This window comes from Grampus griseus (genome assembly GCF_964374135.1).
Source record: "Grampus griseus genome assembly, chromosome: 5".
NCBI lineage: Eukaryota > Metazoa > Chordata > Mammalia > Artiodactyla > Delphinidae > Grampus > Grampus griseus.
Window position 1 is genome coordinate 16,548,861 of NC_138998.1, and position 72,089 is coordinate 16,620,949.

Sequence of the window (72,089 nt, forward strand, 5' to 3'; positions counted from 1 at the left end):
TTGTATTTAATTTTTGACAGTTTGATTAATATGTGTCTTGGCGTATTTCTCCTTGTATTTATCCTGTATGGGTCTCTCTGTGCTTCCTGGACTTGATTAACTATTTCCTTTCCCATATTAGGGAAGTTTTCAACTGTAATCTCTTCAAATATTTTCTCAGTCCCTTTCTTTTTCTCTTCTTCTTCTGGAACCCCTATAATTCGAATGTTGGTGCGTTTAATGTTGTCCCAGAGGTCTCTGAGACTGTCCTCAGTTCTTTTCATTCTTTTTTCTTTATTCTGCTCTGCAGTAGTTATTTCCACTATTTTATCTTCCAGGTCACTTATCCGTTCTTCTGCCTCAGTTATTCTGCTATTGATCCCATCTAGAGTACTTTTAATTTCATTTATTGTGTTGTTCATTGTTGCTTGTTTCATCTTTAGTTCTTCTAGGTCCTTGTTAACTGATTCTTGCATTTTGTCCATTCTATTGTCCATTCTATCTCCAAGATTTCGGATCAACCTTACTATCATTATTCTGAATTCTTTTTCAGGTAGACTGCCTATTTCCTCTTCATTTGTTAGGTCTGGTGCATTTTTATCTTGCTCCTTTATCTGCTGTGTGTTTTTCTGTCTTCTCATTTTGCTTATCTTACTGTGTTTGGGGTCTCCTTTTTGCAGGCTGCAGGTTCGTAGTTCCTCCTGTTTTTGATGTCTGTCTCCAGTGGCTAAGGTTAGTTCAGTGGGTTGTGTAGGCTTCCTGGTGGAGGGGACTAGTGCCTGTGTTCTGGTGGATGAGGCTGGATCTTGTCTCTCTAGTGGGCAGGTTCACGTCTGGTGTGTTTTGGGGTGTCTGTGGCCTTATTATGATTTTAGGCAGCCTCTCTGCTAATGGGTGGGGTTGTTTTCCTGTTTTGCTAGTTGTTTGGCATAGGTTTCCAGCACTGTGGCTTGCTGGTCGTTGAGTGAAGCTGGGTGCTGGTGTTAAGATGGAGGTCTCTGGGAGATTTTCGCCGTTTGATATTATGTGGAGCTGGGAGGTCTCTTGTTGACCAGTGTCCTGAAGTTGGCTCTCCTACCTCAGAGGCAGAGCCCTTCCTCCTGGCTGGAGCACCAAGAGCTTTTCATCCACACGGCTCAGGATAAAAGGGAGAAAAAGTAGAGGGAATTAGTAGAAGTATGAGGAACCAAGGAAGGAAAGGAGGGTAGGAAGGAAGGAAGAAAGAAAGAAAGAAGCAAAGAAGGAAAGAAGGCAAGAAGGAAAGAAATGAGGGAGGGAGAGAGGGAAAGAAGGAAAAAAGACAGAAAGAAAGAAGATACAGTAAAAATAAAATAAAGTATAATAAAGTTATTGAATTAAAAAATTCTTATTTAAAAAAAAAAAAGGGACGGATAGAACCTTAGGACAAATGTTGGAAGCAAAGCTATACAGACAAAATCTTACACAGAAGCATACACATACACCCTCACTAAAAGAGGTAAATGGGGAAAAATCATAAATCTTGCTGTCAGAGACCACCTCCTCAATTTGGGATGATTCGTTGTCTAAAGGAGGGAAGGAAGGAAGGAAAGAAAGAAAGAAAGAACGAAGGTAAAGTATAATAACGTTATTAAAATTAATTATTAAGAAAAAAAATTTAAAAAAAAAACATGGACGGATAGAACCCTAGGACAAATGGTGGAAGCAAGACTGTACAGAGAAGGTCTCACACAGAAGCATACACATACACATTCACAAAAAGAGGAAAAGGGAAAAAATCATAGATCTTGCTCCTAAAGTCCACTTCCTTAATTTGGGATGATTGGTTGTCTATTCAGGTATTCCACAGATGCAGGGTATAGCAAGTTGATTGTGGAGCTTTAATCCGCTGCTTCTGAGGCTGCTGGGAGAGATTTCCCTTTCTCTTCTTTGTTCTCACAGCTCCCGGGGCTCAGCTTTGGATTCGGCCCCGCCTCTGCGTGTAGGTCGCTGGAGGGCCTCTGTTTTTTGCTCAGACAGGATGGGGTTAAAAGAGCCGCTGATTCGGGGGCTCTGGCGCACTCAGGCCGGCGGGGAGGGAGGGTCACGGAGTGCGGGGCGGGCCTGCGGTGGCAAAGGCCGCCTGAGGCGCGCTGTGCGTTCTCCCGGGGAAGTTGTCCCTGGATCCCGGGAACCTGGCAGTGGCGGGCTGCACAGGCTCCACGGAAGAGGGGTGTGGAGAGTGACCTGTGCTCGCACACAGGCCCCTTGGTGGCGGCAGCAGCAGCCTTAACGTCTCCCGCCCGCCTCTGGGGTCCGCGCTTTTAGCCGCGGCTCGCGCCCGTCTCTGGAGTTCCTTTAAGCAGCGTTCTTAAACCCCTCTCCTCACGCCCCAGGAAACAAAGAGGGAAGGAAAAGTCTCCTGCCTCTTCGGCAGGTGCAGACTTTTCCCCGGACTCCCTCCCGGCTAGCTGTGGTGCACCAACCCCTTCAGGCTATGTTCAAGCCGCCAACCCCAGTCCTCTCCCTGCGCTCCGTCCGAAACCGAAACCCGAACCTCAGAGCCTCAGCTCGCAGCCCCGCCCGCCCCGGCGGGGGAGCAGACAAGCCTCTCGGGCTGGTGAGTGCCGGTCGGCACCGATCCTCTGTGCGGGAATCTCCCCGCTTTGCCCTCCGCACCCGTTGCTGTGCTCTCCTCCGCGGCTTCGAAGCTCCCCCCTCCGCCTCCCGCTGTCTCTGCCCGCGAAGGGGCTTCCTAGTGTGTGGAAACTTTTCCTCCTTCACAGCTCCCTCCCACTGGTGCAGGTGCCGTCCCTATTCTTTTGTCTCTGTCTTTTCTTTTTTTCTTTTGCCCTACCCAGGTACGTGGGGAGTTTCTTGCCTTTTGGGAGGTCTGAGGTCTTCTGCCAGCCTTCAGTAGGTGTTCTGTAGGAGTTGTTCCACGTGTAGATGTATTTCTGGTGTATCTGTGGGGAGGAAGGTGATCTCCGCGTCTTACTCTTCCGCCATCTTCCGCCTTTGTTCCCACATCTTCTTTATCCATGTATCTGTTGATGAACATTTTAGTTGCTTCCATGTTTTGCCTAATGTAAATAGTGCTGCAATGAACATTGGGGTGCATGTATCTTTTCGAATTATAGTTTTACCAGATATATGCCCAGGAGTGGGATTACAGGATCAGATGGTATCTCTATTTTTAGTTTCTTAAGGAATCACTATAGTGTTCTCCATAGAGACTGTACCAATTTACATTCCCACCAACAGTGTAGAAGGGTTCCTTTTTCTCCACACCCTCTCCAGCATTTATTATTTGTAGACTTTATGATAATGGCCATTCTGACCAGTGTGAGGTGAGACCTCATTGTAGTTTTGATTTGCATTTCTCTAATAATTAGAGATGTTGAGCATCTTTTCATGTGCATTTTGGCCATCTGTATGTCTTCTTTGCAGAAACATCTATTTAGATCTTCTGCTCATTTTTTTTTTTTTTCTAGCCCGTAGCTGGGACAGGGCTTAGAAGGAGGTTGGGGATTGGGACATTGGCGAGCCCAGTGGCCTTCTTTTCCGCATTTGAAGCAGGCCCCCGGCGGGGTTGCCTTTTGCGGACCCCGTGGATGCTGTGATCCATGGGAGATGGCCGGCCTTAGGGCGGCTACAAGAGCTTGGGTTTGGAGGGCCACCTTCTGGTGCATCCGAGCCTGTCGGCTGGATTCTGCCAAATCCTCACGGCCATTATAGACTTTAAAGGCCATTTTTACCAGATCTCGAATAGGGGTTTGAGGGCCGTCTTCTGCCCGTTTTAATTTCTTTCGGATGTCTGGGGCTGATTGGGTGATAAAATGGGTGGCTAGGACCGCTGCCCCTGCCGGGGTGTCAGGGTCCAGCCGGGTGTAGAGAGTTAAGGCCTCTGTAAGGCGATTGAGAAAGATAGCTGGATTTTCGTTAGGTTCTTGGGTTATCTCTTTTAGTTTTTCAAAATTGACTACCTTATGAGCGGCAGCCTGCATGCCAGCCAGGAGGCATTGGATCATGAGGTCGCGCTACAACAGCCATCTTGGCCATCCTGATAAGTCCAGCCTGGATCGGTGCCAGGTACGGCAGTGGCTCCAACAGGCATGGAGTTGTCGGTAAGGTGAACCTGATCTGCATGGTTTCGGGCAGCAGTTTGAATTCTTTCCCTTTCGTCAGGTAGAGGACAGAACCACAAAGATATCGTGCCAGGTTAGATCGTAAGCTTGAGAGAGATAGCGAAATTCTTTGATGTAGCAGGAAGAGTCGGCAGAAAAGGAGCCTAATCGCTTTTCTATTTGAGAGAGATCTTGGAGAGAAAAGGGAACATGAACTCTAACTAATCCTTCCGCTCCTGCTACCTCCCTCAGAGGGCAGAGGAGATTTGAATCTTGGGAGTCGTGAGAGCGTGTATGTGCACTAATTGGCGAAGCAAGGGGCGTGGGAGGAGAAACCATCGAGGGAGGCGGGAACAGTTGGAGGGGACGGAGCGGGTTCGGGAGGAGGAGGGACCGCCTCAGGGTAGGGTGGAGGTTGGAGAGGAGCTCTGGAGTGGGGAGAGGCGAGAGATTCGGGAGGGTCGGTTGTGGGGAGGAATCCAAGAGGATTGAGGTTTTGGATGGAGGATTTGAGAGGTAGAACAATTGATGCAAAGGGAGGGGCGGGAGCGCATACCAGAAGGCCTGAACATTGGGGACCTCGGACCATTTGCCCGTCCTGCGGCAGTAATTATCTAGATCACGGAGGATGTTAAAATCGAAAGTCCCTTCAGGATTGATTGTCTAGAGGATATTGTGGCCAGGCCACAGTGGAATAGAAAATAAGCCGTCGGCGACGGAGATCTTGGGAGAAACCGAGGGCTGTAAAATTGGCTAGGAGACACCCCAGGGGCGTCTTCGGATCTGGTTTCGATTGTGAGGTTCCCATAACCCCCAGTCTGTCCCTGAGTGAATGGAGAGGGAGAGAGGCGTCCCTGGTCTCAGTCTCCAATTCACGGCAGGTCGGAGGGCGATCAGGCGATTGGGACGTCTCCACAATCACCCGAGGCCCGGCGGGTCGGAGAGCGGTCAGGCAATTGGGACGTCTCCACAGTTGCCCGAGGCCCGGAGAGAGGATGGAGGAATCCCTGACGCGGCCGCGATTAAGGACAGGGAGTCCGGTAGGCAGGGACTCTGAGGGTCAGAGGGAACAAGGGAGGGGAACTTACCCCGTTTTCTGCTGGATCGGGTGGATGAATAGAGGTTCCCTGGTTGTCTCCTGCGGGAGGGGAGGAGCGGCCCGCGCGGTAACCCACGGGGCTTGGTACCCCTCCCGGGTTTCGGCACCAAATGCAAGGTCGGATCTTAACAAACGGCACGGCGAAACAGAGGAAAGCTTCAAGTGAGCTTTATCAGGGAGTGCTCCCGGGCGAGGTTCACTGGTCCGAGAGAAAGGGGGCCAGAGAAGTCCTCTGCTCATTTTTTAATTGGGTTCTTTTTTTGATATTGAGCTGCATGAGCTGTTTATACAATATACTTTGGAGATTAATCCCTTGTCAGTTGTATCATTTGCAAATATTTTCTCCCATTCTGTAGGTTTTCTTTTCATTTTGTTCATGGTTTCCTTTGCTGTGCAAAAGCTTTTAAGTTTAATTAGGTCCCGTTTATTTATTTTTATTTTTATTTCCATGACTCTAGGAGATTGATCCAACAATATACTGCTGCAATTTATGTCAGAATGTTCTGCCTATGTTTTCCTCTAAGAGGTTTATAGTATCTGCTCTTACATTTAGGTGGGTAATCCATTTTGAGTTTATTTTTGTGTATGGTGTTAGAGAATGTTCTAATTTCATTATTTTACATGTAGCTGTCCAGTTTTCCTAGCACCACTTATTGAAGAAACTCTCTTTTCTCCATTGTATATTCTGGCCTGCTTTGTAATAGATTAATTGGCCATAGGTGTGGGGGATTAGTTCTGGGCTTTCTATCCTGTTCCATTGATCTATATGTCTGTTTTTGTGCCAGTACCATACTGTTTTGATTACTATAGCTTTGTAGTATAGTCTGAAATCAGGGAGCCAGATTTCCTCCAGCTCCGTTTTTCTTTCTCAAGATTGCTTTAGCTAGGTCATCTTTAATATGTTGCTAATTTCAGTTATATAAAAACTATAGATTTATACATAATTTTGTACTTTGTGTGATGAAGGTATATTTATATTATGATGGTACTTTAATTATATTTTCAGTTACATGAGAATCATAGCTTTGCACATATTTTATAAGATTATTGCTATGAAGGTATACTTATTTCTCAAAAGTTAGGGCTGGGGTAGGAGCTGGAGATAAAGCTTAAGAAGTCATCAGTGGGACTCATAGATATGGATGAATCATAAACTAAGGGACTGCTTAGAAAATACACAGTTTCCATTTCCTCTTAGACATTATGCCAGATGGAATTATAGCCTTGTCCAAAGAAATCACAACTTGTTTGAATTACAGCTAAGACTAAAATTCCCAGTTTTTTTCACATAATGATATGTTTGAATATAGACTCTAGTTTTATAACTTAAATATCCTTAAATTACAAGAAGGAAGCTCAATAAATATTTAAGTAGTAAATATAAAATTTCTTAGATTAATTATACAAACACTTTTTCCATGAAAAATGGATATCTCGTCAACAAATACACCTTCAGATTTCATCTAAAAAGGCAAATTTTAGAGAAACCAACAAGATGGTAAAGGAGCAGGCAAACCCTGTAATAATTTTCTTTCTACTGTCCAGCTTCATTTAAATTCTGTATCTGTGTGTGTGTGTGTGTGTGTGTGTGTGTGTGTGTGTGTGTGTGTGTATAGGTGGCCCTGTTCTCATAATTTTCAGGTTAAAGTTAGTTATTTTGCTTGATATATGATTAATGTTGCCTCAAGTTAAAATAATACATTCCCAAAGAAAACACAGTATAGTAAGGTGCCTCTGAAGGGTGTGGCCAAGATGGCAGAGTAGGAAGACCCTGAGCTCACCTCCTCCTACAAGCACACCAAAATTGCCACTATTTACAGAGCAACTATCTTTGAGAACAACCTAAAGACTAGCAGAAAAGATTTTCCACAGGTAAAGATATAAAGAAGAAGCCACAACAAAATGGGTAGGAAGGATAGAGACATGGTATGGTCAGGACCCATACCTCTGGGTCAGCAATCAACAAACAGGAGGAATATCACAACTGTAGATGTCCTCCCCAAGGAGCAAGGGGTCTGAGCCCCACATCAGGCTCCCCAGCCTTAGAGTTCTACACCAGGAAGATGAGTCCCAGTATATCTGGCTTTGAAAATGAGCAAGGCCTTATGTTTGGGAGAGCTGAAGGGCAATAAGAAACAGACTCCATTTTTAAAAGGCATGCACAAAATCTCACATGTTCCAAGTCCCAGCACAGAGGCAGTAGTTTGACAGAAAACTGGGTCAGACCCGCTTCATGATCTTGGAAAGAAGAAGGCATTTGGGACTCCCCCTCGATATGGAGATGCTGGCCGCAGTTTGGGAAGCTCAATACCTCAACAATACTGTCACCTGAGAAGTACCATTTTGTAATCCTCCCTCTAGCATCGGAGGTTTGCCCCACCCACCAGCAAGCCTGAAGCAGCCACACATCCCCAGGCCACACAGCCAGCCACATGGGGACCTAACCCCACTCACCAGTGGGGCCCACAGCCACCAGAGGCAGGACTTCACATCCAAGTGGGTTAGGGTGCAGCCTTACCTATGCCCACAGTAGTCACCCCCACCACAACAGAAGGGAAAATGTAACCCACATAGGGGATACCTCTAAAGCATGGTGACCATAGGGAAGTGTGACTTCCCTCTGGTGACCATAGGGAAGTGTGCTGCTGGGCCCCATAGGATGCCTACTATAAAAGACCACTTCTCCAATATTGGAGATGTAACTGACCTTCCTAATACATAGAAATAAATACAGAGAATTAGGCAAAATGAGGAGACAGAGGAATAGGTTCCAAAAAAAAATGACAAGACAAAAATCTCAAGAAAAGAACTAAATGAAGTGGAGATAAGCAATCTACCTAATAAAGAGTTCAAAGTAATGGTCATAAAGATACTCACCAAACTGGGAAGTAGAATGGATGAACTCTATGAGAATTTCTACAGTTAGAAAATATAAGAAGAACCAAACCAAACTAAAAAATAAAGTAACAGATTAAAAAATACAGACACAGGGGCTTCCCTGGTGGTGCAGTGGTTGAGAGTCCGCCTGCTGATGCAGGGGACGCGGGTTCGTGCCCCAGTCCGGGAGGATCCCACATGCCACGGAGTGGCTAGGCCTGTGAGCCATGGCCGCTGAGCCTGTGTGTCCGGAGCCTGTGCTCTGCAACAGGAGAGGCCACAACAGTGAGAGGCCCACGTACCGAAAAAAAAAAAAATACAGACAGAATCAGCAGTAGGTTAGATGATACAGAGGAATGAATCAGCAGTCAGGAAGACAAAGTAGTGGAAATTACCCAAACTGAACCCCCTAAATTTTTTTTTTTTTTTTTTTTTTTTTTACTGTAGTAGAAGGAAGAAAATAATAAAGGTCAGAGTGGAGATAAATAGAAACTAAAAAACAATAGAAAATATCAATGAAACTAAGATCTGGTTTTTGAAGATATAAACAAAATTAATAAACCTTTAGCCAGACTCATCAAGAATTATCATGCTAAGTGAAGTAAGTCAGAAAAAGACAAATATGATATGATATTGCTTATATGCAGAATTAAAAAAAAATGATACTATGAATTTATTTACAAAACAGAAACTGACTCACAGACTTAGAGAATGAACTTATGGTTACCAGGGGGGTGGGGGGAAGGGATAGACTGGGAGTTTGAGGTTGACATGTATACACTGCTATATTTAAAGTAGATAACCAACAAGGACCTACTGAACAGCACAGGGAATGCTGCTCAATATTCTGTAATAACCTAAATGGGAAAAGAATTGAAAAAGGATAGATACATGTATATGTATAACTGAATCACTTTGCTGTACACCTGAAACTAACACAACATTGTTAATCACCTATGCTCCAACGTAAAATAAAGATTAAAAAAAAAAGAATAAAAGTGAGCAGCCTCCAAAAACTGAGAAATGAAAGAGAAGTTACAACCAACACCACAGAAATACAAAGAATCATAAGATATTACTATAATTATATGACAAAAAATTAACCTAGAATAAATGGATAAATTCCTAGAAACATACCATCTCTCAAAAATGAATCAGGAAGAAATAGTAAATATGGACAGACCAATTACCAATAATGAAATTGAATCCATATTTTTAAAATTCCCAGTAAACAAAAGTCCATGACCAGATGGTTTCAAAAGTATTCTACCAAACATTTAACAAAGAGTTAACACCAATTCGTGTCAAACTATTCCAAAAAATTGAAGAGGATGAAATACTTCCAAACTCACTCTACAAGACCAGCATCACCCTGATTACAAAACGAGATGAAGACACCACAAAAAATAAAATAAAATTACAGGCCAATATCACTGATGAACATAGATGCAAAAATACTCAACAAAGTATCAGCAAATTATATTCAATTATACATTAAAAGGATCATACACATGATCAAGTGGGATTTATCCCAGGGATGCAAGGATGATTCAATATCCATAAATCAACCAATGTTATATATCACATTAACAAACTGAAAAACAAAAAACCTATGATTATCTCAATAGATGCAGAAAAAGCTTTTCACAGAAATCAACATCCATGTATGATAAGAGCTCTCAACAAAGTGGGTATAAAGAGAATTTATCTCAACATAGTAAAGGCCATATATGACAAACCGATAGCCAACATCACACTCAACAGTGAAATACTGAAAACATATCTTTTAAGATCAAGAACAAGACAAGGATGCCATTCTTGCCCTTTTATTCAACATAGCATTGGAAGTCCTAGCCACAGCAATCAGAGAAGAAAAAGAAATGCACATTAGAAAGGAAGAAGAGGTAAAACTGTCACTTTGCATATGACATGATACTCTATATAGAAAATCCTAAAGATGCCACAAAAAACCTATTAGAACTAATGCATGAATTCAGTAAAGTTGCAGGATACAAAGTTAATATGCAGAAATCTGTTGTGTTTCTATGTACTAATAACAAACTATCAGAAAGAGAAATTAAAATAACCACTCCATTTACAATTGCATCAAAAAGAATAAAATACCTAGGAATAAATCTAACCCAGGAGGTAAAAGAGTTGTACTCTGAAAATGATAAGACATTGATGAAATAAATTGAAGATGACACAAACAAATGGATAGATATAGCATGCTCAAGGATTGGAAGAATTAATATTGTTGAAATGACCATTATCCACAAGGAGTGTGCAATCCTTATCAAAATAGCCATGACATTTTTCATAGAACTAGAACAAATAATTTTAAATTTTGTATGTAACACAAAAGTCCCTGAATAGCCAAAGCAATCTTTAGAAATAAAAACAAAGCTGGAAGTATCATGCTCCCTGATTTCAAACTATACTACAAAATTCCAGTAATCCAAACAGGAAGGTACTGGCGTAAAAACAGACACACAGATCAATGGGACAGAATAGAGAGCCCAGAAGTGAATCTATACTTAACCGATCAGTTAATTTACCACAAATGTGGCAAGAATATACAATGGGGAAAAGACAGCCTCTTCAATAAATGGTGTTGGGAAAACTGGACAGTTGCAAAAGAATGAAACTGGACTACTTTCTCACCCCATATACAAAAATAAACTCAAAATAGATTAAAGACATAAATGTAAGACCTGAAACCATAAAATTCCTAGAAGAAAACATAGTCAGTAGGCTCTTTAACATTGGTCTTAGCAATATATTTTTGGATATGTCCCCTCAGGCAAGAGAAACAAAAGCAAAAATAAACAAATGGGACTATATACATCTAAAAAGTTTTCTCACAGCAAAAGAAACTATCAACAAAATGAATAGGTAGCCTACTGAATGGGAGATATTTTCAAGGGGTTAGTATTCAAAGTATACCAAGAACTCATGCAACTCAATGGCAATAAAAAGCAAACCAATTAGAAAATGGGCAGAAGGCCTGAATAAAAATGTTTCCAAAGAAGACATACAGATAGCCAACAGACACATGGAAAATGCTGAACATGATTAATCATCAAGGAGATGCAAGTCCAAACCACAATAAGATAACATCTCACATCAGTCAGAATGGGTCTCATCAAAATGACAACAAATAAGAGTTGGCAAGGAAGTGGAGGAAAAGGAGCCCTCATTCACTGCTGGTGGGAATGTGAATTGGTGCAGCCACTGTGGAGAACAGTATGGAGGTCCTTCAAAAAATTAAAAATACGACTGTCATATCATCCAGCAGTTTCACTTCTGGGTATTAACCTGAAAAAACGAAAACATTAATTTGAAAAGATCATCCACTTTAATGTTCACAGCAGAATTACTTACAATAGCCAAGAGGCGGAAGTGTTCATCAATAGATGAATGGATAAGGAAGATGTGGTTCAAATATACAGTGTAATATTACTCAGTCATAAAAAAATGAAATCTTGCCATTTACAATAACATGTATAGACCAAGAGAGTATTACACTAAGTGAAAAAAGTCAGACAGAGAAAGACAAATACCATATAATCTCACTTACATGTGGAATCTAAAAAACAAAACAAACAAAACAAAATGAAAACAGACTCATAGATACAGATAACAAACAGGTGGTTATCAGAAGGGAGGGGAATGGGAGGTTGGGCAAAATAGATGAAAGGGATTAAGAGGTAGAAACCTCCAGTTATAAAATAAATAAGCCACGGAGATGTAATAGACAGCATAAGGAATATGATCAATAATATTGTAAGAACTTTGTATGGGGACAGATGGTTAATAGACTTATCACGGTGATCACTTTGTAATGTATGCAAATGTCAAATCACTGAGTAGTACACCTGAAACTAACATAATATCATAAGTCAACTATATTTTAATAAACATAAGTAAATGTTTTAAGTATTAAAAAAATAAGATACCATTCAGTTCATCACAGGCTTATAATTATGTATAAAAGGTAGTTAACTTTTGTGTTTAAGGGAATAAAAGAGATGTTATCCGTTACACAACAAACACCCTGCAATCCAACAAACCATTCTTTATCTCTGGTTGCCAGTGTGGTGTGAGTTTGGATGACAGGGCCAAGTTAAACCTGGTAACACACAAGCAAAGTGGGCAATCCTGGGTCTGTGTTTCAGGGACCAGACTGAATCATGCAGGGCTGTAGGCAAGTCCATTCCAAGGAGCAGAGCCAAGTATAAGCACGAAAGGAGCAACATCAGCCCTGAGATTTAAGGGATGAGTATGAAACAACAGGCCGCAGACCAGGCAAGAGGTCAGAAACCAAGAACAGGAACAAATCAGGAAATGCACTACCCCCAGAAAGGAAAAAATGATAGGATCAACTCTAGGGTCCATGGCTACAGTTGTATTTGGTGCTGGCCATACGAAGTCAGAGATATCAGATTAGCTGAGTTAATGACTCAGGGCGTGGTCAGATAGTAGAAATGTAAAAATGCAAATAAAAACAAACAAAAAAAACAAAACAATAAAAAACACTCCAATTTTTAAAAAATCGGGTTTCTTAATATATCTAGAAAAAGATTTAGTTGGCAGCCATATGGCCCATCCCCTTCTTTAAAAATCATCCCCCGAGAGAAGCAACATTTTAAATAGTCATTGTGAAATCAAATGCTCTAAGAATTAACTTTGCCAAGTTGGACACTTTCCCTCACTGTAACCCGAGGATACGTGTAGAAACCTCATATGCCCTTTTTCTTGTACAACAAAGCTCTTGGAACTTTCTCTTTTATATTGGCACATGTACAGTAATACTTCAAAATTCTCAGTTAAGGATTATCAAAGATACTCTAGAAATTTTCATAACATGTCATCATTTTCAACTCCTTAATAGCAAATAGAAATGAAATCTAAATGTTTGACCACATAAAATTCAGGATTAAAAATGTCAAACTCACTACTCCTAAGATGTTAATGAAGAAATCAAATGGAACATGATTTCATTTGACTTGAGGTAAAACTTTAAAGTTTGTATAAGTCCATGATGATTCATTTTTTTCTTACTATTAGTAGTGTCAAAATATAAGACAAACAGTTAATGAAGTACTACAAGTCTTTTTCTCTCTTCCCTTTGTTGCTAAAATTTTTTCTTAATTTTATTTTTACAGTTAATTATGATAGTTTCTCAATTCAAAGATTTCTGGTATTTTACACTTGGGTTTTTCTTAAATCAGAGTCTCTCTTACAACACACATGTATATTTATTGCAAATATGCTTCTTCCTCAGAAGCTGTTACTAATTTGAAAATGCTTCTTATTATTGAATTAAGAAACTACAGCATAAAAATTTGTAATAATCTTTTAAGAAAAGAAATTTAATAAGACATATCTAGATTAGCTAACAAATCCTAAATTTTGCTGCAGAGAATCTGTTGATGTGCAGATTTAGACAGATGTTTGGATAGGAGATTGAATACATACATCTATTTTCTCTGCCTCCCTGGATTCCATTAAAATCATATCAAAGAGCTGTCTCAAAAGCATATCATCCAAGGACAAAGAGAAAAGGAAAAAAAAATGCCAGTCACAAAATTTCAGAAGCTATAAGAGAGATGCATAAGTGATAACTGACTTAGCAATAGCAAAACTAAATCCTAAAAGCTAAATCTTAAGCCAGGTAGGAAAAATTAGGAAATAAAATTCATACTGCAAACCCTTAAAACCACAGTTATTGAAGACATCAGGCTCTTCTAGAGGAAAAATGTAGGGTTAGAAACTGGAGGATGGTTGAATTCTAAGTTAGACGCCAGGTTACACCCCTTCCATTCCACATAACTAAACAACTGTCCTCTCCCCCTGGAGGCTAGAGGCTTATTCTCAGAAGACACAGTGCACACAGATGAAGATAAGAGTGTCAAGTAAAATGTCACTCAACCCTCTTCCCCACTTGATTCCTAGATGCTGATAGCTAGGCCTTTCCACTCAGATAGGAAGTTGGTCAATCACTCTCTTAGAATCTGACCAGCCCTTCCCCCTCCCAAAAATAATGACACAGAAATTTCCCCACCCAGAAATTTCCCCACCCACTTCTGGGTGAAGTGACCCACCCAGAATATCAAGCGGTAAGCCCGCAATCAATCGCTTCTCCCCGATTTTAGTGTCCCATTCTTAAATATGAGAAAACAACCAAAGATCAAAACAAACATCAAAGGAACAGACCAAAACAAACATATAAAAGGCGACGGAGATTAGTTGAGTTAAAGAGGGGAAAAAAAACCAAAAATAAGCAAACAAAAGTTGGTTACTAATATCGTAGTATAGATAAGAAGAGCAATTACATACATTTTTAAAAAGAAAAAAGAATAGGATGCCTGAAAAAATGTCTTGGATATTAAAACTATGATATGTACAGGGAAGACAAAGTTTAGGAAGTATCCCAGAATTAGAATAGAAAGATTAAGAGCTGGAAAATAAGATAAAATAAATAAGAAATGGGAAAAATTAACGATTAGCCCAGGAGGTCTGACATCTAAATAACAGGAGCTCCAGAAAAAGAAACAATAGAGGGAAAATATTACTGATGTTGCAATTCAAGAAAATTTCCAAGAATTGAATGATAAGAACTTTTTTTCAGACTGAAAGTACACACATAATGCCAAATATAATGAGTAAAATGACCATCATAAACTTTCAGAATGCTGAAAACAAATATAAAACCCTAAAAACTTGTAGAAAAAATTTTAAAGTCACATATTCTTCCAGTTACTAGTATCATGCAACAAATTCTCCCAAAACTTGGTGACTTAAACAATTTTATTATGCGCTTTGATTTTGTAGGTCAGAAAATTGGACAGGGTACAATAGGAATCACTGTTTCTTCTCCACAACATCTGCAGCTTCATCTGGGAAGACTCACAGCTAGAGCTAATCCAGTAGATGGATAGAATCATCTGAAGTCTCATTCACTCTCATATTTAGCATTTGATGCTGTCAGCTGGAAACTCAGCTGGAGCTGTTGACAGAAGCGGTCCCTGTGGCCTCTCTCTTTGCCCTGGGTTTCCTTAGAAAATGGTGTCTCGAGCACTCAAACTCTTTTTTTTTACATTTTATTTTTAATTTAAAAAAATTTTATTGAGGTATAGTCGTACAATATTATGTAAGTTTCAGGTGTGTAACATAGTGATTCACAATTTTTAAAGGTTGTGGCTATTATAAAATATTGGCTATTCCATTTATGACTATTATAAAATATTGGCTGTATTCCCTGTGTTATACAATGTATCTTTGTAGCTTATTTATTTTATACATAGTAATTTGTACCTCTTACTCCCCTTCCCCTATCTTGCCTTTCCACCCTAGGGTATTCAAACTCTTACAGTGCAACTCAGTGTTCCACAAATGCCTGTCCCCACAAACAAGGTGAGAATACATTGCTTTTTCTAACCTAGCCTCAAAGTTCCCACAATATCACTTCTATCACATTGTATTAATTATAAGCAAATCACTAGCCACCCCAGTTCAAGGGAAAAGTACACACAACTCAATCAAAGGGTGAAAAGTTCATATTGTAGAAGAGCTTGTGAGATAAAAAAATATTTTGCAGCCATTTTTGGAAAATACAAGCTACCACACCACAACATAAGAAATTAGAATGAGTATTCTCACAGCAAGGGTGAAAGCTGGATGACAGTGGAATGATGCCATCAAAATATAAAGGAAAATAAGTTTTAACCTGGAATTTTATTTGTAAGGAAACTATCAATAACGTGCAGATGAAATAATGACATTTTCAGGCACACAACATCTCAAGCATTTGAGATCTCCCATGCACTTTTCCTCAAGAAGTTACTGAAGGATATATTCCAAAATGAAGTCTTATACCAAGAAAGAGGAAGATGTGGGCTCTAGAAACCAGAGGACTTCACACAACACAGAGGCAAAGGAAGTCCCAGAGGAAGTTTAAGAGAGAGTCCAGGATGACAGCTATGCACCTTGTTTCACAAAGATGAGCTTGGTAGAACACATGATGTCCTTATTGACAGGAGGTCTACACAACTGGCAACAATTTGGTATTAAAATTACTACATGTATATGGAAAACTAAGGAAAGATATAATAACAAGATAATTCCTATTATTAAATCTTTCTAATTTCAGAAAGAATATAAAAGCGTGCAGGAATCACTGGATACAACATTGCTCAGCTGTGAATAGTATTTATATACTAATTAACATTTAACAAAACGTATATTGTTCTAACAAAACATTAAATTTAAAAGGATGGGGTACGGAATAGGAAGCTTGCATGTGTGTGGTAGGGCGAGGGTGTGAAAGAGAGCGACATCTTCTTTCTCCATAGTGGGAATTAATAAAAAATGTGTAAAAATGAAAAATACTGAAGAAGCAATTTAAACATATTATTTAGAAATGTGGAGCGAAGAATCAGGCAAAATTTTTGAACAGATTGTTCCTGCAGAATGGGAAAGAGGAGAATAAATAATAAATTATTATTTATTTTATAATAAAACTCGCAGAGACAATTTATGTGCACCTATAATATTGCCAAAAATAAATAGAAAGTAAACAGAAAAGCAGGGGCATAGAAACTTATCAAATAGTCAAATATGTCTCTGCAGGTTTTCAGGGTCTTAAGTTGTCTTGTTGCTAGTGGCTGTGGTGGTGTTTTGGTGGGTTGGGTGATACTGCTTTTTAGTAGGGAGACTCTTCATGCTAGTCTGGCTAAACATTAGAACCACCCCATTCCTGAGGCTCACCCCTAGGGATTTTTGCTAATCGCCTAGAGTGGGAGATAGCCCTACGTATGTTTCTAAAGCTCCCAGGTTGAGAGTCACTGCACTAGAGGTGGGTCTGCAAGATTTTTCTGTAAAGAGACAGATAATTACTTAGACTTTGTTGGCCACATATGGCCTCTATCACATATTCCTCTGTTTTGTTTTACTTCAAAACCCTTTAAAAATGTAAAAACCAGGCTTAGCTCATGGGCCATACAAAAGCAGGCCCATGGGCCATACCAAAGCAGGGCAGGTTTGGCCAGCAGGCAGTAATTGGCTAAGCCCTGTACTAGAGATCCCTACCCAGCTATCCTTCAGCACCTAGTACCCTTTGCTTCCTCCCTGTTCATGGCTATTTCAATTAAACATTATACATTCTCCACATAAGTTTGTTTTCCTTTCCCTCTGGAAACCTTATTAAGTTGACAGTAAAATATTTTAAAAGGTACAAATATAAAGGCAAAGGTGAGAAAGGTGAGGTGATGGCAGCAGATGAGGAATGTCAATAAATCATTGGAAAAGAAAAATGACTAACAAATAGTTGGAAACTGGCACCTGGCCAAGCAAAGTGGAGAAAGCTAACACGTGGGCACTTACTAAGGGGATTACAAGGGTGAATTGTGCCAAAATGCCCTCTGGAAGCCTATAAGTCCTCAGGACCTGAAGGCACAGCAGAAACTGAGCGAAAGCCACACGTAAACGTAGTAAGGGAAAGCCTATACTCCTCGAGCTGTGGGCCTTGCCTCACTCTCTCAAAACCCCCTAGGGGTAAGACAGGAATAAAGACGCAGACCTACTAGAGAATGGACTTGAGGATATGGGGAGGGGGAAGGGTGAGCTGTGACAAAGTGAGAGAGAGGCATGGACATATATACACTACCAAACGTAAGGTAGATAGCTAGTGGGAAGCAGCCGCATAGCACAGGGAGATCAGCTCCGTGCTTTGTGACCGCCTGGAGGGATGGGATAGGGAGGGTGGGAGGGAGGGAGGGAGACGCAAGAGGGAAGAGATATGGGAACATATGTATATGTATAACTGATTCACTTTGTTATAAAGCAGAAACTAACACACAATTGTAAAGCAATTATACTCCAATAAAGCTGTAAAAAAAATGGTATATGATTTGCCAATATTTTCACCCATTTGCAGTTTGTATTTGCACTTTATCGATAATGTACTTTGATACACAATAGTTTTAAAATTTGATGAAGTCCAATTTACCTATTTTTCTATAGTTGTTTGTGCTTTTGGTTTCTCAGAATTCATTTCTGAATAAAGGGTCATGAAAAGTTAAAAAAAAATAAGGCAGAGGGTTATAGGAGTTTTCACTGTGAAACTGAACAGTTCAAGAGAATACACATCATGTTTCCTGTAATAAGACCACCTTGCTGCCTTATTAACCTACGGTAAAGTCTACTAGCTGACTGTGCTTACACTCCATGATTCCATTTGCTTCTTAGAGTCTCCTTCTAAATACGAGTGGGGAGCAAAGCATTGCCATGTACTTGAGAAAAGTCTCTGATATAAGAACAGGCCAAAAATAACAGAAATGGAGGCCAGAGAAAACAGCATATGCAAGGAGCACAAGAAAACTTGCAAAAATATATCATTTATCTCAAAAAATTAGAGAATGTATTTCAATTACGAAGCAATAATAAAAGTTTATTTAAAAGGAACCAAATAAGAACTTTAAAACAATTAAACAATTATTAGAATAACTAAAATAAAAATTCAACAGGAGATTTGGAAGATAAAGATGTGGAAATTTCTCAGAAAGCTAGAACAAAAAGACAGAAAAAATTTTTTTAAGTTAAGAAAGTTAGAGGATCAGTATAGAAGGCCCAACATCTCAAATAATTGTTCAAGGATGAAAAAGCAAAGAAAACAAAGGAGAGAAAATTGCAGAACTAATATAAGACAGTTTCCAGAATCAAAGGACAAAAATCTCCAGATGGGAAGGGTTTATCTCATACACAGTACAATGGATGACACACAACATGGCACACCATGATAAAATTTTAGAACTCTGCGATATAAAAAAAAGAGAAGACCCGCAAAGATTTTAGGAAGAGAAAACAGCTCGTTGAAGAGAGGAATGGAAAATCAAATAGCATTAGACTTTCAGCAGCAAACCTAAAATGTAGGGGAAGGGGAGATACAGAGCAATGCCTTTTAAATTCTCCGTGAAAAATAGTCTTTGATTTAAAAGTTTTACCCCACCAAACTGTCATTTAGACATGGGAGTTGACTATATCCTTGCAAACATGCAACATGTTTACGTCCCATGCACTCTTTCTTAAAAAGTTTTAGAGGTTGCAGTACCAAAAGAAGGAATATGTAAGATACAGAAGACGGGAAACCCTGTGAAGGAAAGCGATAAAGGAAATCCAAGTAAGACCACTGTGCTGTTGCAGCCTGGAGAGCTACTAAGAGCAACTAGGGCAGATTAGAGGCTCTGCAGGATGTGCTCCAAAGTAAGTATTGCCCTGATGCGTTTGAGTCGGCAGCAAATATTAATAGAATTTGACAGACATGTTTTAGCATTTGGAGAAAAAAATCAGTAGACACATAGAACATAAGTAAATGAGGAAACAGACATTTATTATATATTCCAGGAAAAATACAAATGATAATCATAGACCATCACTTGACACAGAAGAGAATTCTTACAATGTAATAATAATGTAAAACTTAGTCTCAATTTAACCAAAATTCTTTATTTTTTAAATTGAAGTATGGTTGATTTACAATATCATATTAGTTTCAGGTGTACAACATAGTGATTCAATATTTTCATAGATTATACCCCATTTAAAGTTATTACAAAATAAGGGCTATATTCCCCTGTGCTATAAAGTATATCCTCGTTGCTATTTATTTTATACATAGTGATTTGTAACTCTTAATCCCATATCCCTATCGTGCCCCTTCCCCCTTCCCTCTCCTGACTGGTAACCACTAGTTCATTCTCTGTATCCGTGAGTCTATTCTTTTTCTTTATATTCACTAGTTTTGTTTTCTGGTTTTTTTTTTAGATTCCACATATAAGTGATATCATACAATATTTGTCTTTCTCTAACTTATTTCACTTATCATAGTACCCTCCAAGTCCGTCGTGTTGTTGCAAATGGCAAAATTTCATTCTTTTTTATGGCTGAGTAATATCCCATTGTATATATACCTTACATCTTTTTTTATCTATTCATCTGTTGATGGACACTTAGGTTGCTTACTCATCTTGGCAATTATAAATAATATGGCTATGAACATTGGGGGGCATGTATCTCTTCAAATTAATGTTTTAATTTTCTTCAGATATATACTTACCAGTGGAATTGGTGGATCGTATGCTAGTTCTGTTTTTAGTTTTTTGAGGAGCTCCATACTGTTGTCCATAGTGTTTGTACCAATTTACATTGCCAGCAACAGTGTACTACAGTTCCCTTTTGTCTACATCCTCGCCAACATTTTTTATTTGTAGAATTTTCGGTTATAGCCATTTTAACAGGTATGAGGTGATATCTCTTTGTGGTTTTGACTTGTATTTGATGATTAGTGGTGTTGAGCCTTTTTTCATATGTTTGTTTGTTTCTTTGTACAAATGTCCCTTCAGGTCTTTTGCCCAGTTTTAATTGGGTTGTTTATTTTTTTGATACTGAGTTGTATGAGCTATTAATACATTTTGGACATTAACTCCTTATTAGGCATATAATTTGCAAATATTTTATCCCATTCAGTAGGTTGTCTTTCCGTTTTGTTGATGCTTTCTTTTGCTGTGTGAAAGCTTTTACTTTTAATTAGGTGTCATCTGTTTATTTTTGCTTTTGTTTCCTTTGCATTAGGAGACAGATCCACACACACAAAAAATATTGCTATGATTTAAATTGAAGAAGGTTCTGCCTGTGTTTTCTTCTAGGAGTTGTATGATTTCGGGTCTTAATTTTAGGTCTTTAATCCATTTTAAATTTATTTTTGTATGTGATGTGGGAAAGTGTTCTAATTTCATTCTTTATATACAGCTGTCCAGTTTTCCCAGCACCACTTATTGAAGAGACTGTCTTTTTTTTCTTGTATATTCTTGCCTCACTTGTTGTAGATTAATTATTTGAAAATATACGTGTGGATTTATTTCTGGGCTATCTATTCTGTCCTACTGATCTATCTTTTTGTGTCTGTTTTCATGCCAGTACCATGCTGTTTTGATTACTGTAGCTAAATAGTATAGTCTGAAGTCAGGGAGTGTGATACCTCAGCTTTGTTTTTGTTTTTTTCTCAAGATGGCTTTGGCAATTCGGGATCTTTTGTGGTTCCATATAAATTTTAGGATTGGGCTTCCCTGGTGGTGTAGTGGTTAAGAATCCACCTGCCAATGCAGGGGACATGGGTTCGTGTCCTGGTCCGGGAAGATCCCACATGCTGTGGAGCACCTAAGCCTGTGCACCACAACTACCGAGCTTGTGCTCTAGAGCCCGCAAACCACAATGACTGAGCCTGCATGCTACAACTACTGAAGCCCGTGCACCTAGAGCCCATGCTCCACAACAAGAGAAGCCACCACAATGAGAAGCCTGCACACTGCAACAAAGAGTAAACCCCACTCGCCACAACTAGAGAAAGCCCATGTACAGCACCAAAACCCAACACAGCCTTAATTAATTAATTAGAAAAAAAATTTAAAAATAAATTTTAGGATTATCTGTTCTAGTTCTGTGAAAAACGTCATGAGTATTTTGACAGGGATTGCATTAAATCTGTATGTTGCTTTGGGTACTACAGATACTTTAACAATATTAATTCTTCTAATCCAAGAACATGGGATATCTTTCCATTCCTTTTTATCATATTCAGTTTCCTTCATCAATGTTTTATAGTTTTCAGAGGTCTTTCACCTCCTTGATTAAGTTTATTCCAAGGTATTTTATTCTTTTTGATGCAGTTTTAAATGAGATTTTTTTCTTGCCTTCTCTATCTGTATATAGAAAAGCAACAGATTTCCATATATTAATCTTGTATCCTGCAACTTTCCTGAATTGATTTGTTAGTTTTAATAGTTTTTTGGTGGAGACTTTAGGGTTTTCTGTATCTATATCATGTCATCTGCAAATAGTGACAGTTTTACATCTTCCCTTCCACTTGGGATGTCTTTTATTTCTTTTCCTTGTCTGATTGCTGTGGCAAGGACTTCCAATACTATGTTAGTAGAAGTGGTGAGAGTGGGCATTCTTGTCTTGTTCCTGATTTTAGAGAAAAGACTTCAGGTTTTTCACTGTTGAGTATAATGTTAGCTGTGGGTTTGTCATAAGTGGCCTTTATTATGTTCCTTCTATACCAATGTTAATAAGAGTTTTTATCATGAATGGATGTTGAAGTTTGTCAAAAGCTTTTTCTGTGTCTGTTGAGATGATTCTGTGGTTTTTATCCTTCCTTTTCTAATGTGGTGTATCACACTGATTGATTTGTGAATATTGAGCCATCCTTGCATCCCTGGAACAAATCCCACTTGATCATGTTGTATTGTTCTTTTTATATAGTGTTGAATTTTGTTTCCTAATTTTTTAAAAGGATTTTTGCATGTATATTCATCAGAGATTTTGGGCTGTAATTTTCTTTTTTCTTAGTGTCATTGTCTGGTTTTGGCATCAAGGTAATGGTGGCCTCATAGAATGAATTTGGGAATCTTCCATCCTCTTCAGTTTTTTGGAATATTTTGAGGATATGTATTAGCTCTTCTTTATATGTTTGATAGAATTCCCCTCTGAAGCCATCCAGTGCTGGGCTTTTGTTTGCTAGGAGTTTTTTTTGTTTGTTTTTTTAATTACAAATTGAATTTCACTACTAGTGATTGTTCTGTTCAGATTGTCTATTTTTTCCTGATTCAGTCTTGCAAGGTTGTGTGTTTCTAGACTTTTTTTTATCTCTTCTAGGTTGTCCAATTTGTTTGCATATAACTGTTCATCATATTCTCTTATGATTTTTTTGTATCTCTGTGATATTTTTTGTTATATCTCCTCTTTCATTTCTTATTTTGTTTATTTGGATCCTCTCTCTTTTTTCTTGATGAGCCTAGTTAAAGATTTATTGACTTTGTTCATCTTTTTGAAAAAGGAGCTCTGGGTTTCAGTCACCTTTTCTATTTTTGGTCTCCATTTTATTCATTTCCTTTCTGATCTTTATTATTTCTTTCCTTCTCCTGACTTTGGGTTTTATTTTTTCTTCTTTTTCTAATTCTTTTAGGTGGTAAGTTAGGTTGTTTACTTGAGATTTTTCTTGTTTCTAAATGTAGGCCTGTATTGCTATATACTTCCCTCTTAGAACTGCTTTTGTCATATCCCCTAGATTTTGGAAAGTTGTGTTTCCATTTTTATTTGTCTTGAGATATTTTATGATTTTCTTTTTGATTTCTTCATTGACCCATTGGTTTTTTTAGTAGCATGTTGTTTAGTCTCCACTTGTTTGTGCTTTTCCCATTTTTCTTCCTGTAATTGATTTCTAGTTTCTTATTGTTGCAGTCACAAAAAATGCTTAATGTAATTTCTATCCCCTTACATTTGTTGAGACTTGTTTCATGACCCAGCATGTTATCTATCCTGGAGAATGTTCCATGTGCACTTGAAAAGAAGGTGTATTCTGTGGTTTTGGGGTGGAATATTCTGAAGATATATATTAAACTAGTCTAATGTGTCATTTAAAACCACTGTTTCCTTATTGATTTTCTGTCTGGATGATCTGTCCATTGATGTAAGTGGGGTGTTAAAGTCCCATACTATTATTGTATTATTGTCAATTTCTCTCTTTATGTCCCTTAATATTTGCTTTATATATTTAGATGCTCCTATATTAGGTGCATATATGTTAATAAGTATTATATCCTCTTCTTGTATTGATCCCTTTATCATTATATAGTACCCTTTGTGTCTCTTGTTATATACTTTGTTAAAGTCTATTTTGTCTGATATGAGCATTGCTACCCCACTTTCTTGTTACTTTCATTTGCATGAAATATCTTTTACCATTCCCTCACTTTCAGTCTGTGTCTTTAGCTCTGAAGCAAGTCTCTTGTATGTAGCATTACAGGGGTCTTGCTTTTTTATCCAATCAGCAACACTATGTCTTTTGATTAGAGCATTTAATCCGTTGACATATAAAGTGATTATTGATAGGTATGTACTTATTGCCATTTTGTTACTCATTTTCTGGTTGTTTTTGTAGTTCTTCTCTGTTTTCTTCTTGTTTTATTTTCTTCTCTTGTGGCTTGATGATTTTCTTTAGTGGTATGCTTGTGTTCCTTTCTCTCCAGTTTTTGTGTATCTATTGCAGGTTTTTGATTTGTGGTTACCATGGGATTCCTATATGTTGACTTATAACTATATCTACTTCTTATAAATTAGTAGTCATTTGAGTTCAAACACATTCTAAAATATATACATTTTTTACTTCCCTCCCCCTCATTTTGTGTTTTTGATGTTATATTTTACATCTTCATGTTTATCCCTTTACTGATTATTGTAGTTATACTTGATTTTGCATTTTTTTGTCTTTTAATCTTTGTACTAGCTTATTTACATGGTTAATCCTCAGGCTTTACTATAAACTTGCCTTCGCTAGTGGGATTTTTCCTTTCCTATAGATAATTACTTCTTGTTATAGCTTTTTCTTTCCCACTTAGAGAAGACCCTTCAACATCGATTTTAGGGTCAGTTTAATATTGATGAAGTCCTTTGATTTTTGCTTATATGAGAAGTTCTTTATATCTCCTTCAATTATAAATAATAATCTTGCTGGTAAGGGTATCTCATGTTTCAGCACTTTGAGTATATCATGCCACTCTCTTCTGGCCTGCAAAGTTTCTGCAGAAAAATCAGCTGATAACCTCATGGGGGTTCCCTCATATATGACTTTTTGTTTTTCTCTTGCTACCTTTAGAATTCTCTACCTTTTTTTTTTTTTTTTTTGCAGTATGCGGGGCTCTCACTGTTGTGGCCTCTCCCGTTGTGGAGCACAGGCTCCAGACGCGCAGGCTCAGCGGCCATGGCTCACAGGCCTGGCCGCTCTGCAGCATTGTGGGATCTTCCCGGACCAGGGCACGAACCCGTGTCCCTTGCATTGGCAGGCAGACTCTCAACCACTGCGCCACCAGGATAGCGCCTAGAATTCTCTACCTTTAATTTTTGTCTTTTTAACTGTGAAATATCTTGGTGTGGGTCTGTTTGGGTTCATCTTGTTTAGGACCTTCTGTGCTTCCTATACCTGAGTATCTGTTTCCTTCTTCAGGCTTGGAAAGTTTTCAGCCATAATTTTATCAAATACATTTTCAACCCTCTTCTCTCTCTTCTTCTTCTGGGACCCCTACAATGCAAATGTTGGTATGTTTGATGTTGTCTCAGAGGTCCCTTAAACTGTCTTCATTTTTTAATTTGTTTTTCTTTTTGCTGTTCTGATTGGGTGGTTTCCATTATTCTATCTTCCAAATCACTTATATGTTCTTCTTTATCATCTAGTCTGCTGTTCATTTCTTCTAGTGTGTTTTTCATTTCAGTTATTGTATTCTTCACTTCTGACTGGTTCTTTTTTATATTTTCTGGTTCCTTGTTAAAATTCTGACTCCATTCATCTATTCTTTTCCCTTAATTATGTTAACATTGTTATTACTAGTGTTTTGAACTCGTTTTCTGGTAAATTATTTCTGTTTTGTTAGTTATTTTTTTAGGTGTTTTCTCTTGCTCTTTCAGTTGAAACAAATTCCTCTGTCTTCTCATTCTGCTTGTCTTTCTCTGTCTCTATGAAATTAGGTGAACCAGTTTTTTATGCAACCTTGAAGGGGTTTCCTTGTGTGGGAGTGTTCCTATACAGTCTGTGTGTGCCCTGTGGCTTTGGCGGGAGAGCTGGATCTGACATGAACACAAGTCATGTCTTTCCGCAGGGTGTGCTGGCAACTACCAGCTTGGCGGGAACTGGGGCTTGAGATGAAGAGGCTAGGGCCAGAGCCAGAGGTGAGCTGGGGCTTCTCCTCTGCTCAGTGGCTGTCATTGCCCTGTCTGGTGTCGGGGCAGGTTCCAAGTTTCTGGAGCAGAAACCCTGAGGGTCAGGTTTGAGATGGCTCCTTTCTCTTTAAGTGTGTGCTCTCCCCTCTCTCAGCACTAGCACCCTCTCCCCAGAAGTGAACAGTGCTGGAATAAGAGGGGCTGGTGCGGGCACTTGATGTGGGTCTGGGCACAGGCTGTGTCAGCCCCAGCTACCGTCAGCAACTAGAACCACTTGTGATGTGCTGCCTTGTAAGCACCAGTAGGGGCTGGCCCCACTCAGCTCAGATGCCGCTCCAGGTCTGAGCCGCCTTTGTGCCTCACAGCCAAGCTCTCCCCTTGGCTGCAGCAGCTCTCACCCCAGTGTGGACTGTGACATGAGGCAAGTGCAGCCAGGGCAGTCACTAGGTTCAGACAGGGGCGCAAGCTGAGTGGTCATGGGAAACATTAGACGTAGTTTCAATCTGCCCTCTCTGCCCTGTTTTGGGAGTAAGCAAGCATGTGTGCACTCCTCACAAGTGGTGTCCAAGCTTTTCACAGCACTCCTGCTAGTCCCACCAGCCCTCCAATCAGCCAAGGGTACTCATCTTCCCAGTGTCAGACCCCAGGGCTGGGGTGCCCAGTATGTGGCTCAAACTGCCCACTCTCCAGGGAGAATCTCTACCTGTGTGATCTCCTTCCTCTTGTAAGTTCCCTACCAGGGGCACAAGTCCTGACCTAATCACTTTTCCCTTCCTACCTGACTCCACGTGGATCTTTCTTACAGCCTTGGTTGTACAGGAATCTTTCTGCCAGTCTCCAGTTAGGTTTCCGTGAGCATTGTTCCACGTGTTCATGGGGGAAGATGAGTTCCACATCTTCCTGTTTCACCACCTTGACCTCTTTAATCAAAATTCTTATATAATTATATTAGAAGATTGGAGTAGGGGAATTAATAGAAGAGGGACTGTGTAAGAGAGTTAAACCATTTTTTTTAACAAAAACAATATCAGTGGATGATGTCTAGAATTGGTGAAATAGAACGTATTTTTAAAGATGAGCTTGTTGTTTAGAAATAGAGTGGTACATATGAAAAAAGTAGCTAAAGATGTAAAAATGTATAGCTTCTAGATAATAAGTGAAAACATACATAAATATCTTTAATAAAAATATATTAGTTTAATAATAAAAAGTATATAAAACAAACTTCAACTCACCAGTAGCTTAAAGTACTTCCTCCTTGGGGCTGTGGTTCCGCAGTGGTTGGGAATCTGCCTGCCAATGCAGGGGACACGGGTTCGAGCCCTGGTCTGGGAAGATCCCACATGCCGCAGAGCAACTTAGGCCCGTGAGCCACAACTACTGAGCCTGCGCGTCTGGAGCCTGTGCTCTGCAACGGGAGAGGCCGCGACAGTGAGAGGCACGCGCACCGCGATGAAGAGTGGCCCCCGCTCGACGCAACTGGAGAAAGCCCTCGCACAGAAACGAAGACCCAACACAGCCAAAAATAAATAAATTATTTAAAAAAAAAAAAAAAGTACTTCCTCCTTGAAAGTATATATTTTAACAGGATTAAAGTACAATTAGTTTTAAGAACCCAAATGAGAAAACTATAAGCAGTTTCTCTTATGTAAATTCCAACTATAAATATTTCTGTGTTTATTTTATTTTTAAATATTCAAGTCATATTGTTAGTGAAAAAAAAAAAGCAAGGAAAAAACAGTATGCACAAATGATTCCCAAACTTTTAGAAGAATATAATGCAGGATGTACACTTTAAGAAAAATATGCATGCATATAAATTTATACGAAGGATATCTTTGCAAAGATGCAGCTGATATTGGGAACGATGGTTACTTATGAGGAAGAGAACTGTAGTCTGGAGGTCAGAAATGAGAGGAAGACTTACTTGTCTCTATATACATTTTTGTGTTTTTTATTTTATAATATCTTTATGAACTAATTGGATTTATGTTAAAGTAAGGGAGATTTTGGCCATGGTGATAAAACACAGTAAGTTAATTATAGCATGTGTGTTTTATATCATGTTAAATATTATATATAAATAAAACAAATATTTATATGCATTTCATAGTTCTGACATAAGATATACAGGAAAAGGAACAGTTTACAGCATGGAGATGTAAAATATGGGTTTCTTTTGGAATATGCTGAGTTTAGTGCCTATGTGATATCCAGAATCTGGAGTTCATTTAAGTCATTTGAGCTAAAGATAGAGCAAGTGCTGTTAAAGCCATGAGGTCACCCAGGAAAAATTGAAAGAGTGAAAGGAGTTGGTGAAAGCAACAGTAATTTAAAGAACAGCACAGGAGAAGAGATTGAGAAGAAGGCAAAGAATGTGTTAAGGATATCAGTCACAGGAGAGTCACATACACTGCTCTCTCTAAGGAAGCTGCCCTGCCTAAGGGACAGTCATAAGTAGTAATGCTTAACTCTCATTGGCCCCCAATTCCTCTCCCCTCCACAGATGATTGGTTCCACATGGGCACCAGACCTGCATCCATCCACCCACCCATCCATACATACATGCACACACACACACACACATATGTGTATTCTACTTTCTATACATGCTTGAGAGGTGGGAGAGGGGAAACAGCCATGGATTTCAGAAGAGGGCATAGGAGGTATTAGGAAGATGAAGTAATAAGGAAATATAAACACTTTGAAGAAAAAGAACTGAAACACATGCACAGAGAGAAAAGCCAGTTGGTAAAAATACAAAATATAAAATCAGAAACATCATCCTCCTTAAAGGAGAAAGTCGACTTTAATGAATGCACAACTATGAGGAAATATCTAAAAGTACTCACATGATGTGTTTAAGTCCCTTTTATATTGTTACAAGAAAACTGAATTTATGACCTAGTAAATTAAATGAAGAACTCTGGTGAGCTAATCTTATTGACATGAAGTTCTAAAGTATGATCATATGTGACTCAATTCAGTTTTGCATCATTGCCAATTTCACTATTTTGTTAGCCTCCCATTCAGTGTGAAGATATGCTGTCTAAAAATTGTTCTGCTTTAACAGACATGTCTGACTTTCTGACATGAGGTTCATAAAACATTTTGAATAGATATAGAAAATCCAAAATATGACTAATGTAAGAGAAACTGATAGTTTATGAATGTTAATTACTGCTTATCATGTCAGATATAAATAACTTTAAAATGTACCCCAGGTGTTCTGAGGTTTTGGTTTTTTCAACTTTAAACCGAATCATTTCTTCCATACACATTATAGAAACTTCACCATGATTCCCACTGTCTGGAACCAAAGTCCCTCAGATGTCTCCCCTCTGCAGTGGTTCAAATAATTTTTTCTGATAATCTTCATGCTTACAATGTGAGGGTTATTCAAGATTGTAATAGTAAAGAACTGAGAATATCCTCAGAAAGAAACTGAATTAATAGTGGATTTCCAGTATGGATCTCCAAAGTTCTTTTTGCCAGGAAAGATAACATATTTACATGTTCCAGGGATTAAGATGTGGACATTTTGGAGGCCTATAGCAACAACCTGTGAGAATGTGAAGCAACTGGAAGTCTTATATATTGCAGTGGGAGTATAAATGAGTAAACGCTGTGGAAAATGGCTAGCACCTACAAATGCCAAACAATTGCATGCCTCTGAGCTAGCAGTACCACTCTAGACGTAGACCCAGGATAAGTAAGTACATTTGTCCACCAAAAGATATTGAATAAGAATGTTCACATCAGCACTATTCATAATAGCTCCAAATTGTAAACTGCCCAGATGCTATCCAAAGTAGAAAGGATGACTAAACAGGTAGGTCCACACAATGTAGTACAATACACTAACGAGAATGGGTGATCTACAAATACACACGATAATACGGATACACATCACAAAAATAATGTTAAGCGAAAGAAGCCAGACACGAGAATACATCCTATATGAGCCCATTCCTAAAAAGTTTAAAAATTAGTATATTCTCTTAGAAGTTCAGATAAAGTTACCCTTGGCTGGGGGTAATCAAAAGAGAACAAGAGATCAGAAGAGATGGTAACATTCTGTCTTTTGATCTGGTGTTGGTTACACACAGGTTCAATTTGTGAAAATTTATCGAGCTGTTCACTTATAAGATATATATGCTACAATTCTGTTAAAAAATTTTAAACTATGCTGCTTCATTGTTGCAGATGAGATTTCTTGTCAAAATTCATTGAGTGCTATGCTTATGATGTGTGCATTTATTTTTAAAAAGTCTTCCTCACTTCCACCCCCAAAAATTACACTATTGACACTCAGCTAAGGGGACAGACTTATTTGTGTCACTAGGGCTGGAGCTAACACAGGTTCTGCCAAAGGCTCCTCATTCCAAATTCCCTCACTGCTCCGCTTCTCCCATAGATAAATAGATGATAGGTAGATAGAGGCTGTTGAAATCATCTTAGGTGAAAGGATTACAACCTGGGAATCATCAAGGTTTACTCCTCATTATCTGACTCCTGAGGAACTACCAGTTAGGTTTTGGGGAAGGGTGGGTGTTAGATTACAGATTCATTCTGGTGTAATGACTTTCAGGTGACTATGAGACAGCATTACTGCATCTCAACTTCGTAATTACAAAAACAGAGATAATATGTGCCCTGCTTACCTTCTAGAGTTTGGGAAGGAGTTGAATATGTAAACACATTGTAAGCCAAAAAGTGTTAAAATACTCTTGAGCCAAAACAATTTTCTGACTCTCCGGTTTTCACGAGGAAGAATTTCTCCAGGCAGAAGTCTCGTGCTCCGCCCTTTGCACGCAAAGTTCCAGGTGGAGTGCGTTTACCTAGCTGATGAGCTTGAAATAAAGAACCAGGCAGGCGTAGCTCACTCCTCTCCTCCCATTCCTTTCGAGAACAGGTACGAGGAGGTTCGGATTCTGAGTCTCCTTCGAGGTTACAAGCAAGCCTCCGTGGGGAAGCCATCAGTTTTGAGGACTGCTTGTGACTTGTGACTTCTGTAGTCTCATGTGAACTCACCTGGGAAAAGGTAAGAATTAAGTCCCTAAATTCTACAGATCTGTACCAGCAGGTAAGCTCTTAACAACAACAAAGCCCGTTTCCAATAGCCATGAAGCTGGGGTTTTTAGCTCCTATCTGCCTGAAATGTTTGTTTCTATCCCATGTTTTTAAAGAACACTAGCAGAAAGAAAAAGTTTTCTCCTTATTGTGCTGCTTCAAATGCCAATAAAAGGTAAAATATTTTGTTATGCAACATATTTCCATTTGTTGCCGTTACAGTCCCCATAACATATGTTCAGTCCTAATCCCCTTTCTCTTTCCCTGAACCCTTGCTTTCTGTGAAATAATTATAATGGTTTTCAGAGTCCGAGATTTAACTTGCATTTATGGTTTGTTTGTTTTTGCTGTTCGCGGGCTTCTCACTGCCGTGGCCTCTCCCGTTGCGGAGCACAGGCTCCGGACGTGCAGGCCCAGCGGCCATGGCTCACAGGCCCAGCCGCTCCGCGGCATGGTGATCCCCCAGGACCGGGGCACGAACCCGCGTCCCCTGCATCGGCAGGCGGACTCCCAACCACTGCGCCACCGGGGAAGCCCCTAACTTGCATTTTTTTCATGTGGCATGTAAACTCAATTAAGCAAACATTGTAATGTGGCTACTAAGTGTCTGACATTGTGTTAGACTTGGGGCATCAAAGCAGTGCTTGTATCCTGAACACTTTTTATCAAATTTTCTTTGTGGGAACTCATTTCAGGTTCTGATATCAGCAATGTTAACGGAAAAAAGCAGTATCAAAGGCTTGCTGATTGTGCTTGTTTAATATAGGAACTAGATACTCTTTTTTCACTTTTATATTCCAATGTATCACACAAAGATTTAGATTTCTCATTCCAATTAGACTGTAATCTTAACGTTTCTTTTACTATCACTTGATTGTGAAATGAGATATCATTATAAACCATTATCACATCATTATTTAAGTGAGGGAGAATAAAAACAAAATAAAACGAAGAAACAAGCAAACAGTTCAGGTTCTTTTCATGAAGAAAAGAGCACCAGGCCTGTTTTTTTATTTTTTTTTTGGCCTCATGTGGGATCTTAGTTCCCCCACCAGGGATCTAACCCGCACCCCCTGCAGCAGAAGTGTGGAGTCTTAACCACGGAACTACCAGGGAAGTCCCCACCAGCCCTTTGTTTTAAAAAAAAATGAGATGTAATTGACAGGTATCATTATATTAGGTTCAGGTGTACAACATTCGGTATTTGTATATTGTGAAATGACCACCACAGTAAGTCTAGTTAATGACCATCACTCCATATGGTTACAAATTATTTTCTTTTTTGTGATGAGAACTTTTAAAATCTATTCTCTTAGCGTAGCAACTCTCAGATATATAAAACAGTATCATAATTATAGTAACCATGTTGTAACTTACATCTCCAGGACTTATTTTATAACTGGAAGTGTGTACTTTTTGAGCCCCTTCACCCATTTTACCCACCCCTCACCCACCCCCCTATTTTTTTTAATTTTTGAATTTTATTTTATTTATATTTTTAAACAGCAGGTTCTTATTAGTCATCAGTTTTATACACATCAGTGTATACATGTCAATCCCAATCTCCCAATTCATCTCACCACCACCCCTGCCCCTCCACCACTTTCCCCCCTTGGTGTCCATACGTTTGTTCTCTACATCTGTGTCTCAGTTTCTGCCCTGAAAACCGGTTCATCTGTACCATTCTTCTAGGTTCCACATATATGCGTTAATATACGGTATTTGTTTTTGTCTTTCTGACTGACTTCACTCTGTATGACAGTCTCTAGATCCATCCACGTCTCTACAAGTGACCCAATTTCGTTCCTTCTTATGGCTGAGTAATATTCCATTCTGTATATGTACCACATCTTCTTTATCCATTCATCTGTCGATGGGCATTTAGGTTGCTTCCATGACCTAGCTATTGTAAATAGTGCTGCAATGAACATTGGGGTGCATGTATCTTTTTGAATTGTGGTTTTCCCTGGGTATATGCCTAGTAGTGTCACTAACCACTTTTGGCCACCACCAGTCCCTTCTTTGTATCTATGAGCTTTGTTGTTGTTTGTTTTTAAGATTCCACACATAAGTGAGATCATGCAATATTTGTCTTTGTCTGACTTATTTCACTTAGCATAATGCCCTTAATATCCATTGATGTTGTTGCAAATGGCAAGATTTCATTCTGTTGATGGCTGAATGATATTCCATTGTGTGTGTGTGTGTGTGTGTGTATACATATACCACATCTTCTTTATCCATTTATCCATCAGTGGACACTTAGGTTGTTTCTGTATCTTGGCTGTTGTAAATAATCCTGCAGTGAACATCAGGGTGTAGATAACTTTTCCAGTTAGTGTTTTTATTTTCCTTGGATAAATACCCAGAAGTGCAATTGCTGGATTGTATGGTAGTTCTAATTTTAATTTTTTGGGGAACCTCCATACTCTTCTGCATAGTGGCTGCACCAATTTACATTCCCATTAACGGTGGATAAGGTTTCCCTTTTCTCCACACCCTCACCAATGCTTAACATTTTGTGTCTTTTTAATAATAGCCTTTCTAATGTATGACGTGATATCTCATTGTGGTTTTGACTTGCATTTCTCTGATTAGTGATGTTGAGCATCTTTTTATGTACCTGTTGGCAATCTGTATGTCTTCTTTGGAAAAATGTCTATTCAGATCCTTTGCCAATTTTTTAGTCAGATTGCTTGGGGTTTTTTGCCATTGAGTTGTATGGTTCTTTATATATTTTGCATATTAAGCCCTTATCTGATACATGATTTCCAAATATTTTCTCCTATTTTATTTTTTACCTTTTAATTTTGTTGATCGTTTCCTTTGCTGTGCAGGAGCTTCTTAGTTTGATGCAGCCCCACTTATTTTTAGTTTTGTTGTCTTTGCTTTTGGTGTCAAATCCAAAAAATCATCATCAAGACCAATGTCAAGAGGCTCAATGCTTTGTTTTCTTCCTTTTTTTGTTGTTAAATATTTATTTGGTTGTGCCAGGTCTTAGTTGCAGCTTGTGGGCTCCTTAGTTGCAGCTCTCTGGCCCCTTAGTTGTGGCATGCGAACTCTCAGTTGCGGCATGCATGTGGGATCTAGTTCTCTGGCCAGGGATTGAACTTGGGCCCCCTGCATTGGGAGCGCAGAGTCTTATCCACTGCACCACCAGGAAAGTCCCTGCTTTGTCTTCTTCTAGAAGTTTTATGGTTTCACGGTTTACATTCAAGTCTTTAATCCACTTTGAGTTAATTTTTGTGTATGGTGTAAGATAGTGGTCCAGTTTCATTCTTTTACATGTAGCTATCCAGTCTTCCCAGCACCATTTATTGAAGAGGCTGTCTTCTGCCCATTTTATATTCTTGCCTCCTTTGCCATAGATGAATTACCCATATAAATGTGGGTTTATTTATGGGCTTTCTGTTCTCTTTCATTGATTGGTGTGTCTGTTTTTATGCCAGTACCATTCTGTTTTGATGATTGTAGTTTGTAATAGAATTAGAGGTCAGGGAGCATGAGGCCTCCAGCTTTGTTCTTTCTCAAGATTGCTTTGGCTATTGGGGGGCCTTTTTGGTTCAAAGCAAATTTTAGGATTGTTCTATTTCTGTGAAAAATGCCATTGGAATTTTGATAGGGATTGCATTAAATCTGTAGGTCAGTTTGGCTAGTATGGCATTTGCACGGTATTCTTCCAATCCATTATCATGGAATATCTTTCCACTTATTGTGTCATCTGTAATTTCTTTCATTAATATCTTATAGTTTTCAGTGTATAGCTCTTTCACCTTTTTGGTTAATTTTATACCTAGGTATTTTATCCTTTTTAATGCAATTATAAATGAGATTGTTTTCTCCATTTCTTTTTTTTTTTCTTTTCTGTACGCGGGCCTCTCACTGCTGTGGCCTCTCCCGTTGTGGAGCACAGGCTCTGGACGTGCAGGCTCAGTGGCCACGACTCATGGGCCCAGCCGCTCCACGGCATGTGGGATCTTCCCGGACCGGGGCACGAACCCATGTCCCCTGCATCGGCAGGCGGACTCTCAACCACTGCGCCACCAGGGAAGCCCTCGATTTCTCTTTTTAATAGTTCATTCTTAGTGTATAGCAATGCAACTGATTCTTGTATCCTGCAACTTTACTGAGTTCATTTATTCCAATAGTTTTTTGGTGGGGTTTTTAGGGTTTTCTATAATATAATATGTCATCTGCAATTAGTGACAGTTTTACTTCTTCCTTTCCGATTTGGGTGACTTTTATTTCTTTTTCTTGTCTGATTTATGTAGCTAAGATATCCAATACTATGTTGAATAAGAGTGGTGAGGGGCTTCCCTGGTGGCGCAGTGGTTGAGTCTGCCTGCTGATAAAGGGCACGTGGGTTCGTGCCCTGGTCCGGGAAGATCCCACGTGCTGCAGAGCGGCTAGGCCCGTGAGCCATGGCCGCTGAGCCTGCGCGTCCGGAGCCTGTGCTCCGCAACGGGAGAGGCCACAGCAGTGAGAGGCCCGTGTACCGCAAAAAAAAAAAAAAAAAAAAAAAAAAAAAAGAGTGGTGAGAGTCAGCATCCTTGTCTTATTCCTGATCTTAGAAGAAAAGCTTTCAGCTTACCACTGTTGAGTATATTATTAGCTGTGGACTTGTCATATATGGCTTTTCTTATGTTGAGGGACATTCCCTCTTTACCCACTTTTTTGAAAGTCTTTATTGTAAATGGATGTTGAGTTTTTTCAGCATATTTTTGTGCGTCTGCTGAGATGACCATATGATTTTTATCCTTTGTTTTGTTAATGTGGCACATCACATTGATTTTTGTGGATGTTGTACCATGACTGCATCCCTGGAATAAATCCCAGTTGATCATGGTGTATGGTCCTTTTAATATATTGTTGAATTTGGTTTGCTAATATTTTGTTGAGAATGTTTACATCTATGTTCATCAGGGGTATTGACCTATAATTTTCTTTTCTTGTATGGTCCTTATCTGGTTTTGGTTTTTGGGTGATGTTGACCTCATAGAATGAGTTTAGATTGGTCCATTGTCTTCTGATTTTTGGAAGAATTTGAGAAGAATTAGTATTAATTTTTCTTTAGATGTTTGGTAGAATTCACCAGTGAAGCCATCATGTCCTGGACTTCTGTTGAGAGATTTTTTGACTCCTGATTCAATATCCTTACTAGTAATTGGTTTGTTTTAAGTTTTCTATATTTCATGATTCAGTCTTGGTAGGTTGTATGTTTCTAGGCTTTTTAAAAATTTTTCTTCTAAGTTGTCCAATTCGTCGGCATATAATTGTTCATAGTAGTCTTTTATCATCCTTTGTATCTGTAGTATCAGTTGTAGTCTCCTCTTTCACTTTGGTTTTATATATGACTCCCCTCTCTCTCTTTCTCAGTGAGTCTAGCTAAAGGTTTGTCTATTCTGCTTATCGTTTTAAACAGCCAGTTCGAAATTTTATTGATATTTTCTGTTGTCTTTTTGTTGTCTATTTCATTTATTTTCACTCCATCTTTGTTTACTTTTCTACTAACTTTAGGCTTAGGTTTTTTTCCTTTTCTAATTCCTTGAGGTGTAAAGTTAGGTTGTTTATCCAAGATGTTTGTTTCTTGATGTAGGCATTTATCACTAGAAACTTTCCTCTTAGAACTGCTTTTGCTGAAACCCATAATTTTGGTATGTTGTATTTTCATTCGTCTCAAGATATGTTTTTATTTCTCTTTTGTTTTCTTTAACCCATTGGTTGTTCAACAGCATGTTGTATAATCTCCACATATTTGTGAATTTTCTAGTTTTCTTCTAATAATTGGCTTTTAGTTTCATAATGTTGTGGTAAAAAAGATTATGATTTTAAATCTATTAAGACTTCTTTTGTGGCCTAACATGATCTATCCCAGAGAATGTACCATGTGCTCTTGAGAAGATGTATATTCTGTTGCTTTTAGATGGAATTTTCTGTATGTGTCTGTTAAATGTATCTGGTATAACATCTCATTAAGGCCAATGTTTCCTTATTGATTTTTTTTTTTTTTTGGTCTTCATGATCTATTCATCGAAGAAAGGTGGAATATTAAGTCCCCTAATATTGTTGTATTGTTGTCTATTTCTCCCTTTAGGTCTGTTTATATTTGCTTTATATATTTAAGTGCTCCAATGTTGGGTGTATACATTTTTACAAATCCTATAGCCTCTTTTTGGATTGACCCATTTATTATTAGATAATGGCTGTCTTTGTGTCTTATTACAGTCTTTGTCTTAAAATCTATTTTTTTTCTGATACAAATATAACTACCTCAGCCTCTTTTGGTTTGCATCAGCATAGAGTATATTTTTCTATCCCTTTATTTTCAGTCTTTGTGCATCCCTAACATCTGAAGTGAGTCTCTGGTAGGCAGTATATAGATGGGTTGTTTTTTTTTTTAGCCATTCATCCACTGTGTGTCATTTGCTTGCCATTTACATTTAAGATAATTATTGATAGGTATGTCCTTATTGTCATTTTGTTAACTGTTTTCTGGCTGTTTTGTTATTCATTTGTTCCTGTCTTCTCTTGCTCTCTCCCTTTTGTAAATGGATGATTTTCTGTAGTGGTATGCTTAGATTTCTTTCTCTTTCTCTTTTGTATATCTACTATAGGTTTTTGCTTTGTAGTTACCATGTAGCTATATAAAACAGTTTCTTTTAAGTTTATAACAACTTAAGTTTGAATGCATTCTAAAGCTCTACATTTTTACTCCATCCCCCCTACATTTTGTTTTAGAGGTCATAATTTACATCTTTTTATCTTTTGTATCCATTAACAAATTTTTCTAGTGTTGGTTATTTTTACTATTTTTGTCTTTTAACTTTCATACTAGCACTATAAGTGATTAACTCACCAGTCTTACAGTAGATTGTTCTGAATTTTATTATATACTTACCTTTACCAGTGAGAGTTATACTTTCATACGTTTTCCGGTTACTACTTAGCATTCTTCCTTTTCAATTTAAAGACGTCCCTTTAATATTTCCTGTAAGGCCAGTCAAGTGTTGATGAAGTCCTTTAGCTTTTGCTTATCTGGAAAATTTTCTCTCTCCTTCAATTTTGAAGGACAACTTTGCTGGGTAGAATATTTTTAGTTAGCAGTTTTTTCTTCCAACACTTTGAATATTGTGCCACTCTCTTCCACCCTGCAGCATTTCTGCTGAAAAATCTGCTGGTAGTCCTTTGGGGTTCCCTTTGTATGTAACAAGTTGTTTTTCTCTTGCTGCTTCAAGATTCTCTCCTTGTCTTAGCTATTTACAATTTAACAATAGTGTGTATTGGTGTGAGTCTTTGGGTTCATCTTACTTGTGACTCTCTAGACTTCCTGGATGTCTGTTTCCTTTCCCAGGTTAGGGATGTTTTTAGCCATTATTTCTTCAAATGAGTTTTCTGCCCCTTCCTCTCTTTCTTCTCCTTCTGGGATCCGTATGATATTAAAATGTTGATCTGCTTGAGGTTGCCCCATAAGTGCCTTAAGTGATCTTCACTTTTTTTCATTTTTCTTTCTGCTGCTCTGATTGGTTGAGTCCTACTGCCCTATTTTTGAGTATGTGGATCCTTTCTTCTGCTTTGTCTAGTTGGCTGTTGAACCCCTGTAGTGTATTTTTCGGTGCAGATATTGTATTCTTCAGTTCTGAATTCTATTTGGTACTTTCTTATATTTTCTATTTTTTTTGTTGAAATTCTCACTTTGTTCATCCATTCTTCTCCTGAGCTCAGTAAGCATCTTTTTTTTTTTTTGGCCGTGTGCGGGCCTCTCACTGTTGTGGCCTCTCCCGTTGCAGAGCACAGGCTCTGGACGCGCAGGCTCAGCAGCCATGGCTCACAGGCCCAGCCGCTCTGCGGCATGTGGGATCTTCCCACCAGGGCACGAACCCGTGTCCCCTGCATCGGCAGGCGGACTCTCAACCACTGCGCCACCAGGGAAGCCCCATCAGTAAGCATCTTAATGACCATCATTTAAAATTCTTTGTCATGTTAATCACTTATCTCCATTAAGGTCTTTTTCTGTAGTTTTGTCTTGTTCTTTTGTTTGGAATATATTCCTCTTTCTTCATTTTCCTTCTCTCTCTGTGCTGGTTTCTCTGATTAGATAAAACAACCACGTCTTCCAGTCTTGAAGGAATGGCCTCATATAGGTGATCAACCCTGTCCTAGCTCTTGACTGTCTCTCAAAGCTCTGATTACCCAAGTAGCCAACTTTATTCCTGGTGGCTCCCCATAGTTGAGGGTGTGCAAAGACCTGTCAGTGTCCCAAACGGGAGGATTTCAGTTGGCACCTAGATTCAGGCTGACTAGAAACCAGACCCTCAGGCAGCAGGTTTTAAAGTAGGCAAATACAGCTCTTTAAGAGGAAGACTGTGAGATGGGCATGTCTGTCTGCCCCCTCTGCATTGAGCTCTGGGGTAACCGCCAGTTAAGGACTGTTTTATTGTTTTCTACCATCCTGTTGAAACTGTGAACACAAAGCTCTACTTGCCACCAAATCGAGGCTGTCAAGGGATGTGTCTTCTGGGTGACAGCCCCAAAAGCCAGGTCACCAGATGTGTACACAAGCTCCTTTCTCAGAGATACCAGCAACCTGGCTTGGGGCAGAGGGAGAGCACAAAGATGGCACCATCTGTCTTCCCAGTCTCTGGAGAGGATGGTACTAAGCCCTTAAATCTGTATTTAATTATAAACCATCAGGCCACAGCTAGGAAGATGATAGGCTTTCACAGAAAGACTGGGGGTGTATTTTAGTCTGCTGTCTCTGTATTGTGCTCTGGTTAAAAACTGTTTCTCTTTGGAGAAATGTCTACTTAGGTCTTCTGCCCATTTTTTGATTGGGTTGTTTGTTTTTTTAATATTGAGCTGCATGAGCTGTTTATATATTTTGGAGATTAATCCTTTGTCCACTGATTCATTTGCAAATATCTTCTCCCATTCTGAAGGTTGTCTTTTCATCTTGTTTATAGTTTCCTCTGCTGTGCAAAAGCTTTTAAGTTTCATTAGGTCCCATTTGTTTATTTTTGTTTTTATTTCCATTACTCTAGGAGGTGGGTCAAAAAAGATCTTACTGTGACTTATGTCAAAGAGTGTTCTTCCTATGTTTTCCTCTAAGAGTTTTATAGTATCCGGTCTTACATTTAGGTCATTAACCCATTTTGAGTTTATTTTTGGGTATGGTGTTAGGGAGTGTTCTAATTTCATTCTTTTACACATAGCTGTCCAGTTTTCCCAGCACCACTGGTTGAAAAGACTGTCTTTTCTCCATTGTATATCCTTGCCTCCTTTGTCATAGATTAATTGACCTTAGGTGTGTGGGTTTATCTCTGGGCTTTCTGTCTTGTTCCATTGACTTATTTCTGTTTTTGTGCCAATACCATATTGATTGTCTTGATTACTGTAGCTTTGTAGTATAGTCTGAAGTCAGGGAGCCTGATTCCTCCAGCTCCGTTTTTTTCCCTCAAGATTGCTTTGGCTATTCTGGGTCTTTTGTGTCTCCATACAAATTTTAAGATTTTCTGTCCTAGTTCTGTGCATACAGATGGCCAAGAGGCACATGAAAAGCTGCTTAACATCACTAATTATTAGAGAAATGCAAATCAAAACTACAGTGAGCTATCGCCTCACACCACTTAGAATGGGCATCATCAGAAAATCTACAAACAGCAAATGCTCTAGAGGGTGTGGAGAAAAAGGAACCCTCTTGCACTGTTGGTGGGAATGTAAATTGATACAGCCACTATGGAGAACAGTATGGAGGTTCCTTAAGAAACTACAAATAGGACTACCATATGACCCAGCAGTCCCACTACTGGGTCTATACCCAGAAAAAAACCATAATTCAAAAAGACACATGCACCCCAATGTTCATTGCAGCACTATTTACAATAGCCAGGTCATGGTAGCAACCTAAATGCCCATTGACAGACAAATGGATAAAGAAGATGTGGTACATATATACAATGGAATATTACTCAGCCATAAAAAGGAATGAAATTGGGTCATTTGTAGAGACGTGGATAGACCTAGAGACTGTCATACAGAGTGAAGTATGTCAGGAAGAGAAAAACAAATACCGTATATTAACGCATATTAACGCATGTATGTGGAATCTAGAAAAATGGTACAGATGAACTGGTTTGCAGGGCAGAGATAGAGACACAGATGTAGAGAACAAACGTATGGACACCAAGGGGAGAAGGTTGGGGGGGATGAGATGAATTGGGAGGTTGGGATTGACATATATACACTAATATGTATAAAATAAATAATAACCTGCAGTATAAAAAAATAAAATAAAATTCAAGAATAAAAAAACTTTAAAAAAGTACCATACTAATGTTAGATGTTAATAATAATATTATTATTGTTATTATGTTAATAATAATAGCAGAAATTGTGTGTGGGGTTTATGGAAATTCTGCAATTTTTCTGTAAATCTGAAAAATAAACTTTAAAAAAAATCTTAAGAAAACCCCAAAAACTCTTTCTCCATTTGTTACAGTGCTATGAGACCTGCAAACATAGGCCCTGCTGGCCACCAGAGGCAGGTGCTCAAGGGGTGTTCCCTGGGTAGAAGCTGCAGAAAAGGGGGCACCAGATGTGTGTACCAATTCCTTTCCAAGAGATATTGGTGACTGGGAGTGAGGCCGAGGGAGAAGGTGAAGATAGTACCTACTCTCCGAGGTCTTTGGAGAGGATTATAGTAGGCCCTTAGATATATTTTTAGTTAGAGTCTGTTTTCAGGCCGTAGTTATGAAGATAAGCAAATAGGACTCTTTCATAGGAAGACTGAGTGTTTTTCCATCAGCTGCCTCGGCTCTGGTCCTTGGGAGTAGCCAAATCTATGCAAGCCCTTAAAGAATTGTTTCTCAATTCACTAGAGCCTTGTGGGTCTTGTGGACACAAGCCCTCTTGGCTTTCAAAGCTTGATATTTTGGGGGCCAATCTCTTAGGATCAGGTCTTAAAAGTTGGGATGCCTGATATGGAGTTCAAATCTTTAGCTCCTCAGGGAGACACTCAGGGTTATGAGTTCCCTTCCACTTGTAGGTTGCCATGCCAGGGGTGGGAATTACAGTGAGATTGTCTCAGCCTCTCCTACGTATTTCAGTGTGGGATTTTCTCATTTACCTAATGTGTAGGAATTGCTCACCTAGTTTTCAGGTTTCCTTCAGAGGAGATTTTTCTATATGTAGCTGTAGATCTGGTGTGTCTGTGAGAGGAAGTCAGTTTAGGATACTCCTACATTGCCATCTTGAACTAGAACTTGCCGGCACCAGGCTTTTTAGGCTTTACTTCATAATTATTAAATAAATATACTCCGGAAACAATAGAACATGCAATAATAGACTGCCATGGTCTTCGTGCTTTTGGTGGTCACGGAAGTGCAGCATCACAGTTGTAAGCAACTTCCAAGAGTGTAAAATATTAAGTGTTTATTAGTTGTGCCTCAGAATGTGCCTTTGATTCTGCCTCTGAAGATTAGGTGCAGGCCCTTCCAAAGACTTGGAACTAGATGTGACCAATGGCAACTATTAAGGATCCCATAAGCATCTATCTCTGCCAACTCATGGAATCAGGAAAAGTGGAGAGTAAATATTAATGATTTGAAACCTAGGAAGCAGGAGAAATGAGAGAGTTCCTAGTTGCTCTGATTATTTCAAATCTCTTGGCCTGGCTAAACTGCATCTCAGGGAAAATAGAGAATGTGTGGCTATAATTACTGAACCACTGCGGGTAATCATCGGAAAACCGTGGAAAACAGGAGACATGCCAGGAGACTGAAGAATGGAAAGTGTTACTACAGTTTTCAAAAGAGGAAGAAGGTAGATTTATTGAATTACAGATTATAGGGCTTGACAAAAATCCTAGAAGAAAGAGTTTTTAAAAAAAATACATGAACACTTAGAAAAGGAAGCAGTGAAGACCAGAATTAGAATGGCTTCATCAAGAACAAGTCACTGCAGACCAACATCATTGCTTGGTTTTTGACAGTATTACTAAATTTGGTAAGTGGAAGAAGATGTTATAAACTAGATTTTAACAAGTTACTAGCAAACTTTTTCATGATAGCCTCATGTACACAATGGGAAGGGGGAGATGGTCTAGATATTAGAACAGTTAGCTGTGAGTGATTGAATGATGATATCCCCATCCAAAGGGTGCAGACTAATCTAATGATGGGCTTTAGTTCTCTCTTCCTGGCCTCATCCTCATCAATATTTTTCTATGGTTTTGATGAAAATCAACGGCCTGTTGTTCTTATCAGATTTCAGGTGGAAGTTATAAATCTTAAGGCATCTGTCTACCATTGAGAGAGTGACCCAAGCCAATTCTTTACTCCTAAATTGCTATAGATTATGCTGTGTCCTGAGTAAATCCAAACCTCCTTCTCTAGCCATAGCTGATTGGCCAAGGTCACAGTGCCTGAGCCAAAGCGACTATTCATGTAACCAACCCTATGGAGGCAGAAAGACCACCTTTGAGATGGCTTACCCCCCCAAAAAAATCTTCCCTTAGGGGCTTCCCATATTAAATCCACAGAAATAGAATAAATAGACCCAATCAAATATTGTCATTGGAAATAATAAATGCTAGAATAGAAAATAAATTTCTCTAGGTTTCCTGTTCTCTTAAATTTTGTATTTTTTGAAGACTACAGTTTTTTTTCTTTTAATTCTCATTTTTATAAGCAATGACATTTTACATAGAAAGCTATGTAAGCTTTTCTTACCTAAGAATTATTTTTTCTTTCCAGGTGGTCTAGTACATTCCACATTTGTTTCTTTTATGGCCTGAGGTGCCAAAAGCTGATAACCACAACTAGAACTGAACATAATTCTTGACCAAATCCCACATAAGTGAGGTATGTAGGTTTTTGCTTTCAAGTGTTGAGTTTTATTTTTTAGCTTTATTGGGTGTAATTGACAAATAAAATTCTAATATATTTAAACTGTACAATGTGATGGTTTAATATATGTATACATTGTGAGAGGATTCCCATAATCAAAGAATAAATTTAAATTCTCCAGTTTGGGAATCTAGCCCTTATTAGGCCTTCTGTTTTACAAATGCAGTAGGACCCAGTTCTTACAATCTTCAACAACAAAGATAATTTGCCTGTGTTGTAATGTTAAAGGAGCTGACTGATCATAATTTAAGGATCAGACAAAACTAGTACTATAATGTGCTATGGAATTAAGACCCTAAATGATCAACATGTTGGAATAATGAGCCAAATTGAAAAAAATTAAAGGAAAAAGTAAAAGGAAACAAAAAACATCCTTTTGAGCTTCTATTCAAATCAGGTACTTTAGATTCAACATCCCATTTAACAGGAAAAAATGTTAAGCTTTATACTAGAATCAGAGGGCAGATTTAAAATGAGGCTGAGGAAACTTAACTTTCAGGGCATCTTATTTGCATGGACTCTTTCCAAAGCTGCCATGTAGGCCCACAGTGTTAGTGTTGCCAAATAAATACAGGATTACCAGTTAAATTTGAATTTCAGATAAACGGTGAATAATTTTTTAGTTTTTCCCAAATATTGCCTGCATCCTATATTTTTAATTGCTAGTTAAATCAGACACAGGGAAGAATCAGCACCCCAAATTGGGGCATCATCCTCTCCGCCCTCTTGGTGTGTGGTCTTAGATCCGTAGATGAGGTTTACAGGTTACCCTACCTCTACATCCTCCAGGGCCCAATGACAGCCCTGTCCCAGGAAAACCTCAAAGAGTATCCAGACTCTCTGATGCCAAGGAAAAGGACATGAATGAAACTCTGCCCTGCTCCCCACTCAAGGGTCTCTCACTGATAGGACTTCATGGGTCTTCACCACCTCCTCCCCCCGCCCACACCAGGACAAGTGGCAGCGGTGCGACAGAAAACAGCAGTAGCTAGGACTTGGCCAACCTAGAAATCGAAGCTACCAAGGAACATCCAGATGGAGATCAAAGCGCTTCAATCATCTGAGGATCCGCCCCTAAAAGTAGTGCCATCTCAGCGAAATTGGAGCTGGAGTTACCTGTGTGGCATTATCAGAAACGAGCTGTAAAGCTGAAAGAAACTTTGCTAAACCATCAGTATTTAAAAATGAATTTGACAGGCCATCCTAAGAAAAGACTGGATTATTTTTTATTCTCCCCATTGAAAACATTATAAAACTGCTGTATTTAAAAAAAACCCACAAAAAACAAAAAAACTGCTGTGATAGGATACAGCAACCAAAGAATGTACACCCAAAGAAGAAAAATAAGTAGATTAGAAGTGTGTCCGGAGGTAATTTATTAAAATTAAAATATTATCAATTTTCTGGGTTTGTGATATTTATAACAAGATTTACCATTATTTATGTATTTGTAGTTTATCATTTTTTAAATTTAAATTTTCAAATTTAAACATGTGTCTCTAATTTTTCTTCACAATGTTATATGCTTTCTCTTAAAAGGCCTTCAAAACTGTATGAGATGTAGGCCCCACAAAACCTGGGTCAGTCCTTGAATAGAATAAACTAATAGAATAAAACTAAATACTACAGCTAAAGGAAAGAATGAACAGAGGAAAAATGGAGGAAACCAGCATCTGAGAGTCTGTTATTATGTTTCAGGTTTAATGATAATTAAACTAATAATGATAACTGATATTTATTAAGAGCTTTCTACATGCAAGCTGTGTAAAGAGCTTAACCTACAGCGTTGCATTTCACCAGCATGGTACTGGGAGAAAAGCACTCTACAAGTATTATCTCCATGGTGGAGAGAAACTGGGCCTTAAAAATATCAAGTAATTTGCTCAGGTTATACATCTATTAACAGCTTGAGATAAAATCCAAATCTAGGTCACCAAAATAATACCCTTTCCTCTCTTCTTCCTTCTTCTCATTCATCTTCCTTTCCTTTACACTGGAATTTTTTTTTTTTCCTGGAGCAATTAACACTGGGACATAAATATTCATGTGCTCCTTTATCACTCAGTTAACACTTCTATTGGGTAGGTACCATAGAAAGTAACTCAAAAGTTACCTTAAACCCAAAGGCATTTACAGGGACAGTTAAATCTTTCATTTTGCTGCTATATAGAGAAGCCATTACCCACTTTTCAAAAATGTATTGTCCCAGAAGAAACTCTGGGATTTTGTTTTTTCACTGGGAATGGATGCCCTCACAGCCATCTTTGAGAGAATTCTGAGAATGGAAGCAGTATGGTGCATAAATGAGTCAGAAGAGGAGTGAACCTAACTCCCAGTGGTGTCCTCTGGGCCTGTTCAGCAGAGTGAGATGAAAATCTTCCTGTTTGCCCGAGTCACGTTGGAAGGAATTTTCTGTCATTTACGTTCAAAAGAATTCTGACAGGTGCAAGTTTCCAAAGAGGAAAGTGACTACTCTGGATTCCAGTAGTGGTTTTTGCAGCCAATGGGATAGAGTGATGCTAGCTATTTTTGTTTTTAAATCTCTTCTACAAATTCTACTAAAACTTAGAAAGACCAGATCTGTATTGGGTTTAAGTCAGATCAAAAAAAGCAAATTCAGTGACTTAATAATGCTCACTTGTCACTCTCTTGCTCGCCCCTTCACACACGTCATACTTGGACTGAGATGGTGGCAGCAGGAAAACACACACATCCTCCACAAAGCATCTGATCAGAAGGTGGGAGGAAGGTCATCCAGTGGGGATTGGGTGAAGGTAAGGAAGTACAACCTCACTAGAGAGAGCCAGGATGATGAGAATGAAGGAAATGAAGACTGAAGTAAATCTGAAAGCAAATATTTCTGAAAAGGAAAATGAGATCAGTTGAAAAAGAACATACAGGGAAGAAATGACAATGTTTTTAGTAGTAGAGGACCAAGAAGACCCTACGTATGTTCTTTACGTAGAAAAAAAATTAACAGATAAACCATAGATCAGAAACTTACAGGAAGAGGCTAAACTTCAATTGACAATAAAATCTTTGTGGTAATTATAAAGTTTATGGAATAGATGCTATGAACCCATCTTGAAGACTTCACATTTTAAAAGACACTAAAAGATAAACAATAACGCCATATAAAAATTCTACATTTTACCAAGATTGTTTGAAGAATTAGTTTGAAATAAGTGTATTTCAGTCTAAATCGACAATTTCACGAAAATTACCAATTCATTGACAGAGTTACACAATCTGAAAAAAAAAAGAAAGAAAGAAACAAGAAAGGCAAAGTGAGCCAAACAAGAAAGGTGTGGATCCTGGAGTGAGGGGTGGGGTTTGGGGCATGGTCAAGGGTTTGGGGCCAGACAATCTGAAAGACTGAGCATCTCTTGAGAAGAAAAAGAACAAGATTTGTAGACATTTCATCTTCTAATGCCTTCACTCTGTTGTCCAATCCCTTCAACATGTAGCTTAAACTTTGTGCTTTGGGTTTTGCCAAATGTTAGTCAGAAGTATTGTGGTCATATGCTAGACATTTTATTCCTTGACACCAAGGTGCTCAAGTGACAAGGGGTCTTGGAGCAATAAAGGGTTAAATTGACATTGCAGGGAGAATGCTGTGATCCCAAGATTTCTTCCCCCAGCTGTATATGTTCTGTATTATCTCCTCCTCTTGAGAGTCAGTGAGACGGTGAATATGACTAAAACTCCTGTAATTAGGTTACTTTATATAAAAAAGGTGAAGGGATTTTGCAGATGTAATCAAGTCTCAAATCAGTTAACTGAGTTCTTCAAAAGGGCGATTATCTTTGGTGGGCTTGACCTAATCAGATGAGCTTTTTAAAAGGATTGGGTTTTTCCTGAAGGAGGGGGTTAAAAGGGTGAAAGTGTGAGAGGGCCATGTGGCATCTCAATGTATGGAGGGAGCCATGTGGCAGGGACCTGAGAATATCATCTAGGAGCTACAAGTGGTCCCCAGCCAATAGTCAGCAAGAAAACTGAGAATTCTGTCTTACAACTCCAAAGAACTAAGTTCTGCGGCAATCTGAGTGATTTTGAAAGCAGAGCTCTCCCTAGTCAAGCTTCCAGGTGAGAATGCAGCTGGCTGACACCTTGATTTCAGCCCTTGTGAGGCCCTTAGTAGAGGATCTGGCTAAAATGTGCCAGACTCCTCCTAACCCATGGATTGTGAAATAATAGATTTGTTTTATTGTTCTTAAGCAGCTAAGTTTGTGGTAATTTCTTATACAGCAATAGAAAACTGATACATTTAGGAAATTCAGTTGCTACTATATTGTTTTAAAAAAACAATCTTGTTTTCCTTGTGGCTACCTGTAGCCGGAGCAGCTACTAAATTGGAACTAAAACATACAATATGGATGTATGTGAGCCTTGTTCTTTAGTGCAGCCTTAATTGTACCTCTCTGAACTACTTGAAAGCATGTCAGGAAAAGCTGTTTGTAATAAGCACATGTGATGTGCACCTAGAACTGCAATGGTTTCGTCTTAAAGGAGAATGAAAAGATTTAAAAGATGCATTACAAAGATCATTTATTTCAGAGTGAAAATACTACAGCTGAAAGGGCCATTTTATTTGATACTAAAAGGGAGAGAAAGAAGGAAGGAAAGACAGGAGGAAAAGAAGGGAAGAGGAAGGAAGAAAATATCAAAATCTGTGTTGAACCTGAAACTTGCCATTTCTACATATCTCAAACCAGCATGTGGAATCTCTTGAATGCAAAAAGTATAGTTTTTATTTACCAGAATATTTCTATGAATGCAGCTTTTCATCAGGGGAAGGAAATTTTTGATCCATTTTATTTGCCTGTTTTATACGTCTGAGAAGTAATTTCTCTTTCATTTCCCTAAGCTGCAGTAGAAGTACTTACACAATACTGGTATTTACTTTCCTATCCAAGATATGCTTGACAAACTAGACCGCTTAAATACACTTTGGCAAAGTGTGTTAATGTTAACAATTATGGCCTCTGCAATGTTTTATAGAACATTTATTTTAATAAAGTCACTGTACTAAGACATAAGTGTTTGGTCAGGATTAGCTGGTAGCTACAAAGTAAATCAATAAAATAAAATTCTGAGTATCTGAAAAAGGTACGTCACAATGTGTTAGTGTAACCTACCATTTTTTATGAAGCCAGGAGTTCTATGAAGTACAGTTGTCCCTTGAACAATGTGGGCTTGAACTGTGAGGGTCCACTTAAACAAGTATATTTTTCAGTAGTAAATACTATAGTCTACATGGCTCATGGCTGGTTGAATTCAAGGATGTGAGGGAACTGTGGATATGGAAGGCTGACTATAAGTTATACACAGATTAACCCCCATGTTATTCAAAGGTCAATTGTATATATTTACATGGATATCACTGGAAGGATACAAAATTTTAAAAGTAAAAGAAAAAATAAAATATGGGAAGGGAATCTTGTGGACTGAAGATCAGGGTAAAAACCGACTGAGTTGTCATCTTATATCCTTTAGTACTGTTAGAATTTTTTAAACATTCAGGTATTATTTCAATATGAGAAAGTTAAATCCTCAATATGTTACAACAAAATAATCACATTAATCTTTCAGCTTGCAGTGTCAATATATTGCTTTCACTAGGAGGTTGTTATTAAAAGAAGGCAAGTAGCAGCCAGCAAGCCCACGAGGTCCAAGGCCTTGTGGTCAGTGGCTCTTCGTCATTCACAGTACGGTGGCATATCTGGGGAACTTGTCATTTCGTTTCCCCTTCAGAAGTGAGAATCCATTTGATTATGGTGAGTGATCCTTTCAATGTGGTATTGAATTCAATCTGCTAGTATTTTGTAAAGGAGTTTTGTATCTGTGTTCATCAGGGATATTGGTCTGTAATTTTCATTTCTTGTAGTAATTTTGGTGTCAGGGTAATGCTGGCCTTGAAAAATAAGTTTGGAAGTGTTCCCTCCTTTTCAATTTTTTAGGAAAGTTTGAGAAGAAGTGACATCAATTCTTTAAATATTTGGTAGAATTCACCAGTAAAACCATCTAGTCCCGGGCTTTTCTGTGTTGAGAGGATTTTGAGTACTGAGTCAATCTCCTTGTTATTGGTCTGTTTAGATTTTCTATTTATTCATGATAAGGTCTTGGTATGTGTCTAGGAATGTATCCATTTTTTCTAGGTTATACTGTTCATTGGCATATAATTTTTCATAGTAGTTTCTCATGATCATTTATACTTCTGTGGTATCTGTTGTAATGCCTCCTCTTTCATTTTTGAGTTTATTTATTTGGGTCCTCTCCTTAGTTAATCTGACTAAAGGTTTGTCAATTTTGTTTATCTTTTCAAAGAACCAGCTCTTAGCTTTTTTGATCTCTCCTATTTGTTTTTATGGTCTCTTTTTCATTTATTTCTGCTCTGATCCTTGTTATTTATTTCTTTCTGCTAGCTTTGGGCTTTGTTCTTTTTCTAGTTCTTTGAGGTGTAAAGTGAGGGTCTTTGAGATCTTTCTTGTTTCTTACTGTAAGAAGACATTTATATCGATATATTGATATATTTAGCACTATATATTTGCCTCTTAGAACTGATTTTGCTGCATTCCATAGGTTTTCATATGTTGTGCTTCCATTTTCTTTTGTTTCAAGATGTTTCTTGATTTCCTTTTTGACTTCTTTGACCCACTGGTGTTCAGGAGCATGTTGTTCAATCACCACATGTTTATGAATTTTCCAGCTTTCTTCCTCTTACTGATTTCTAGTTTCAGACTGTTCTGGTTGGGAAAGATACTTGGTATTATTTCAATCTTGTTAAATTTGCTAATATACGTTTAGTGACATATCATGTGATCTATCCTAGAGAATGTTCTATGTGCCCTTGAAAAGAATGCATATTCTGCTGCTCTTGGATGGAATGCTCTGTATATGTCTGTTAGGTTCATTTAGTCTTAAGTGTCATTGAAATCCATTATTTCCTTATTGATTTTCTGTCTGGATTATCTATATACTGTTGAAAGTTCCCTACTGGTATTGTATTTCTGTCTACTTCTCCCTTCATATTTGTTAATAATTATTTAATGTATTTAGGTGCTCCAAAATTGGGTGTGTATATATTTATAATTGTTATACCCTCTTGATGAATTGACCCCTTTATCATTATACAATGACCTTCTTTGTCTCTTGTTACAATTTTTTACTTAAAGTCTATTTTGTCTGATGTAAGTATAGCTATCCCTGTTCTCTTTTGGTTTCCATTTGCTTGAAATAATTTTTCCATTCCTTCACTTTCTGCCTGTGAGTGTCTTTAATGTTTCAGTGAGTCTCTTGTAAGCAGCATATAGATCTTATTTTTTTATTCATTCAGCTGCTCTGTGTCTTTCAATTGGCAAATTTAAACCATTTACATTTAAAGTAATTATTGATAGGTAAAGACTTACTACTGACATTTTGTTCATTGTTTTCTGGTTGTTTTGTGGTTCCTTAATTCCTTTCTTCCTTATTGTCATTTTTTTATGAGTTGATGATTTTTTTGTCATGGTTTGCTTTATTTTTTTTCTTTTATGTACAATATCTGTTACAGGTTTTTGCTCTGTCATTACCATGCGACTTTCATAACACATGTATGAGAACTCTCTATTTTAAGCTGATAACAACTTAACTTCAATTGCATAAGAAAGTACCCATTTACTTGTCCCCCCAATTAATGTTGTCTTCGTAATTTACATCTTTTTTTATTTTGTGTGTCTATTAATATAATTTTATAGTTAGAGTTATTTTCAACATTTTTGCTCTATATGCTAGATTTCAAAGAAATTTACATACCATTAAGCAGGACCAGAGTTTTTTGTACTGTTGTTCTTTTCTTTTTTTGGCTGCACCACACAGTTTGTGGGATCTTAGTTCCCCAAGCAGGGATTGAACCCATGCCCTTGGCAATGAAAGCACGGAGTCCTAACCACTGGACCGCCAGGGAATTCCCAGTACCAGAGTATCTGGATTTGATTATATATTTACTTTTAACAGTGAAATTTATATTTTCATATGATTCTATGTTACTAATTAGTGTTCTTTTATTTTAGCTTGAAGAACTCCCTTTAGCATTTCGTGGAGGGCAGGCCCAGTAATGATAAATTCCCTCAGCTTTTGTTTGTCTGGGAAAGTCTTATTTCTTTATTTCTGAATGACAACTTTGCAGAGTTAACTATTCTTGGTTGGAATTTTTTTTAAAACATCTTTATTGGAGTATAATTGCTTTACAATGCTGTGTTAGTTTGTGCTTTATAACAAAGTGAATCAGCTATACATATACATATATCCCCATATCTCCTCCCTCTTGAGTCTCCCTCCCACAAAGCACCGAGCTGATCTCACTGTGCTATGTGGCTGCTTCCCACTAGCTATCTATTTTACATTTGGTAGTGTATACATGTCCATGCCACTCTCACTTCATCCCAACTTACCCTTCCCCCTCCCCGTGTCCTCAAGTCCATTCTGTACGTCTGTGTCTTTATTCCTGTCCTGCCCCTAACTTCTGTTTCTCTTTCTGACTTACTTCATTCTGTATGACAGACTCTAGGTCTATCCACCTCACTACAAATAACTTAATTTCGTTTCTTTTTATGGCTGAGTAATATTCCATTGTATATATGTGCCACATCTTCTTTATCCATTCATCTGTCAATGGACATTTAGATTGTTTCCATGTCCTGGCTATTGTAAACAGTGCTTCCATGAACACTGTGGTACATATCTCTTTTTGAATTATGGTTTTTTCAGGGTATATGCCCAGTAGTGGGATTACTGGGTCATATGGTAGTTCCAACTTTAGTTTTTTAAGGAACCTCCATACTGTTCTCCATAGTGGCTGTATCAATTTACATTCCCACCAACAGTGAAAGAGGGTTCCCTTTTCTCCACACCCTCTCCAGCATTATTGTTTGTAGATTTTTTGATAATGGCCATTCTGACTGGTGTGAGGTGATACCTTATTGTAGTTTTGATTTGCATTTCTCTAATGATTAGTGATGTTGAGCATTCTTTCATGGGTTTGTTGGCAATCTGTTTTGGAGAAATGTCTATTTACGTCTTCAGTCCATTTTAGGATTGGGTTGTTTGTTTTTTTGATATTGAGCTGCATGAGCTGCTTGTAAATTTTGGAGATTAATCCTTTGTCAGTTGCTTCATTTGTAAATATTTTCTCCCATTCTCAGTGTTGTCTTTTCGTATTGTTTACGGTTTCCTTTGCTGTGCAAAAGCTTTTAAGTTTCATTATGTCCCATTTGTTTATTTTTATTTCCATTTCTCTAGGAGGTGGGTCAAAAAGGATCTTGCTGTGATTTATGTCATAGAGTGTTCTGCCTATGTTTTCCTCTAAGAGTTTTACAGTGTCTGGCCTTACATTTAGGTCTTTAATCCATTTTGAGTTTATTTTTGTATATGGTGTTAGGGAGTGTTCTAATTTCATTCTTTTACATATAGGTGTCCACTTTTCCCAGCACCACTTATTGAAGAGGCTCTCTTTTCTTCACTGTATATTCTTGCCTCCTTTATAAAAAATAAGGTGACCATATGTGCATGGGTTTATCTCTGGACTTTCTATCCTGTTCCATTGATCTATATATCTGTTTTTGTAACAGTACCATACTGTCTTGATTACTGTAGCTTTGTAGTATAGTCTGAAGTCAGGGAGCCTGATTCTTCCAGGTCTAATTTTCTTTCTCAAGATTGCTTCGGCTCTTCAGGGTCTTTTGTGTTTCCATACAAATAGTGAAATTTTTTGTTCTAGTTCTGTGAAAAATGCCAGTGGTAGTTTGTTAGGGATTGCATTGAATCTGTAGATTGCTTTGGGTAGTAGAGTCATTTTCACAATGTTAATTCTTCCAATCCAAGAACATGGTATATCTCTCCATGTGTTTGTATCATCCCTAATTTCTTTCATCAGTGTCTTATAGTTTTCTGCATACAGGTCTTTTGTCTCCTTAGGTAAGTTTATTCCTAAATATTTTATTCTTTTTCTTGCAATGGTAAATAGGAGTGTTTCCTTAATTTCTCTTTCAGATTTTTCATCATTAGTGTATAGGAATGCAGGAGATTTCTGTGCATTAATTTTGTAACCTGCTACTGTACCAAATTCATTGATTAGCTCTAGTAGTTTTCTGGTAGCATCTTTAGGATTCTCTTTGTGTAGTATCATGTCATCTGCAAACAGTGACAGCTTTACTCCTGATCTGGATTCCTTTTATTTCTTCTTCTTCTCTAATTGCTGTGTCTAAAACTTCCAAAACAATGTTGAATAATAGTGGTGAGAGGGGGCAACCTTGTCTTATTCCTGATCTTAGAGGAAATGATTTCAGTTTTTCACCATTGAGAATGATATTGGCTCTGGGTTTGTCGTATATGGCCTTTATTATGTTGAGGTAAGTTCCCTCTGAGCCTACTTTCTGGAGGGTTTTTATCATAAATGGGTGTTGAATTTTGTCAAAAGCTTTTTCTGCACCTACTGAGATAATCATATGGTTTTTAACCTTCAGTTTGTTAATGTGGTGTATCACATTGATTGATTTGCGTATACTGAAGAATCCTCGCATTCCAGGGATAAACCCCACTTGATCATGGTGTATCAATCTTTTAATCTGCTGTTGGATTCTGTTTGCTAGTATTTTGTTGAGGATTTTTGCATATATGTTCATTAGTGATATTGGCCTATAGTTTTCTTTCTTTGTGACATCTTTTTATTTTCTTGTTTTTAAATTATTATTTATATATTTATTTAAACATTTTTATTGGAGTATAATTGCTTTACAGTGGTGTGTTCATTTCTGTTTATAACAAAGTGAATCAGCTATACATACACATATATACCCATATCTCTTCCCTGTTGCATCTCCCACCCTCCCACGCTCCCTATCCCAACACTCAAGATGGTCACAAAGCACCAAGCTGATCTCCCTATGCTATGTGGCTGCTTCCACTAGCTATCGATTTTACATTTGGTAGTGTATATATGTCCTTGCCACTCTCTCACTTTGTCCCAGCTTATTCTTCTCCCTCCCTGTGTCCTCAAGTCCATTCTCTAGTAGGTCTGCATCTTTATTCCTGTCCTGCCCCTAGGTTCTTCATACCCATTTTTTTTCTTTTTAGATTCCATATATATGTGTTAGCATATGGTATTTGTTTTTCTCTTTCTGACATACTTCACTCTGTATGACAGACTCTAGGTCCATCCACCTCACTACAAATAACTCAATTTCGTTTCTTTTTATGGCTGAGTAGTATTCCACTGTATATATATGCCACCTTTTCTTTATCCATTCGTCTGTCGATGGACACTTAGGTTGCTTTTATGTCCTGGCTATTGTAAATAGAGCTGCAGTGAACATTGTGGTACATGACTCTTTTTGAATTTTGGTTTTCTCAGGGTATATGCCCAGTAGTGGGATTTCTGGGTCGTATGGTAGTTCTTCTTCTGATGTTTTAAGGAAACTCCATACTCTTCTCCATAGTGGCTGTACCAATTTACATTCGCACCAACAGTGAAAGAGGGTTCCCTTTTCTCCACACCCTCTCCAGCATTTATTGTTTGTAGATATTTCTTGATGATGGCCATTCTGACTGCTGTGAGGTGACATCTCATTGTAGTTTGGATTAGCATTTCTCTAATGGTTAATGATGTTGAGCATTCTTTTATGTGTTTGTTGGCAATCTGTATATCTTCTTTGGCGAAATGTCTGTTTAGGTCTTGTACCCATTTTTGGATTGGGTTGTTTGTTTTTTTGATATTGAGCTGCATGAGCTGCCTGTAAATTTTGCAGATTAATCCTTTGTCAGTTGCCTCATTTGCAAATATTTTCTTCCATTCTGAGGGTTTCTTTTTTCATATTGTTTATGGTTTCCTTTGCTGTGCAAAAGCTTTGAAGTTTCATTAGGTCCCATTTGTTAATTTTTGTTTTTATTTCCATTTCTCTAGGAGGTGGGTCAAAAAGGATCTTGCTGTGATTTATGTCATAGAGTGTTCTGCCTATGTTTTCCTCTAAGAGTTTTTTTTTTTTTTTTTTTTTTTTTTGTGGTACGCAGGCCTCTCACTGTTGTGGCCTCTCCCCTTGCGGAGCACAGGCTCTGGACGCGCAGGCTCAGTGACCATGGCTCATGGGCCTAGCGGCTCCGCAGCACGTGGGTTCTTCCTGGACCAAGGCACAAACCCGTGTCCCCTGCCTCGGCTGGTGGACTCTCAACCACTGTACCACCAGGGAAGCCCTTCCTCTAAGAGTTTTATAGTGTCTGGCCTTACATTTAGGTCTTTAATCCATTTTGAGTTTATTTTTGTATACGGTGTTATGGAGTGTTGTCATTTCATTCTTTTACATGTAGCTGTCCAGTTTTCCCAGCAGCACTTATTGAAGAGGCTGTCTTTTCACCATTATATATTCTTGCCTCCTTTATCAAAAATAAGTTGACCATATGTGCATGGGTTTATGTCTGGGCTTCCTATCCTGTTCCATTGATCTATCTTTCTGTTTTTGTGCCAGTACCGTACTGTTTTGATTATTGTAACTTTGTACTGTAGTCTGAAGTCAGGGATCCTGATTCCTCCAGGTCCATTTTTCGTTCTCAAGATTTCTTTGGCTCTTTGGGGTCTTTTGTGTTTCCATACAAATTGAATTTTTTTGTTCTAGTCCTGTGAAAAATGCCAGTGGTAGTTTGTTAGGGATTGCATTGAATCTGTAGATTGTTTTGGGTAGTATAGTCATTTTCACAATGTTGATTCTTCCATTCCAAGAATATGGTATATCTCTCCATCTGTTTGTATCATCTTTAATTTCTTTCAGCAGTGTCTTATAGTTTTCTGCTTACAGGTATTTTGTCCCTCTAGGTAGGTTTATTCCTAGGTATTTTATTCTTTTTGTTGCAGTGGTAAATGGGAGTTTTTCCTTAATTTCTCTTTCAGACTTTTCATCATTAGTGTATAGGAATGCAAGAGATTTCTGTGCATTAATTTTGTATCCTGCTACTTTGCCAAATTCACTGATTAGCTGTAGTAGTTTTCTGGTAGCATCTTTAGGATTCTCTGTGTATAGTATCATGTCATCTGCAAACAGTGACAGCTTTACTCCTTTTCTGATCTGGATTCCTTTTATTTCTTTTTCTTCTCTGACTGCTGTGTCTAAAACTTCCAAAACAATGTTGAATAATAGTGGTGAGAGTGGACAACCTTGTCTTGTTCCTGATCTTAGAGGAAATGGTTTCAGTTTTTCACCATTGAGAACGATGTTGGCTCTGGGTTTGTCATATATGGCCTTTATTATGTTGAGGTAAATTTCCTCTATGCCTACTTTTGGAGCGTTTTTATTATAAATGGGTGTTGAATTTTGTCAAAAGCTTTTTATGCACCTACTGAGATGATCATATGGTTTTTATTCTTCAGTTTGTTAATATGGTGTATCACATTGATTGATTTGCGTATATTGAAGAATCTTTGCATTCCTGCGATAAACCCCACTTGATCATGGTGTATAATCCTTTTAATGTGCTGTTAGATTTTGTTTGCTAGTATTTTGTTGAGGATTTTTGCATCTATGTTCATCAGTGATATTGGCCTGTAGTTTTCTTTCTTTGTGACATCTTTGTCTGGTTTTGGTATCATGGTGATGATGGCCTTGTAGAATGAGTTTGGGAGTGTTCCTCCCTGTGCTTTATTTTTGAAGCATTTGAGAAGGATAGGTGTTAGCTCTTCTCTAAATGTTTGATAGCATTTGTCTGTGAATAGATCACTGAAGAAATCAAAGAGGAAATCAAAAAATACCTAGAAACAAATGACAATGATGACCCAAAACCTATGGGATGCAGCAAAAGAGTTCTAAGTAGGAAGTTTATAACAAAACAATCCTACCACAAGACACAAGAAACATTTCAAATAAACAACCTAATCTTACACCTAAAGCAATTAGAGAAAGAAGAACTAAAAGTCCCCAAAGTTAGCAGAAGGAAAGAAATCATAAAGATCATATCAGAAATAAGTAAGAAAGAAATGAAGGAAACAGTAGCAAAGATCAATGAAACTAAAAGCTGGTTCTTTAAGAAGATAAACAAAATTGATAAACCATTAGCCAGACTCATCAAGAGAAAAAGGGATGAGACTCAAATCAATAGAATTAGAAATGAAAAAAGAGAAGTAACAACTGACACTGCAGAAATACAAGGGATTATGAGAGATTACTACAAGCGACTATATGCCAATAAAATGGGCAACCTGGAAGAAATGGACAAATTCTTAGAAAAGCACAACCTTCCAAGACCGAGCCAGGAAGAAATAGAAAATATAAACAGACCAATCACAAGCACTGAAATTGAAACTGTGATTAAAAATCTTCCAACAAACAAAAGCACAGGACCAGATGGCTTCACAGGCATTTTTTTTTCTTTCAGCACTTTCTATATATCATCCCACTCTCTCCTGGCCCACAGGTTTTCTGCTGAGAAATCTGCTGATTGCTTTATCAGGATTCCTTTGTATGTAATGATTCTTTTTTTCTCTTGCTGCTTTCAAGATTCTCTCTGTCTTTGATTTTTGAGAGCTTGATTATAATGTGTCTCAGTGAAGATCTCTTTGGGTTGAATCTGTTTGGGAATCTTTCAAATTCCTATACGTGGATGGCCATATCTCTCCCTGGATTTGGCAAGTTTTCAGTCATTATTTTTTTAATTAAGGTTTCTATCCCTTTCTCTCTTCTCCTCCTTCTGGGACTCCCTTAAGGTGAATATGGTTTCTTTTGATCATGTCCCACTGTTCACTTAGGCATTTTTGCTCTTTTTTAAATTCTAATTTCTTTATTTTCCTTGGTGCATATCAAGAGATTTGTCTTCAAGCTCACAGATTCTTTCTTCTACCTGATTGAGCCAACTGTTGACGCTATCTATTGCACTTTTCATTTTCATTTTGTTATTCTGGAGTCTTCATCTCCACAATTTGTTTGGTTCTTTTTTATGATTTCCATTTTTTTGTTAAGTTTCTTGCTTTGTTCATATTTCCGAAGTTCAGTGTTTGTGTTCTCATCAATCTCACTGATCTTCCTTAAAATAATTATTTTGAATTCTTTTTCAGATAACGTGCCTATCTCCATTTCTTTGGGGTTGGTTACTGGAATATTATTGTCTTCCTTTGGTATATCACGTTTCCTTCCTTTTTCATGTTTCTGATGGGTTTGTGTTGACGTGTATGCATTTGAGGGCAAAATCATCCTACTTATTTCAGACTGGCTTTAGTAGGGAAAGATTTTCACCTAGAAAATCTGTAAATCTGTTGGCTGTAAAGGTGCCAACCAGGTGGGATGCAGCATGTCTGGTTCCTAGGAAGGCAGAATGGCCCAATCTCCATGCACTCCATTGGCTGAGGTTGACATTGGCCAGACTGTGGAAGTCTTCTTTGGCCAAGGTTATTGGGATCTTCAGAAGTGAAGTCTGGTTGGTCTTCCTATTATTTTTGTTGTTGTTGTTTGCCTTTGGGAGGAAGGTCTAGCTGAGGGGGGTCCTACTTGGTGCACAGTCTGGCATGCTGACGCTCAGTGCACTCATAATGGTATTAGAAGTGGGGTCCTAGAATCAGGTGCATGTGGAACCACCACAGCATCTGGGTCCTGGGACGTAGGTGCAGTTGCTGTAACTGCAGCACTGGTGTCTAGGGTGTGGCGATGCACAGATATCCCATGGAACTAATAATACCTGGGTCTCAGGGGCTCACTGCTGTGACTCCAGCTGACAGGTGGTGGAGAGAGGCAGGAGAGCAGCAGTGGCACAGGTCCTGAGATGAAAAGGTGCAGCAGTGACTCAGGCCCAGCAGATAGGGTGTGATAGTAGCACAGCTTAGGGATGGTGGGTCAAGGTCTCAACTCTGGCCCCTGGGGGCAGTCACAGGATGCAGTCACAGCAGCAGCATGACTCTGCTGGTGGTCTATTAATGCCATGTGTTGGGACCTGGGGAACTGGGCTCAGAGCAGTGGAAGCACAGCCCTGGCAATGACTGGTCGGAGATGTGAGCTGGGGTCTGGGCAGTGGGGTTCAGGGCAGTGGCAGCACAGTCTCAGCACTGATGGTCAGGGATATGACCTTCATCTAGGGGCAGGGATCAGGGCAGCAGCAGTCTAGTCATAGCATTGCTGGGTCAGAGCCATGACCTAGAAGAACCCAGGAGGTAGCATGTAGGGCAGCAACAGATCAGTCTCAGAAATGATGGTTCAGAGTCTTGACCTAGGATAGGGGGATGGGCCTCAGGGCAGTATCAGTGCCTCTGGAATTGGCTATTCAGAGCTGCAACCTGGAACTCAGTGAGTGGGACTAAGGGGGAGGCAACACCATCAGATAATGACAGCCAAAGAGAGACTTCGGGCCCTGGGGGCATGGCTCAGGGCAGGGGAGGTTGGTAATGGTGGGACAAAACCCTAACCTGGGGTCAGGGGTGGGGGCACAGAGCAGTGGCAGCTCCACCCCTGTATATGGTAACGTGCTATGGTACCTTAACCATGAGAGCAGAGCACAGCAGCAACTGGGGCCCCTGAGGGCAAGTCTCACCTCAGCAACAGCTCCAGCCTCTGGGAGTGGAAGCACAGGGGGACACTCCTGGCTGTTCTGTTATCTAGGATCAGCATCCATGATGACTGTGGGAGACCTCTGTAGCAAAACCTGCAAACATCCACAGTGGTGAAGCTTGCTGGGGTTCTCCCACTCTCCTTCTCTCCACGTGGTGAAATTCCTCTGAGGGGATTCCTCCTAGTGTCCAGCAGCTCCAGACTGGGGCATGGAGTAATGCAGGCAAAACACTTCCTGTACTTTTTTATGTGGCCATCCTTAATTTTTGAGCTCTGCAGGGTTTTTGTTGCTACTTCTTTATAGTCTAAAATTCTCCCTGAGCTGTTTTCTTCAGTTTTTAGTTGTTTATTCATTCTTGTTTTTTTGTGAGTGAGATAAGTGTTGACACCTTCTAGCCCTCCATCCTGCTGACGTTCAGACACTATCTCTTCAAATATTACATTTGCTTTATTCTCTCTCTGGAACTTCTGGAATTAATTATGTTAGACCTTCTCATTCCCAACTCCATGTCACAGATTCTCTTTTCTGTTTCTTTACATCTTTATGCTGCATTCTGTATAATTTCTTCCAATCTCCCAGTATACTAATTCTTTGTGTCCAATCTAGTCACTGAATTCTTAATTTTTATTATATATTCATTTCCAGAAATTCTGTTTGGATCAATTTCAAATCTATGTCACTTTGTATTGCTTGTTGTTCCTGCAAATATCTTTAAGTTTGCATTTTATTGCTTTAAAGATAATAATCAATAATAATTGTAATTTGTTTATTGTCTGTGACTGGTTTTTTTAACATCTGAAGCTCCTGTGGGTCTGCTGCTATTGATTCTGCTTGGTTTTTTTGTTTTTGTCTTGGGAAAAGGATATTATTTTATTACTACTTTCCCAATTAAACATGTAGAATTATATTTTAGACTTTTAAAATATTAATCTGAAGATATATTTTTATGTTGTAAAATAATGTCAAGACTAAATAAAGAGAAATAATACATAGTAATATCTGGAAAGGAAACAGTTTAAACCTCATAACATCTATATGTTTCAATTCTGTAAACAAGAATTTTATTATGAATTCAGTTTAGTAAAATATTTCCAAATAAGTATTCCATAGTTGAACTACATTGTAGACAATGAATTCTAGCTTATAGATACCACAGCAGACAAAAAAAAAAAAGCATATTTGAATAGTATATTTAGGTAATAAAAGGTACTACAGCAAAGCAATTGCCTTATTAGCTGTGTATTCACATCCACTGTGCCTAATTCCTGGTCTTAATCTGATTCTTGAAATAATGTTACAACTTGGAAGGAAGCTGAGAGGTTATCTAGTTCAACCTGTCACTCAGTGACTCTTTGACAATGGTAACTTGAATTTCCAGTATCTTCTTAATAGTGATATTTTCAGTGCAAGTAGATTCACTGCCTGGAAATGTGTCCAGTCTGCTTTTTAAGAATTCCAATTAATGCGTTCATTTTATTGGATCAAAAGTGGCCTCTCCCTGACTTCCTTCCAGAAGTCATATATCTACTTGAATCACAAAGAATACATTTTATCTGTCTTCCATTTATGATCCCTTTAAATAGCTAGGGCAGCTGTTTACATAAGCTGTTCTGCTTGTTTTCACTCCTGCTATGTTAGTTACTTCCTACTGAGCCTGATAATCTTTGTATATTGTTCATTGTCCTTGAACATTTATTTAAGGATTATTTTGGGGCTTAAGAGAAAGTTTATTTCTCCAGAGAGGATTTGACTTTGCTTTGAAACTATCAGTTGGGACCCCTTATTTCATGTACAGGGCTTGAAATTCATTCCTTTGTAATATCTCAGGCTGCAAGGGCATGTGAGGGCTCTTCTACTCTGATACTCTGAGTGATGCTGGAGTCCCAGCTTATTTTGGAGAGAGTCTGCAGTTAGATTCCCATTTCAATCAGACATGGGCATTTAATTTCTATTACTCTCACTGAAGAGGCTTTCAAAATGAAAGTTCAAATTTGCTAAAGTCACAAAAGCCTTCAGGAGGAAAGCAGCTCCCCGGTTTCCTTATCTCTCTAAGGTCCTGTTTTCCTTTCAGTTTTTGGTTGGTACTTCCTTCCTGTATTGTCAGCTCTTCATGTTTTTTAAGAAGGATTGTTTCCAATAATTTATTTGAGCTTGGTAGCTCTTTTCAGTAAGAGGGTTGGTCCAAATAACCAAGCCTGCCAATACTGGAAACTGAAGTCTTCTCATTTCAAGTCTCAAAATTTAAAGCAATTCGAAAGGTAATGATAATATATAATAACTTTATAATATCGCTATTAAAATGGAGAATTGGGGCATTACATAAAACTAGGTTGAAATAAATACGCTGTGCTCTGGCTTTTTCTCTACTAAGGTTTAGCTGAAAACAGGAGGTAGGGGGACTTCCCTGGTGTCCAGTGGTTAAGACTCCGCGCTTCCACTGTTCGATCCCTGGTTGGGGAACTAAGATCCCACATCCCACATGCCACACAGCATGGGAAAAAAAAAAAAAAAGATGTGGGTGTAGCAAAATCTATAGAGACTGCTGTTGTTTATTTGTTTTTTAGTAGAGTTGAGGTCCTGTGAATACCATGCCAGAATATCAGGCAAAGAGTGACTGAAATACATGGTATCCGTAGATTCTTCTCCCTACCCACCTTCCCTTGTACCTGAATCCATGCCTTTCTCTAAACTCCTAGATAATTCATATTTTTAGATAAAGAAGGGTTTACTTACAGAATGTTAAATTTTCTCCTGAGTTCATTTTTGTTGAAAACAAAAAACCTTCTGGCCAAGTCATCAATTCTACATACTCACACAATGAAAAAAGAAAAAAAAACTGACAAAACTTGTTGTTTGATACTTTACAGATAAAAAAAATTCCTGAACTTTTGGCTCCATGAGACATGGCTGTGGAGTGTCATAAGTGTCATATGAACACTTAGACAAGGCAAACAGCCACACGTGCAGGCATGTGGCTGGATACATGGGGTGCAGAGGAGAACCTGTTAAAGAATTTCCCATTATCTTAGCAGTGTGTGGATTCATCACTCTATACAGATCTAATCTGGGACTCTGATTTAAAGTAGAGAAGAACTAAAGAGAAATATGTTGAGGAGTAAATGCTGAGCTGTTGTTATCATTTTTTGTGTAACTTTACTGGCAAGAGCAAAAGGGCTCTTTGGCTAATTTTTCCCCAAAATAATGTTAAAATTATATTTAAAAATATATGTGAAAAGTTCAAGGAAACAGAAGTTTGTGAACCTGTACTTTTCAGACTTTTTTACCTACACAAACACTCAATGTTCCTATGAGGGCTTGGTTGACCGTTGCTGAGACACAGATCTATTGATTATCATTTTGTGTTTATTCTTCTAAAATTCCATCTATCTACCTGCATTCTACACAGTTTGATCAAACCAATAACTCAACATTTCTTAAAGGGGTCTGCGGACGTATTGTTGTGACATTCTTAGATTTCAAACTTGAGGAATATTCCATTTCCTGATGATTGGTTGACAGTAGTTGCTTGTACCATTATTGTGTACCATTCTTTAAAATGCCTTCTGCATACCAGGCATTATACAAAGTGCATTATTTTCAATATCTCTAATCCTGGAATGTAGGTATTATGATGATCCCTATTTTACAGATGAAAAAAAAGATCAGAGAAGCTAATAACTTGTTTCAGCTCATAAATGAGCTGGAATTCAAATCCTAGTCTACATAACAGAAGTGCAGAAGACAGGAAGCTTGAGGCAAAGTTAAAAAGAAAAGAAAAGGCAAAAATGCCTCAAACTGCCTCATAGTTCATCTCCATGGCTGTAATCAGCCCTTGCACTTCTGGACAGGGATCTTTTTATTTTGCTATTAGCAGGCGTGTGATCAGATCAGCTTTTGCTACTATGGTGGTAGATTGTATTCTTGTTCAAAATATCCATTCCCCCTTTTAAGGTGCCCCTCTCCATGGGAAGATTATACATCTGTGCTTCCTTGAAATCAGCTTGGCCACATGACTTGTCTTGAGCAGTGATATATGAACAACAGTGACAGAACATTTAAGAGGCAACTCAAGATCTGCTTTGATGTTTTTAATCACTGTCATGAGTCTGGCAACAACCATGACAGGGGCTGCTGCTTAAGGCTGAGTACCAGGGTACAGACGATAGGGAGTATACCTGCAAACATGTGATGGACAACTAATGTTGGTGAGAGAGAATTCTTTGTTGAAACCACAAAGACTTTGAGTCACTTATTATCATTGCTTTTGCTTTTTTGAGTCTTGATTTCTTCATCTGTTAAGTGGTATGAGAATACCCATTTGTAGATATTGTGAACATTGGGAGAATTATTTAAGAAAATGGAGCTAAAGAACTAGACACATTGACATATGCAATACCTGGTAGTTATTATTCCCCACTCTAGAGTTGAATACTGTATTTTTCTAAACAAGTAATCAGGTATATCTGAGCTTTCTTATTTCTGGGATAGATTGCCCCCTAACAAAATGAAGACATCATCCCCATGTAAAATTTGGTAGCAAAAAAATTTCTTTGCAAGTCAAAATAATAAGAGCAAAATACGCTAGTTCATTCCCCAAATATTAATAACTATATGCCATGTATCAGGCACTGTGTTGAGTACTTAGGCGATACACATGCATACACACACACACACACACACACAGATTCAGGTTTTTTCCCTAAAGGGCAGATAATCTAGTGAATTTATTAAACTTTGGTAGTGAGTTAAAGCTTTACAGATGGAGGGATAAACTAGGAGTTGGGATTACATGTCTTATTTTAATACAGGTATATTACCTTCTAGAAGAATAAGTCAAACCATCAAGGTAGTGTGCCTAAACAGATACCTGATTGGGTCTGCTACAATGGATAAACAATTTATTAGTGCTTAATAACAGCACTAACATTAAATAATATTTTTAAATAACCATGTTCAAAAAGATGATCCAGTTCACATTTTGCTTACAGTACACATGTCATCCATTCAAAATAAGGTTAAACTTCAGTCCAGTCCAAATCTAAGGACACCAAGTTCCTCACCATTAAATTAGGAATTGATTATAACTTGCCGTTATATATAACATGGCAGTGAGCACATTTATCAGGCCTTTAGAAGTACATTTCTTTGCCTGCAGGTTTCATGTTTTATTTGTTGGTTTTCACAGCTCAGTCACGTGACAAAGTGCATTTCCGTCCCATCAGAAGCCATAGACTTGGAGTGAATGAGGTACTCGAACTGTGTGAGCTGAACCACTTGGGTGCAATGTGCAGAGGTAAGAGCATCACCAGGTGAGACTTGGTAGCCCAGGTATAGCATCCCATCTCTATGGCTCTCAAGGGACCAAAAATTATTAAAATAAAAACATTAATTAGGCATTTACTATGAACACAACACCCTGGTTTGTAGAGAGCTTATACAGAGTACCACAGATATTGAAAGCACATTGTCTGACCTCACAGATCTCAGCCAAGTTCAATAGCAAAAACTATATTGTAATCCTTGATTGTTATTACTGAGAATTGGGTGAGAAGAAGTGAAATCAGTTCTCTGGATCCTTGGAAATATTTACTGTGTATAGCCACATTTTTTTTTTGTTTTGTTGTTTTGTTTTGTTTTGTTTTTGCGGTACGTGGGCCTCTCACTGTTGTGACCTCTCCCGTTGCGGAGCACAGGCTCCAGACGCGCAGGCTCAGCGGCCATGGCTCACGGGCCCAGCCGCTCCGCGGCATGTGGGATCTTCCCAGACTGGGGCACGAACCCGTGTCCTCTGCATTGGCAGGTTGGACTCTCAACCACTGCTCCATCAGGGAAGCCCACCACATGTTTTTTTATGGCAGAAAACAATACAGTTCCCTGCCAGTGGCAAACTGACATCATTTAATTAAGTATTCTAAATGTATGCTTTCACTCAATTCTCTGTCAGCATTACCTTTTAGTAAAAGATCTACTGCGAGCACTGGCAAGGTTTTTTTAAGTCAAATAAAATGAAAGAATTGTTTTGGGTATAATGCTCTTGCTGCCAGACTCTCTCAACAAGATTAATAATTCAAGTGAAATACATCGCCAAAGGAACTGTATGCTTTCTCTCATTTGAACAAATGTTTAACTAATTATCTGCAGATGTGCTGAAAAGCCTGTACAAAAGTAAAATGTATCACTTGCTACCACTTTCAATGTAAATGCATCCTGTGGTTCCCTTCTGCATATTAAGGAATTTTAAAAGTAAACATTTGAGTGAAACATCTTTCCAAATAAAACCTTACTAAAAACAAATACAATGTGAGCAAGGTGTCCATTTTAGTAGCCCATTCCTGAACCAATATTAGCCTCTATTGAGGGAAACTGAGCTGTTGGAATTGAAATAATCAGGATGTTCAGGTCTAAGTAGACTCTCTGAAAATACACAAAGCATTTGGTCCATTGTGGGGAAAAATTCCACCTCATTTCCCCCTGCCATGACCTGCTTATTCCATTTATGAACCGACTACCTGCTTTTTAGTTCATTTCCCATCAAAACCTAAAATGTGTCTGAATTTAAAATTTTGATGCTTACTCTTACAGCTTCATGTCCTAAACATTGCGTAGCTCATAGTACTTGACTTGAGAACTGCTGATGAGCTATGTGGCCTTCCAGTAATAGCTACCATGCATACAAGCCAACAAGGAATTTGTCCTGTCTTTCAGGGTCAAGGATGGCTTCTATAAGGGCCATATATTCAAAGTATTACATAAGTTCTTTACTATTATGTCATCATAGAGATTTTGACACATGCATCATACTAAAACTTAATCATAGGCCAATACTGGCCAGTGGTATTGTAGATGTAAGCAAATATAGTAATACTCCATCAACTCTCAACACAAAGAACCTTTAAGCTCAGAAGTACAAGATGAAACTGTGGTCCTACTCAGCCTAGTGTAGATGTGGCAGGAAGTGGGAATATATAAATATACACATACATACATGTACACACACAATAAAAAGTGTGTAGAAACAGTTCATCAATTTCCAGAAAATTATATTATTTGGTGGTTAAGTAACCAATTTGTGAGCAATCCACAACCCTTGGCTTGTGTCCCCCTTCTTTTCTGGCTGGATGCCTTTTGGCCATTTCACTCCTCGGGAATATTTCCAGCTATGAGTAGTCAGGGGGAATAAAAATGGTGAATATCAAATTAGTCATTTGGCCTGCTTGTCAGTAGCTCTTAGGAAGGTTTGATGGAGAAAACAATGAAAATTAGATTTGTGGGCTGTCAGCCTCAATAATTTCTTCATTTTTACCTCTGATTTTTCATGGATAATGTAGAATTGGTATTACTGCTCAAATGTCACAATTTCCAAGCTTGGCTTGTTTTTAATTAAGTCATGAATATTCATCAATATTCATAGTAGATCATATTCTTAGTCATTAGTCACAGATTTCATTCCCAAGGTCCCTGTTTAGTTTTTACATAATTCTATTTGTGTAAATGACCTTCTGTGTTATACAAGAATATATTTAGGATTTGGTACTTTGAGCACAGAAATTTTTCCATTTCAATCATAACTTCTAAATTGCAGAGATAGCAATTTTAGAGTAACCTGTACTAAATCTGTTACGCTCGGAGAATAAGTTTCACTTAAAAGAAAGAAGAAGAAGTTATGTATGTCTTAGATTGTGATGCAAAGTATGATGTCATTTCTATTTTCCAAGTAAACTTCAGCATATGCGTTGGTGCTTTTCCTTCACGTGATAGTGAGTAGCCAGACCGGGAGAATGTTGTTCCTCACCATGCGTACACTGAGTGTGCTCTCAAATAATTGTTTCTATGCTTCTCAAAAACCCCAATATTGAATTACAAAAGTACTAAGCCCTTCCCAGAAAGCTGCTGAGAAACAGGAGGAATATTTTACCCTGAAATGTGGTTGTGATTGAATGGTACTGCATTAAAGAAAATACAGTTGTTAGACAAACCCTGCTAATTATCTAGTTTTGCCAGCAAATACTGGCACATGTGTTTTACAGAGGTGTGATATAATTCATTACCATTAAGAGGCACAAAAGTTGTCATTAATGTAAGCTGTGCTTTGGGCAGAATCTGTGAGCAAAACGTAAACTTTCCAGTATTTCTAATATTAAAGGATAATTATCTTGTGAGTACAATCAAATGTAGTTATAATCAAAAGTTGATTATTAAGTACTGAACCAAAGTAAAAAGAATTGTATTTCTGAATTATATTTGTTATTTGCTCATAAAATCATTCCTAATTTTCCATAAACAAAAGCCATCACTAAACAATACAGAGGGGGGGAAAAGTGCAAGTTTTGGGTTACTTGAATTAGTAAGACTGCCTTTATGATTATTTTTTGTGCAGTTAGTGGGTTTGTTGTTGTTGTTTTTGTTGTTTTGGCTGTGCGGCATGTGGGATCTTAGTTCCCCAACCAGGGATGGAACCCGTGGCCTCTGCATTGGAAGTGCGGAGTCTTAACCACTGGACCACCAGGGAAGTCCAGTAGTTAGTGTTTTAATAGGAATTTGAAGACTTCTCATTCAAGATTTGCCTAAGCTTTTTGTACATATCCACTTCGCCTCCACCCACCCATCTTCCTCCCTAACTAGATAGAAAATTCTAGGTAAATCATCATTTCTTCTTCCTCTTTTTTCTTTATTTCATAGAAAACAGCATTTTAGAGTTAAAGTCAAACTAGTGTTTACATCAGCCAAAATATACTTTTGAGAACCTGGAATTCTGTATCTTTTTCCAAGGAATAAAACTTTATAAGGTACTTTGGAGAAGGTGAGTTTATAGTTGTGGTAAATTAAAGCTACTCAATTAGAAAATTCTCAGTGTTTTTCTCTTTTTTTTCATGAAGCATTTATTAAACATGAGTAATAACTTAGGCTCAGAGCTACAATATAAGTTCTGGGTTTTGTCTCTCTTCTTTGTAATGCTCCCTTAGGCGTACTATGCTCTAATCCTCTATTGCTGTGTAACAAATTACCTCCCAAAATGTAGTGGCTTAAAACAACACGCATTTATCATCTCAGAGTTTCTGTGAATCAGCAGTTTGGAAGCCATGTAGCTGGGAGACTCTGACTCAGTGTCCCCCACCGGGTTGCAATGAAGATGCTGGACGGAGCTGCATCATCTTAAGGGAAGCAGGATCTGACTGGGGTTGGAGGACTTGCTCCCAAATTCATTCTATGGCTGTTCACAAGAGATTTTAGTTGCCAGACACTGCAGTTCCCCACGATGTGAGTCGCTGCAAAGTGTTACTTTTTTTTTTACTTTTTGTTAGTTTCTGCTTTATAACAAAGTGAATCAGTTATACATATACATATGTTCCCATATCTCTTCCCTCTTGCGTCTCCCTCCCTCCCACCCTCCCTATCCCACCCCTCCAGGCAGTCACAAAGCACCAAGCTGATCTCCCTGTGCTATGGGGTGGCTTCCCACTAGCTATCTATTTTACATTTGGTAGTATCTATAAGTCCATGCCTCTCTCTCGCTTTGTCACAGCTTACCCTTCCCCCTCCCCATATCCTCAAGTCCATTCTCTAGTAGGTCTGTGTCTTTATTCCTGTCTTACCCCTAGGTTCTTCATGACATTATTTTTTCTTAAATTACATATATGTGTGTTAGCATACGGTATTTGTATTTCACTTTCTGACTTACTTCACTCTGTATGACAGACTCTAGGTCTACCCACCTCATTACAAATAGCTCAATTTCATTTTTTTACTGACTGAGTAATATTGCATTGTATATATGTGCCACATCTTCTTTATCCATTCATCCGATGATGGAAACTTAGGTTGTTTCCATCTCTGGGCTATGGTAAATAGAGCTGCAATGAACATTTTGGTACATGACTCTTTTTGAATTATGGTTTTCTCAGGGTATATGCCCAGTTGTGGGATTGCTGGGTCATATGGTAGTCCTATTTGTAGTTTCTTAAGGAACCTCCATACTGTTCTCCATAGTGGCTGTTCCAATTCACATTCCCACGAGCAGTGCAAGAGTGCTCCCTGTTCTCCACACCCTCTCCAGCATTTATTGTTTCTAGATTTTTTGATGATGGCCATTCTGACTGGTCTGAGATGATATCTCATTGTAGTTTTGATTTGCAATTCTCTAATGATTAAAGAAGTTGAGCATTCGTTCATGTGTTTGTTGGCACTCTGTATATCTTCTTTGGAGAAATGTCTATTTAGGTCTTCTGCCCATTTTTGGATTGGGTTGTTTGTTATTTTCTTATTGAGCTGCATGAGCTGCTTATAAATTTTGGAAATTAATCCTTTGTCGTTGCTTCATTTGCAAATATTTTCTTCCATTCTGAGGGTTGTCTTTTGGTCTTGTTTATGGTTTCCTTTGCTGTGCAAAAGCTTTGAAGTTTCATTAGGTCCCATTTGTTTATTTTTGTTTTTATTTCCATTTCTCTAGGAGGTGGGTCAAAAAGGACCTTGCTGTGCTTTATGTCATAGAGTGTTCTGCCTATGTTTTCCTCTAAGAGTTTGATAGTTACTGGCCTTTTATATTTAGGTCTTTAATCCATTTTGAGCTTATTTTTGTGTATGGTGTTAAGGAGTGATCTAATCTCATACTTTTACATGCACCTGTCCAGTTTTCCCAGCACCACTTATTGAAGAGGCTGTCCTTTCTCCACTGTACATGCCTGCATACTTTATCAAAGATAAGGTGGCCATATGTGCGTGGGTTTTTCTCTGGGCTTTCTATCCTGTTCCATTGATCTATCTTTCTGTTTTTGTGCCAGTACCATACTGTCTTGATTACTGTAGCTTTGTAGTATAGTCTGAAGTCAGGGAGCCTGATTCCTCCAGGTCCGTTTTTCGTTCTCAAGATTGCTTTGGCTTTTCGGGGTGTTTTGTGTTTCCATACAAATTGTGAAATTTTTTGTTCTAGTTCTGTGAAAAATACCAGTGGTAGTTTGATAGGGATTGCATTGAATCTGTAGATTGCTTTGGGTAGTAGAGTCATTTTCACAATGTTGATTCTTCCAATCCAAGAACATGGTATATCTCTCCATCTATTTGTATCATCTTTAATTTCTTTCATCAGTGTCTTATAATTTTCTACATACAGGTCTTTTGTCTCCTTAGGTAGGTTTATTCCTAGATATTTTATTCTTTTTGTTGCAGTGGTAAATGGGAGTGTTTTCTTGATTTCACTTTCAGATTTTTCATCCTTAGTGTATAGGAATGCCAGAGATTTCTGTGCATTAATTTTGTATCCTGCTACTTTACCAAATTCATTGATTAGCTCTAGTAGTTTTCTGGTAGCATCTTTAGGATTCTCTATGTATAGTATCATGTCATCTGCAAAGAGTGACAGCTTTACTTCTTCTTTTCTGATTTGGATTCCTTTTATTTCCTTTTCTTCTCTGATGGCTGTGGCTAAAACTTCCAAAACTATGTTGAATAAGAGTGGTGAGAGTGCGCAACCTTGTCTTGTTCCTGATCTTAGTGTTAATGCTTTCAGTTTTTCACCATTGAGGATGATGTTTGCTGTGGGCTTGTCATATATGGCCTTTATTATGTTGAAGAAAGTTCCCTCTATGCCTACTTTCTGCAGGGTTTTTATCATAAATGGGTGTTGAATTTTGTCAAAAGCTTTCTCTGCATCTATTGAGATGATCATATGGTTTTTCTCCTTCAATTTGTTAATATGGTGTATCACGTTGATTGATTTGCATATATTGAAGAATCCTTGCATACCTGAAATAAACC